The 60,948-nt window shown below is 42.1% G+C and overlaps 2 protein-coding genes and 1 pseudogene across 2 annotated transcripts; 2 read left to right on the top strand and 1 right to left on the bottom strand.

Annotated features, from left to right (window-relative positions):
- The first annotated feature begins 246 nt into the window (after nt 1-246).
- cog3 (component of oligomeric golgi complex 3) lies at nt 247-11,840 on the top strand. Its single transcript, XM_086124481.1, has 23 exons — nt 247-432; nt 615-755; nt 840-901; nt 1,228-1,393; nt 1,539-1,613; nt 1,722-1,814; nt 1,956-2,081; nt 2,167-2,247; nt 2,334-2,377; nt 2,466-2,592; nt 2,809-2,900; nt 3,842-3,981; nt 4,857-5,017; nt 5,127-5,235; nt 5,316-5,443; nt 7,411-7,500; nt 8,145-8,265; nt 8,540-8,628; nt 8,733-8,867; nt 9,269-9,344; nt 9,471-9,598; nt 10,862-10,960; nt 11,105-11,840. Exons 1-23 carry the CDS (start codon nt 256-258, stop codon nt 11,132-11,134), a joined length of 2,490 nt encoding a protein of 829 aa, XP_085980607.1. The 5' UTR covers nt 247-255; the 3' UTR covers nt 11,135-11,840.
- Nucleotides 11,841-26,175: 14,335 nt separating this feature from the next.
- Nucleotides 26,176-30,039, top strand: LOC147198113 (endothelin receptor type B-like; annotated as a pseudogene).
- Nucleotides 30,040-51,895: 21,856 nt separating this feature from the next.
- cnmd (chondromodulin) lies at nt 51,896-59,099 on the bottom strand. Its single transcript, XM_086123915.1, has 7 exons — nt 59,049-59,099; nt 58,837-58,962; nt 55,707-55,847; nt 55,487-55,600; nt 55,227-55,380; nt 53,438-53,613; nt 51,896-52,141 (listed from the first exon to the last, which is right to left on the bottom strand). The coding sequence occupies exons 1-7, from the start codon at nt 59,097-59,099 to the stop codon at nt 51,896-51,898; spliced, it is 1,008 nt and encodes a 335-aa protein (XP_085980041.1).
- Between the last annotated feature and the right edge of the window lie 1,849 nt (nt 59,100-60,948).

Here is a 60,948-nt window from a genome sequence, read left to right as displayed (position 1 = left end):
CAGTCTGTTTTTGGGATGTAGGAGGAAGTTGAAGTATTCAGAGAAAACCCCCACAGGTATACTTTCAGAAATCACCTTTTTTTTCACTTTGCATTATAAATGAATACAAAGAAATCATTTATGAGCCACAACCGATGAAGAAACGTCAGCTGTAATGTGATTGGCGCACCCGCCATTCCTTCGCTGAGCCTTGCCTACCAGCATCCCGGAACAGGAAGTAGCGTCCGTGTACGTTGCTGACGTTTACCCTGCCGAATGACGATGGCGTCTACAGAGCAGCAGTCCCTGCTCGACTTGACAGATAAGGAGACCCGAGAGAAGCTGTCACTGTGGGACCGCCGCCCGGACGCCATGGCTCCCCTCACGGACAAGCAGACGGACTCCGTGCTGGAGATCCGAGCAGCTGCAGAAATGCCAGCTATCCCCTCTGAGGTGAGCTCCGAAGCTAGCTCGCTAGCATTGATGCTAACCGACTTTGTCATGACTTTTAGGTTCACTAAACTACCTCTTAAAGTAATATATTAACGTTACTAAATTACAAAGATATTGGTTTTTTTCTCTTCAACCTTTTATGCCGTTTCAAAGAAATTTATTGAGAGTATGATGCTGTGTAGTTACCCATTGAGGATCTGGGCAGCCTTTCATCTCGCTGCCTTCCTTTCACTGCCACCGTGCCCCAATCAACAGAGGACGTCCTCCTCAAAGGCTTCCAGATGCTCCAAATGGATAATGACCGGATAGAAACTGCACAACAGGTGACTTGATATCTATTTTAAATGTACTGCACGCCACGACTTACGTGTTGCGCAAGCATCACTAAACGCTGATGTTTGTTGCAGTTTTTCACCTGGTTTGCCAAGTTACAAGCCAACATGGATCAGGACGAGAGTGCAAAGTACAGGTGTGTCAATATTTAGTGCTGTATTGCCATACACAATGCTCGTCACATGCTATCATGTTTTAGTCATCAAGTCAGGAGTAGTATTTATCAATAGTGCATGCATGTTTATTGTTATGGTTGGAGACCTCAATTCCGCAAGAATGAAGGGCTTCATTCTAGTTTGATGTTTGTCTTAGACATGTAGAAGTTTTTTTTTAATATGCATCACTCATTCCAAAATAATGCAAACAAGGGTTGACTATACAGATAGAGGGGGTAACTGAATAAAAGGTACTCCAGTTTCCTCCCACATTCCATTTCGATTCACGTTTCTCTCTGAATTGCAGGCGGACGCGAGATGATCTGAGCTGCTACCAGAACCAATGTGATGCCATCCTGAAAGATGTCAGTGCTGCTCTGGAGCAGCTGGATTCCTTGCAGAAACAGTACCTGTTCGTGTCCAACAAGACCGGCACGTTACACGAGGCTTGTGAACAACTTTTAAAAGAACAAGTAAGTCGATTAACCAACAATTAGTTACTGAATATAAAGTTACTATATGGGGAAATAGGACCAAAGTTTCCCTCTTTTTCTGTAATGTTTGCCTAGTCTGGCGACTTGAGATTCAACTGTTTAGTTTTGTATTTCTTCCTTGCAGGCAGAGCTTGTTGACCTTGCGGAGAACATACAGCAGAAACTCTCATATTTTAATGAGCTGGAGCACATAAACACGGTTAGCTTTTGTTTCTTCTTCTTGAAATATGATTTTATTCGCCGTATTTCAGTGTACTTTGTATCCGTAAATGGACATGCTCATATTTCTTTGTGTATGTGTTTCCAGAAACTGAACTCATCCTCCTTATCTGTAAATAATGAAGGCTTTATACCAATGCTCTCCAAACTCGACGACTGTATTGATTACGTTTCTTCACATGTAAGTACTTTGACTCTTGTCTCATCATTTAAAAAAAAAAATGGATGAGATCATAATTTAGGTTAAAAACATGGATTCCCTCTTGTTGTGTTTGAAATGAAGACTCCTGCTGACTTCTGTGTTTTTATTTTTTTTTTTAAGCCTAATTTCAAAGACTACCCCGTTTACCTGGCCAAGTTTAAGCAGTGTCTCTCCAAAGCCATGCACTTCATGAAGGTCCACATTGTAAACACAATGCAGAACCTCTCAAGCGCTTTAACAAAAAGGGTATGACACAGCCGTAGTTGTATATTGTTGATCTAATTAATCGTGTTTCATTATATAATGGAACAATTTTGTGCTTATATTCCAGGATCCAATGAGTATGGCAAACGCCGACAATGCCTTTACACTCTACTATGTTCGATTTAGAGCAGCTGCACCCAAAGTTCGTGTAAGTTTGACCATTATTATTATTGTTATTTTTTTATATAATTGCATACTAGCACTTTGCAGAAGTGTCCTTTATTTTTCTTCCAGTCGCTAATAGAACAGATAGAACAGCGGGCGGCCAAGATTCCAGAGTGAGTGCTCTCCATATTTAAATGTACATTTCCCCACACAGTGCTGTCAGTCCCATACTCTGAATGGACTCTTTGCTTCTCCCTGCAGATACCATCACCTTTTGGATGAAATCCACCAGTGTTACCTGGACCAGAGAGAGCAGCTCCTCACTCCCAGCATTACTTCCACCATCACAGATCTGACCCAGCAAAACGGCAAAGACCACTGCGCCCTGGTGAGGCTCGACCGAGCTCAAAGCACAACTGCCCTTCTTAATAGCAGCCGCGTGACATTTCACATCAGACGAGAAAGCGCCGAGGCTTAGACCTGAGCATATTTTTTTCCCAGGGTCTCGATGAATCGGCTCACATGATAAATGGTTTTAACCTGCCGACATTTATGTCAGCATAAATGTTGTGTGGTTGAAAAAGGCCTTTTCCGTTTTGTGCAGGTCCGCAGTGGCTGTGCCTTCATGGTTCATGTATGCCAGGATGAAAATCAGCTTTACAATGAGTTCTTCTCCATGCCCACACCTAAATTAGAGTGAGTAGTGCCACCCCTCTATCCAGATTTCTTCTCACAAACTTTGTTGTGCTTTCAAATACCGTGGAATTAGAGATGAACAGATCTGATCTCAGGATCGGCAATCAGTATTAATCATGTCATTTTGCGCTGATCCTTATCATGCTACAAGATGACATTTTCTTTTGTTTTTTTATGATTATATTTTTTTCAGGATTATTCTGTCATGAAATGTCAAAATAATCCTGAGGTACAACGATATTGCCAAATGTGACAGCAATAGCTTATTTTTTTATACGACACAATTTAACGTTTGGAGTTTGTGTGGTGGAGTGAAAAACGGTCACCACATAATTGATGGGATCCCACAAAAATGCTCATCATCTCTTCAGGTGGCAACTTTTTAAGTCTTGTTTTACAGCACCTAATTGTTTATATATGACCCCCCCCCCCCCAAAAAAAGAGACCACAGTCACCACACATTCCTTGAAGTTAGAGCATATTATCATTTTGTCATTTCAAGGTGACACACAGTTAAGAGAGTGACATATCCCAAAAGGATAACAATTTAGCCTACTGTGACTAATAGACAGCGTAAATGCAAAACTGGGATCTAGGAGCAGTTTTAATTTTTATTTTTTAACCGAAATTTGAAAAGTGAAAACAGTGCAATAACCGATCTTTGTGTAGAGCTGTAGTGCCCAAGTCCTCAAGAGCCCCCATCAAGCCTGTTTTAGTTGTCTCATTCCTCCAACACGGCCTACCAAGCTTTATTCATGAAGTCAACTCTTTTTAGTGGTGCCGTCAGAAGGAAAAAAATACATGAAATACCGTGACCACCGTAGAACCGGCAAGTTAAAAAAAAGTGCCATGAGTCAAATGTATTTTGGGTGAATAAGTCTTATTTTAATAGTTCAGGGTGTAATTTCAGACTCGGTCTTAGATGTTTCAATGTTACGCAGAGAGCTGCTGGAGAGGCTGTGTTTATCTTTGTACGACGTCCTGCGCCCTCTGATCATCCACGTCATCCACCTGGAAACTCTGTCGGAGCTCTGTGGCATCCTCAAGACCGAGATGCTGGAAGACCACGTTCACCACAATGGTGAGTGGAAGCTTCTGTCCTCCCCAGAGCACCGCGAATGCCGCTCACTTGTGCTCATGAACACATAAGCCCCAAGAACATTAGGAACAGCTTCACAGTGGCGCAAATATTGTCTTTACTGAGGTAATAATGGAAGTGTTTAGACAAATTTTGTTATCTGCGTCAAAGACAACAAATGACACTGGTCAACACATTTTGTATTCATTTTTTCAAATCAGAGATGCAAGTAAACTTTTTTTTAGATGAATATATTTAGTAATATTTATGAATGAAGGGTTAGGTTCAGCAACAGGTGATTTTTTTAAAAATTGAATTTTTTCCTCTGAAACGTCCGCGATAAATTACAATGCATCCGTCTTGTGCAAGCCTTTATATGTCCACCCTAAAAACAAAAATGAAAATATCTTAAAAACCCGATGTGGTAGAAAAAATGAAGATATTTTTTTCAGTCAGCGTCAAAAATACATTTAGGGACACATTTAACCCAAGCCATATCTGATTCTAGTTTGCTGTTACCAGTGTTATCAATGATTTTTTTAAATAAATATTTAAATTTCTCAAATAGAATTTGGGGTATTTGTTAGTGTCCACTGTAACGATAAAAATTATTAAAAAAAATACAATCAGAAAATGTGTCTCCATTGTGAGACAAATAAACATTTTCTTATCTTTAAAAAACATTTCACTTTGTCTGCAGTGAACCCATATACGGTAATGTGCGAGTTTCACTTCTTGACTTCAACCACTGGGGGGAGGGGAATATATATATATATATATATATATATATATAATATATACACACACACACACATCATTTTTTAAAAAAAATACAATATTCTAATTTTCGAAGCACTTGCATATGTGTTGTGAAACAGCCGGCCAGCTGGGAGCTTTTGATGCCGTGGTCAAGCAGATGCTGGAGGATGTGCAGGAGAGACTCGTCTACAGGACACACATTTACATCCAGACGGACATCACGGGCTACAAGCCTGCCCCAGGGGATCTGGCCTATCCTGAAAAACTGCAGATGATGGAGGTGAGGCCAGACAGGAAGCTATCACTCTGTGGTTGTAAATTGTGCTTGTAACACCCCACACTTCTAAAGTATTTAGCAGCTCATCACTCCAGTGTGTCCTTCTCACCAGAGAATCGCTCAGAGTTTGAAGGAAGAGCAGTTGAAGCAAATGTCCCAAGAGGCCGTGTTTTCCGACATTCAGCTGGAGGATTCGGATGGGAGAAAAAACAGTAACGCTGGTGTGTGTGTGTTGACGCACTAATTCAACACTTTTTGACGTTGCAGTCGCGTGTATGACCTGTTTCCACGTTTACATAAGGACTTGCAGGGAAACCGGAGCCGTCCCGTCTGCAGGCTTCTGTTTCTCCCGCTGATTTGCACGGCATGTGGTATCCGACGGTCAGACGGACGCTGGTGTGCCTGTCCAAGTTGTACAGATGTATAGATGTGAGTACACGATAATACTGATGATTTCGATTTCCTAGAAGGTCTGGCGACTAGAATAGCAATGCTGCAATGTTATCATATGTATCCTTGTGTTCCTGATTTACAAAGAACGCAAATGGTGGGCGCTAAATTGCTTGTTCACTCTAGAAGATTGCACAGTCATTTGACGGGCCTGTCAGCGCTTGATCCTCTAATATTGCGATCGAAAGATCCCAAACAGCAGGTGTGCATAGTTGGTAACAGATGTATAAGAAGTGGCAACTGAGGGGTTAATACTTTTGGTGGCACGGATTATTTTCACTCTGGGTTATTTGGAAATGCAAAATGAAGTTGGAAGTGATGGCTTTGTAAACGTTAGTGGGCACAACAAGCAAATATTGTAGAGTGACAGAATAGAACTCTGAACCACATGGGACGTTTTGTTTGACAATCGGACTATTTTCATCAACACCAAGTCCTATGGTACTGCTGTATTTTAACGTTGGTCATTTTAGTGGTACTGTACTTGGACCCCTCATTTTGAGATCATTCTTGAGATCAACAATGATATTGCTCAGTCCACAAAAATGTTGCAATAAATTTACGTTTACATGCGCATTTCAAACGTTTGTTTCTGGCATTTCAAGAATGTTTACACGAGCAAAGAGGTTCTCCTTGCCACTTTTCATTTTGCCTGTGCTGCACTGGTTTGCAGCTGTCTTTCGGATGCAGTTTTCAAAAGATGCATAGCAACGAGTGCTCAGTTAATCTATTTGCATGTCGTCTTCCCAGAAGGCTCAAATGAACTGAGCGACGATCTTTATTGCTGTTGGGCAGAGGCGATCCTGGGTGTGGCCTCCACATCTGTTTGTGTTAGCAATCACGTTTGTGCACGTGGAAGCCTTGAGTAAAGCACGCCCTTGGTGCACACACAGAAATTATTAACAGTAATTCCTACAAAAGAAATATTTGACCATGGATTCCGTGGATTCATTAAAAGTCTGCCATTAGATTTTTCCAATATTAGAGCCTTGAGCCAATTCATTGCAAAGAAAAAAAAAGTGTTTCATGCCAAGATGTCTTAAAATATTATGAAATAATGCTGAGTCCCATAAACTCTGGATCAGCAAATTGGGTCAGTCGTTAGCACATCTACCTCACAGTTGGTTTGGGGTTCATTTCTCGCTCCGGTTTGCTGTATAAAGTTTTATTGAAGACAACATTGACCGTAGGTGTGAATGTGAGTGTGAATGGTCCGTTATCTTCAGCCTGCCTCTAACCAAAACCGATTGGTCACATTAAGTGTTGGGAAATTGGTGGTCAGCCGATCCCTTCAAATACTCAACTGAACTGTATGTAAAGAGCACTTTCAAACAGCCATCGCTGCATACAAAGTGCTGTACGTGGAGCAACTATCATATATACAACAATAAAGCAATAAAACCGATCTTTCACCAATCTCATCCCCCTCCGCAGAGGATTGAAAAAGTCAGCCGCTGTTCTCTTCTGCTGTGTAATGACTGATAATCTTTCCTTTTTCATTGAGAGAACTGCTTCATGTGTGTTAAAACAACTCACTCGTATTGTTTCCCAAGTACTGCTCAATGTTTTACAATGAAACAAGATTGGAACAGTGAAGGTACATGATGTTGATTATGAAAAAAATCGGGATCGGTAAAAATCATTATTGGCCAGAAAATTAGGATCGGTGCACCCCTCGTTGCTTTGCAATTTATATTAGAATACATCCACAGTGGAGCGAGAAAACTAAATCACACAGATAAGGCCTTTTCTTGTTTTTGTTGGGTTATTTTTTGTTTTTAAATCTGAAGAATCTATTGGGCATTCATAATGTTGACAATTGTACTGCTTCCCGCCTCCAGTGTCTCTCTGGGAAAACGTGAGAGTTAGGAATCTGTGGATAGGAAATCCCCTCATCTTTTGTTTTTTCTTCCTAATTCCCATCTCCATTATATTGCCTTTTCCAGAGAGCCGTCTTCCAGGGTTTATCGCAAGAAGCCTTATCTGCCTGCATCCAGTCCCTGCTGAGTGCCTCTGATAGCATCCTCAAGAACAAGGTTTGGCACACTCACTCGCTCAAGCGAAGTTTTGTACCCCCCCCCCCCCCCCATTTTTGTATTATTATAAAAACAGCTGCAAATAGCGCCTGTCTTTTGGATGCCGTCCCCCTCCCTAATTCTATTTCGTTGGAACTTCCTGCGGCAATGGGGTACTTAACTAAAGCAGCTGGGATGTCATTTAAAGTTTATTGTAATGGTGGCGTTATTATGCTCCGCAGACTGTTCAGCGAAGCGTCCTTTTATTTATGGGCCGCTCTCACCTTCAAATTTGCTGTTAATATCTACGCTGACTGGCCCGTTTCAACCTAGCATTTAGAATTAATGCGGCAACATCAATTTCGGATGACGAGTGTCCTCCCCGTGCCTCTTTTTTTCATCCCCCCAATCTTTAATAACGAGCTGAGCAATAAATGGCTTCAGATGTCTCCCCCCGCCGCCCCACCTCCACTGAATCGTATCGCTTTCCAGCTCTGGTTATGCAGAAGTTATTAATTAGCCAAATGTCCTTATCATATCCGAGACTGCTTGCGCTCTCCTTGTTCTCGACCGCCTGGAAAGTCAGACGACGCTTTTTTTTTTGTGTGTTTGGCAGCGTGGATTTTTAGCGGCGGTGCTCTCTTTCTGTCGCCCATCTTCCGCAGACACAAATAGACGGGCAGCTTTTCCTGATCAAGCACCTGCTGATCATGCGTGAACAGATTGCTCCATTTCACACCGATTTTGCCATCAAGGAAATCTCGCTGGACCTGAAGAAAACGCGAGGTAAGATAATTAAACGTTGGTCTTCAGCTCCATAAAGCCCGTCATTACATTCCTATGCTCATTAAGCAACTCGTGCCTATCACATGCACCGGTGGCAACAATTAATTCAAAAATTACAGTGTCATCTAACACCTTAATGTACGCTAACTGCTGCCTCCCAGGGGCACGTTTGCCCCTCCCACCACCTTCATCCAAGGTCATATTTGATTGGCGCCACTAGAGGGCACTCCAATGCTGCAGCCTGATTTTTCTGGTTTCTCTGCTCTTTGTCAAGACGCTGCCTTCAAAATCCTGAACCCGAAGGCTGTTCCCAAATTCTTCCGGCTGAACAGTCACAACGCCATTCTCGAATTCCTGTTGGAGGTTTTTATTTATTCTCCCCTTTTGTCCTTTCTTTAATTCAACATGCCATTCACTGTCTGCCAAGGGAGCCCACTCTTAAAAGCATCATTTTCTCTGCTCCGCAGGGAACCCCCGAGATAAAGGAGCACTACATCGACTCCAAGAAGGATGTGGACCGACACCTGAAGTTCAGCTGTGAGCAGTTCATTCAGCAGCAGACTCAGATCTTCACGGGGAACCTTGAGGAGTTTCTCACCAAGGTAACCGCCAGACGTGGCCTCAGGCGCAGACGGCACGTCCTGACCTTCAGCTCTCAGCTTTTAACTTTATTGCAATCCATTTGGACTGACACCTTTTCTCTCTCGACTGCAGACAAATTTCTTCCCTTCAGCTGTGATGTGTACTTGTGATGTTGCCCTATTTTCTTTCAACACAATTCTCTTCAAGTCATTTGCGGCCCACCTTTTTTTTCTCCTCCTTTTCCACCCACTCAACTCATTTCCATTGTCCTCTATTTTGTGCAAACACCACCAATTGTTCATTTGTCAAGCCAACAAAATCGTTTCTGTTTTGGAGTTAATCCATTTGACTCGGTGAAGACGATTGTGTTCTTTTGATTCTCTCCAAGGCTGTCACTAACTATTATTTACTATGAACACAGGTCGCAGAGCTGAAAAACATGGCCATCCAGGGTGGCCCCGCATACACACTGTCGAAGCAGCCGTGGGCTCAGCCCGGTAGGTTCGGGGGCTTGGGGAAAAAGGCCACTGTCATCTCGCTGCGGATCGTCTCAACTTGTACCGAGCACCCTCTAGGCTATGTCTGTATTCTCTTCCTTATTTTATTTTCCCTTCTCCTTTCAGCAAAGATCAACGATCTAGTGAGTGCAACCTACCGGGTGATGAAGAACAAGCTGCCGAGCACGCTGCAGAGCATGTCCTTGTACTTGGCCAACAGAGACACGGAGTTCATCCTTTTCAAGCCTGTGCGGGTGTGTGCCTCAAAACAGCAGGAGCTGCTTCTTCTTCTTTTTTTTTTTTTAAACTTTGATCATCAGCCATTTAAAAGAATGTTATATTCAGAGATATAGAGTCAGCTCGAACTCATCCGTGCTGGAGCATTAGCATATTTCACTTAATCACATTAGTCGCACTGCTGTAAATACTGTCGTGAAAGGAGCCGCTAATGAGTTTGGCAAAGATGGAGGGAGCATTGCTCTTCAGGTGTGTAGTTAACTGGCGGAATCATAATATGATTAATGAGACGATATTCTTATGAAATTATACATGGCCCAATGTAGCTTAGGTAACTGCGTTTAAAGGTCAGCGTGGTTGGTACACATTTCTAGTCCATTTAGAACCAGCATTTTTCACACTGTCAAAGCAACTTTTTTTCTATTTTTTTTTTTTGAGGTCCGATCCAAAAAAGTGACAGCCATCTGTCCCATTCATAAAATATCAATGTAACTTACTGGGTACAAGGTAGCCAAAGTGGTTGAAGTTAAATCGGGACATGGGCATTGTCATCTCTCATTCATGTTTACGCAGTCTTGTTATTATTAGAAAGTAGCTCTCAAACAGTCTTCAAACACACACTGACCAACCCCTTGCATGATTTAATAACACCCAACTCTTGTGTTGGATATGATTTTATGATACAAGTGTTTTAAATGTTGAGGCTGGTTAGTGTAGATTGTGTAATTGTTCTACGGCCAAGCAAGAACTCCTTCATTTTTTTTTTTTTTTTTTTTTTAATAAACAATGTACCTCATGGGACCCAAATAGACTGCATAGATCCGTCAGGTTCTTCCGCCGGGCGTCGTTTGCATGTCATCTTCCTCCCACAATCCTAAAACATGCATGTTAGCGTGATTGACTCCCAAAGACGTTTTTAAACGTCTTTTCAGACTTGGTCCAGAATTGGCTGGTATTGAATGAGTTAACTGTCCAAAGTCGAGAATATGAACGTGAATGGGTTTTTTTTCTTTATGTGCCCTGTGATTGGTTGATAACCAGTCCAGGGTGCGCCATGCCTCTGGCCCAAAAGTTTGCCAGGATAGGCCTCAGCACACCCAAAACCCTAATAAAAATAAGCAGTCTGCAAAATGGAGGGGTTGCTCATTTGTGTTCAAATCAGGAGTCTTATCCCTATGCTATGCTGTAGATGCACTTCTTCTAGGTTTGGTACCCGGGCGTCTTAATAGGTTTGTCTGTATGACTCTTCCAGCCCTTGTGATGAGTTTTTCTCTTTACAGAATAATATCCAGCAGGTATTCCAACGGCTCCACACTTTGCTGCAGGAGGAATACAGCGGGGAGGACCTCCAAATCATCGCATGTCCGTCAATGGAGCAGGTACACATCACTGTGAACCAAAGAGAAGCCACACCAGACATGTTTTTAATAATGCAGCTGCAACTCTCATTTGTGCTGAGAGCAGGTTGACTCGCACCCGCCTTAAATAAGCTCCACAAACAAGTCTTTCTTTCTTTTCCCCAGATTAACCTGCTGCTGTCTGTGAATAAGTAATGATCAGAAGGCTTCTGCTTGTGATGTCGCAAGAATGAGCCGCGGGACTGTGAGGGGGCGACAGGAGCCGCACTCTGAGCTGATACCGCTCTATAGAGCCAAAGATCTAGTCGGCAGTGCGCTGAGCCATGCGGCTCGAGTCAAGATCCCTCTTTTTTCCCCTGTTTAAAACACGGAGGTGTAAAAGAACCGAGCCGCATGTCACTTAACAGCAAATGGGAAAGGATAAAGCGTACTTTGCATACGACGATGGTGTGGGGCCAGCGGGCTGAATATATTGGAGTGTTCAGACGAGGACTCTTGTGTCTGTGAATAGGGGAGCTGGAGGGCTGTTGATCAGTCATTTAGCTGACAGCCAGTAAGGCAGCTCGCCTTCCGATTCCCTCGATGGCCATTGGTAGTATAACAAGAAAAACGCTGCAAAACCTTTGATTTGCATATTTTAGCACAGTGCTTCCAATGTATAATAAAACTGTTTTGCCTGTGCAACCAAATGCTCAGGTTTGTGATAATAGCTATCCACACATCTTTTGTTGCAACAATGTAAAAAGGTCAAATACAATGTTTTATACTTGATTTTCTTTTATACCTAGCTCCAAACTAATACTAGCTGATGGGGGAAATAATGTATGAAGTTACAATGATGTGTACAGTTGGACTATTTATGAACCTTCTGATTAAAACTTTCTTGATCTGGTTTGACCAACGTGCTGCGAATGTGATTCTGTCGAACGTCATTTCGCTAATGAGACTCTGCCCTTTAGGGAGTCTGCTTGTCAAACAGGCTGATACATCTTTGCACCTGTGCCGTGACCTTCTGTGGACTGACTGTCTGGAATCCGTGCAAAGGGATTGGATGCTCCGGAGCGGGACGATGATCTCTGCACGCGGCTGCGCTCCAACCCCCCCAACTGAAACCTGTCAGGTCTTTGCAGTGTGACACATTTGATTTTGCTGACATAACATGCAATAACAGGTCACTGGTTTATCCGGCCTTTTGCATCCACAAAAATACTTTAGCGCAGCATGGCGTGTTAGCAGTTAGCACCTCTGCCTTACAGTAAGGTTCAGGTTTCGAATCTCTGCATGTCCTCCTCATATTTGTGTGGGTTTTCACACACATTCCCCTTAAAAAAAAACAACGAGGCATGTTTTTAGGGTTGCTGAAGACTCTCACTTGGCCACTTGGTGTGATTGTGAGTCTGTCATTCAGCTGGGCTAGAATCCAGATGCTCCTTTGATCAGATAATGCTAAGTATTATTGACAGATTTAGACTTGCTTTGAAAACCATTTGGATTGAACTGATGTCGTCTCATGCATTGAAGCCTTGCATAAGGGAGCATATTTGCCTCCTTTCTTGCTTCGATTTATTCAAGGAATGGGGACAATACTCATTTTATCGATGTTAAACACTCGGCGATATTAATGAACAGCGTTGGCATGAAAGCAAGAATTGTCAGGCCGACGGGTTAACCACAATTTCGCAATGCCGCAGATGTTTCCCATCCAATTAACATCATTTTGAAGAGAATCAGTGAATTTTCCACGTAGTCGGTCCGATCAAGGCAGTATCTGCAATTGATAATGATTGGAAGCTTGAGGTTGATCTCAAGCTTCCAATCACATTGCTCCGATGTCATCCCCTATACTGCATAACGCCACCTCTGTGCCATATTTACATCAGATCGAGGTATTGCTTTGATGCATTCAAATTTTTTGGGGTTCTTTTCTTGGCATTTTCTGTGGGAATTGCAATCACTATTAGAGCGCCACTTGTGTGTTCTGTCAATCACGCTCATATGAGAAGATGTTGGCCATGAATTTATATAACGTTTCCAATTTTTGAACACTGCTGCGACAATTGTTGCCTGAGAGCTTTTCTTCCAAATTCTGGAACTAATTTGGTAGCACAAAGCCTCCCGGCTCCGTCACAATTACACTGTTGCAAGATGGCCAAAAGAAATGCAGCCTATGTCAGAAAACGATTTCTCCTGTCAGGTGGCAATTGTCAATTTGCTCTCTTCGCAAAATGTCTTCAAAGCTGCCAAGCCTTCAATTAATCCTGCTGTTTAAAATTATGATGAATTACTCAGTAAAACTGAATAGTGATGTAGGGAAGGGAAAGCGCTCTAATCATTTTCTTTCTCAGGCAAAGAATCGCTTTGGGAATACTAATAAAAGAGGACAATGTCACACCAATTAGCAAGCATGCAGTAACCAAACGGCGGTCATTAATTTATTTCAAGATAGAAGTTAAAGACATGATGTTACCACCAGATAATCATCTTTCAAAACGAAGCCTTTAAACACCGGAAAAAGGAAAACTATTTGTTTGGTTGCAGCATCCTCACTGACCAGGATGGATGGTAAAGTACACGGAACACAAGATATTGTGCCTGCTACTGGACTATTTTGGTTGAATTAACAAAAGACCGCTACTTGTCTCCGTAACCCTTTTATGCCTGCTTAATTGCGGATCTAAAAATAAGCAGCACAGTGTTAGTCATAAGAGTAAAATCATCCATAAAGCAGCTAATCCATGCTGACAAGCCTGTGGTTAAAATGTAAACAATCATCGAGTGACAGTTGTCTCATTAACACAATTATTTTAGAAGCACAACTCCAGCCGTTAGTAGCCAATTTTTTTTGCAGATTACAATCTGCACAAATTTTCTTTTACAATGAGGATTTATTATTAGATGACCTACTATTAAGTTTTCCATCATGCTTTTTTTTAATTTTTTTTTATATAAAGCTTTAGCCCTCATACTCTAGTCACCCCATCACATTAAAAAAGAAGTCATTCATTTGTGGCTTCCAAGATACGCATCTTTCCCACGCTTGATTAGGTCCTTATCATAGCTAATTAATGAGATAAGAATGTCGAAAGAAAGACGCACGCGCGCACACAATAGTCGACTTCGTGACTCCCAGCGCCAGTTGGAGGTAGCTTCTAAAGGATGTGCCTTTGACTAGATGTCCTTGTACGACGGTGGGGAAATAAATGGCCAATTCATTTTGAATGAATGAGGGAAAGCTTTCAGAATGTTCTGATCTCCTGTTTCATTGCCAGTGTCCTAATGAGCAGACTTATGTAGGCGATTATGGAGGACTGGATAAATGCGCTCAGACTGTAGTTGTGGTTGGTGTATTTCCCTTTCCCGCCATTGCTTTATACGCGATTCATCAGCTGTCAATTCTTAACGATCCATTTATCAAACGTTGCATCCATTCCTGGTTGCTAAATCCTTTATGAAAAGTATTTGAACTATGAGAAAAAACTTTTTTTTACCCTTTGGAAAAGTGATAGTATTAGAAAGTAATCCACTTTTTTAAATTTAATTTTAAAAAAAATGTGCGAGTTCATTTTTCACAAGATTCCATTCCTTTTATTCTTGTAAGGTTATGTAATCCCAAAAAATCGAATTTAATTCTTAGAGGATTCTTGGAAGATTGCATACCTTGTAATATATATATATATATATATATATATATATATATATAATTGCTGAAAAGAAATAAACATAATTCTTGTAATGTTCCAATTTTTGTCTTGGAAAAATGCAACTTGAAGACATTTAATGCCAGTGGTTTTTCTCAAACGGCCATTTGTGACCATTTGACTACATTTTGAAGGCGAACAGAAAATCGATTTCTGTAGCTATATCAGCATGGAACATACCAAAAGAAAGCTTTACGCACACTATATGTGATGATATTTTTCTCCTTGAGAGACCGATAATCCAGTATCGCATTATAGGAGGTTATACTGTGCTTAGTGTACTACACTACAAAATATCCTACTCGCCTACTGTACGTCTGTGAAGGCTCTGAGAAGAAGCTCAACAACCTGGCTTTTTATTCCATACTTTTCCCACGATGAATGTTGAGATTGCCATTAATTTGTCATTGTGACCACATCGACTGTAATTCAAGTCATTTTCTTGTTGGAGCTTTCATTTCTGAGCCTCGATGTTGTTCTCCCGTTCTGTGAAAGTACCGTTGTCAATAGAGCATCACCTTGATGAGACATGACAGATCCGACTGGCCTTTTCCAAATGATCCGACCACTCGAAGCACATCGCACGTAAAATCCCATTCACGCGCGTCAGAAGAATTTAATTGGCTTACTTCTGAACCGATCGAACCCGGTAGCTTCTAGGCTTTCCTTAATTCTTTATAAATACTCACATGACCCAAATGCCCAAAGCGCAGATACAGTATATTTCGTAATCTCCCCTCATATTATGCTTGTGGTTGGATGTTGTCAAGCTAAATATGTCCACTCTATCATCGCGAAAAATCAATTGAGAAAAACCTTTCAGAAATTTGAAATAGATTTGTTAAACGGAGCAGTCAGGTGGCTAACTGAATCATGTTACGAAATTTAAGGTCCACCGTGTGCTCATTAAATACTAACGTGAGGCAAAAATGTCCACCCTGTCCGCAAGTGCTCATATTTTGCTGTTTGCAATGTCCGCTTTTACCTTGTTTCCTTGCAGTTACTCTACGAAAAAGTGTGCAAGGCTGCCCCATACGCATTTTTGTACAATGACTATGAAGATTACCCGAAAATCTCTTGGGAGAAACCTTTAGGGGGTGAAATGCAAGTCTCAAAGGCACCTTATGGTGATATTAACTCCTAAATCACATCCTTTTTTGCACCAGGACTTAACGTTGCTATCGCCCGCCTTGTGTTTGCCAAACCAAACGCAGCTGATTACGCTGCTCAAAAGCAAATTTTAATCAAAGGGATTTGTATGTGTCCCGAAATGTATATTTGATGCTGATTAAAAAACAAATGTCATTGTTCTAGCACATAAGCTTTTTGAGGTACCGTATATTCATTTTTGTATTTAAGTTTAACCGACAAAAGTTAAAATTTTAGCATGTGTTGTAATTTATAGCTATGAAAATCCAAACCCCTTAATTTATAAATATTACTTTATTATTTTTGATTAAAACCTGATATGCTAGAGCAATACTGAGAGAGGACTTAGAATCGGCGCCAACAAAAATAAATAAATACATTCAAAGTTTACTTTGTGTCACTTTCTAAAAATTCAGTGAGCAGTGTGCTGGATTGTGATTGGACTAGCAACCGGATTGCACTTTTTTTTTTTTAAATATATACATTTGAAGTCAAATCTTGGCGAACTGTACTGAATGCTTTTCCCATTAACTTGTAAAGTCATCGTTTTTATTACCCCTCATGTATCGGAACCTATTAGCTAGTGCTGGCGGTGCGTGTGTGTGTGTGTGTGTCACATTTGTACATGTGTGTATATGTCACATTTGTACACACATGACTTCCCTTTATCCACGTGCACATCTCCCGACCCTGAAGCACTCATATCACACATGACCTCTCGCGTGTAAACATGCCTCAAAGGTAAAAAGGTCTCTTGACCCGCAGTCACATGTAGCGATGTCGTACGAAAGCTGCAAAAGTCATTCAGGAAATATTTGTTTCCCCGTTTAAAGCCATGAAATGTCCAGTGAATTAACGAACAAGCTGGTTTGATGTGCGGCCACTTATCAGTGAGCACATCATGGTGTGTCACATGTGAAGTGGCGGTGATTTGTGGTAACGCCTTTGGTGCTAAGCACTCCGTCCTTGTCCTGTAAGACGCCTTTGCCGGGGATAATATGATGGCCACTTTCCCGCAGGGATAACATCATCTATTAAGATCATTAACATTGTACAAACCTTTGAAAGGGGAACAAACGTTTACCCCCATTAAACAGCCTGCCCTTGTACTTGATTGCGGGCTTTAAAAAAAAAAAACTCCGTGCACGCAATTTGGGAGGGGAAAAACATGGCCGCCCTTCATGTCGAACTTTTTAACTCAGAGGGGTGGGGGGGGAGGGTGATGTTTTCATCAAATGTCTGGTAAATACAACGATAAATCACTGGTCTGGAGTCGAAATGAAAGCATGAGCGCTCCTCGGCTTTTCCCAGTCTGACTCTTCATGAAACATTCCAGTCATACTTTTGATATTGATCTGAGACAAGTGAGCCTTGTCACCGTAGCCTTGGGGGTGGGGATTTTCATTTTGATCACAAGTTGACCTGCGCAGACCGATGAAAATGTCGTCCTATTGATGTTTTGTCTGGAAGAGGCTGCGCGCCTTCAAGAAACAAACAACATGGGGTAAATGTTTGTTTGTTAGTTTTTCCCTCCTGCCCTCCTCTTCCAGTGGTGACATTTACATTACCTTTAAGCTTCATATGGTGGATGCATATCTTGGTAACTATGCATTTGTTGCAGATGGTTTGAGACCAATTTGGCCTAGTGTAGTTTCCCCGTGTAAAGATTCGCCAACAGAAGGTGCAGCTGGTTTTCTTGCACATTAGTGTCGCATTTATTAATAATTCACGACACTAATGGCTATTATCTGTCACGTATTTGCTAAGTTGAAGCTGAATGAAATGGAGGCAACCAAGACATGGTCAGAAGTGAAACTTGTTAAAAAAAACGTACGTCCCAGCATGTGAGAGTTTAATTAAGAGTAACTGAATTATGGTTTTTTAAACAACCACAGAATTTAAACCTTGACTCTGCTAGCTTAAGGCTAATACTAGCAAATTATAAGATGAGCGAACACAAGCACAAAACATGCAGAATACAATCCGTCGCTCTGTTTTAAACTGCCTGTTTTGAGCGTGCTCACGAAAAGAATGAAATTTAGTTTCGAGCACTACTGTAAGTGGAACATTTTAAAGTAGGCAGTTTGTGTACACTGCGATCCAGATTTGAATGGAACGTATTCATAATGAAGTGCTCCTGGAAAATTTCAGAACGACATGTTCACAGACCTGTTTTCAGAGATGCAACAAAAGATTTACTTGCTTGTTTATTTTCAAACTTGATCAATATTCGAGCTTGACAGACATCAACTATTTATACACAAGCAATTAAAAAGCCACTTTTTATAATCCAAATGCAACACCTTGAAGGTGTGCGCATAGGCTCGAAGAGCTTTGCCAAGTGTTTGTTGCACTACGTGCAGGTTCCAAGAAAGATAACGCAAGCAGGTGAATGTGTGGATAGTCAACTGCGAAAGGGGACGGCGATTATGGTACGGTTGTTCCATGTATGCCACAGTCTGCGTACAGTAGACGAGCGTAAACTCCTCTGCGAGATAGCTCAATTAATGTGAGCTGCTTTCTTTCCTCCCTGTAAATGGAATATACCTTCCTCTCATCTCAAGTGCAGCCGGCACGCTTGTGTCTCCGGTGCGTGTTTTAGATCCACAAGCCTTCACATCAGCTTTTCGATCAAGCTCGCTGTTCTCCTGCCAGAATAAGCCCTATCATTTGTCTGGCTCACTCACCGCCCGAGCGGCAGAATGCAAGGAAACATGATCACGCGTGCCCATGAACTTTCCCTCAACCACAGGTCTCCTTATTTTCTCATGAATTGATTTTTACATTTGAGTTGGCTGTTATTTCCTGATAGATTGCTGTCTTTGAGGCGGCTGACAGAGAGCTGCGGGCGAGATTCTTATTTGGGTTGCAACTCGGAGAAATGAGAGTCCCTATCACCGCTGCAGCCCACACACAAACACACACACACACACACACATGTGCACGCACACTCGGGCTTTTACAGTGAGGGAGATGAGAAAGGCTTTTGCTGCCATTTCCAGACTTCACAGGCACTTTGAGCTGTATAAATGAGACGTGACACAGAAGACGCAATCGGAATGGTGGCCGTGTGCGTCGTTTCCCTTTTGATCTTCTGTGTCTTTTTTTGGGCCACGGAGAGAAATAATTAAGCAGGTGGCAGATGTGTTCATCCTGAGAGGCAAAAGAGGGGCAGGCGAGAGTGGCCCCTGCACACTGAAAAGTGATGACACGGCAAAGTGCGACAGCTGAGATAGGGGGGTCTGCTCCACCCATTCCCAATCTGTCTGGGTGGGAGCAATCAGAGAGGTAATAAATCTCTCATCCAGCATGCCCGTTAAATCGGCCGAGACGACAATCAAACATGAGCAGGGCTATCTCCGCCTTGCAAGCTCCAGGTCTACGTATCGGTGGCTCGTGGAGAAGAGGGGCGTAATGTAGCAATGAGATTTTATTGGGAGGGCTCACAAATTTAAAGAGTCGATATATGAATTTCAACTCAGGAGCCTTGTGTCAAAATAGCCGCGGGTCTTTAATTGACAGGAGCAAAACCACAGAGTGGACTTCCTCTGCTCTGCTCTGACCTCTCAAAGCATTGCGGCCACTTTCTGCAGCTAAATAAATAGACTACAGGTCAACATTTGGATTCGTAGGCTGGATTTACACTGCAGGAAAAAGTTACCAAATGCTGTCTATCTTTTTTTTTTTTTTGGGTAACGTGAGTAATTGAGAAGTTCCAATAATGACAATTGTCCGAGTTATAGTTAAAGGAACCCAAAACAACATTGCTCTGACATTTAAAACAACTTATAATTATCAAGACTGCCCCTTTTTCATTCCCTGCATTCAGGGTAATTATCTGGAATACATTTTCCATCTGCAGTCTTATAAACACTGCCCTCGTTCTTTTTGTCAGGAAAAGATATTGCCATATTGCCGGAGTCTTTTCTCTCATGTTGACTGAAACATTTGGATTTGATTATGTGGCACAAGATTCATACAACTTTTTCTTTAAATGCACCCATTGAGAGTATTGTAGCATGTGGCTGGCATTTTTTTTTTTCTTGTGTCGTCGACATTGATTATTCAAACGCCAAATAGCATTGAATGTCAACACTAAGTCTCTAATTTGGATTTTGTCTGTGAAAACTGTATTCACATTCGTGAGCGGTGCAACCAGCATGAAAACCAGCAAGCTGTTTCCAGGTGAAAAGCAAGCAATTGTATCAACGAGAGAACATTTGTCAACCAGTTGAAAAATAACGCACAAGAAAGTTTCAGACACGGACCAAGCATAACAACAGCCGTTTACAACGTAACTTTTTGAGAGGTGTAAAGAAAGACCCTCAAAGAAATTGTTCATGAAATCAGCAACAACCTCCAGATGGCAGGAGTGAAAGTCATGAACAAAAGCACAAATGCAAATCACTTATTTATGAGACGAATAGGAAGGTTAGACTCGAGTTTGCCCAAAAGTGCAGAGACGAGCCTAAAACAATTCTTTCCAAATGTTTTAGGGACTTTTGAGTCCAAACTTTACATAAGAGTTGGAAAGGCTAAAATCTGGTGGCATCAATCCAAATTTAGAAGCTCATCTGTGAACCTTAGTAGGGATATTGTGGGCTTGGACAGCTCCGACTCAGACTGGCTCACTAATCTTCATTGATGTAACACATGACAGAAGCAGCAAAATGTAGTCTCAAAGTTTTCTGAAACCTCGTCTGCAAAGTGATAGAAAGATGCAACCAAATTGATCTGCAAATCCTTCAGGATACAGCAAGAAAATGACCCTCAACACAAATGAAGGTTTTGGACTGCCCAAGTCGATCCCCAGATTTCAACTAATGCTGCCATCTGGTGGCCATACTTATTTTTTTTTTTTACTTTCACAACTTGATCAAATGAGAGTTGGCCAAGAGTTTTCGCCGGCCATTCCCATTAAAAAAAATAATCAATCGTAGTTGACGGCAATTGACTTTGGCAGCGCTCCTCGTTAGGATTCCCCTTGATGGCATTTCATGTCAGTGGTACTCAGAGTTAATCTCCAGAATTAAACCCTATAGAGCATGCATTTTAATGACTGAAGAGTGGCTTGAATGGAATCACAAAATAATGACAAAAGGCTATCGTTAAAAGTCCGTCAAGACATGCATGACAAAATAAAAATGCAAAAGTTGACCGATTCACACAGCCTTGGTGCAGTTATTGCAACCGAGGGATTTGCACCAAAATAAGAAATCTCATTCACTTTCACCTATTTTAAGTCTGCATCGAAGATTAAAAACAATACATCTGTTTCATTGCTTTTGCTGACATCAAAATGTCTCATTACAAATTGTTCTTTCTTGTTTGTTGAGCATGTAGTCCAGGTGTAAATAGCTGCAAATAAAGCAGGCTGGATGATTTCATATTCATCTTTTGATGTCTTTGACATCAATTCAGTTCACAGGTATAAAGGGAATTGACCTCACCGTTCCAATAATTTTGAAGGAGAGCATATTTTCTTCAGGTCGTTCTTGTACGTTCTGTACTTTGTATTTGTTTGAATGCTATAGTGGCGCAGGTGCGTGTCCAATCACTTTCCAGACATCCCTTCTGCTATTGACACTCTCCTCCCGAGTTATTTTGGTTTATGTCACTGAACAAACAGGGCATAAGTTGTAGGGATCAGGGAGAAGGCGAGGAGCGCCGTGATCGCGTTCCCTTGCACTGTCAACACGGAAAGCAACACTGTTGTGTACACGCAAGATCTCTTCCCGCATCTTCTGCTGTGGCTGCCGCGGGACGCTTGCCGCGGCTTTCATTGAAAATGAATGACTGCCAGCTGCTTCTGTCGCTTGTCAGTGTTTGCATGTGCAGTAAACATTGTGGGGGTGAGGGGGGGGGGGGGACATTAATTTATGCGGCTGCATGTGATATTCTGCAGGGGGTGTTGTGGTATTTAAACATGTATTAGGGCTGTGGAACTGGAACTGACAGAAGGGTTGAGAGTTCCAAAAGTTACCCCGTTTGGATTTAGATATCACAAAACCCCTCTGCGGACCTCATTTCAGCCAGCAGCAAATTATTAACTGCGTGGGTTTTACCTCTTCCTTTGGCTTCGTGCAACAGTTACAAGTCAACTATCCACTGGACGTTAACATGAAGTAAAGGACTCATATTTTATGTAGCGTCCAAGTACTTCTGTCCAGCATTAACCAGTGTTTCAGTGTCATGAATCTGAGATGATTATGAATAACCAAGTATTGCCTCTGATACACCCGCTGCTTATAATTTAATTTAACTTTAAAATTGATATTTGCCTTAATAGGACTCGCAGTTGGATCCAGCCACATGAGCGCGATTCTTAATGCCATGCGATTTGTGAAAGTGCACAGTCAGGATAAAAAGTCCCAAAGAATGCATATCCAGCTTCAACAAAAAAAGCAACGCGAGCACAACTACGCAAGCTAGCTTTAATACTGTAAACAAGCCAACGTTAGTTATGGCTGCTACGTTCGTAGCGCGACTGTGATGGAATGTCTCTATGACACAAATTTTATTGGTTTGGGGGTTTCTTGTTTTTTTTTGGGGGGGGGGGTTGTACAGTCCTTTTAAATTTTTATTTATTTATTTTTTGCAGCCATCTTAGTTTCATTCTTTTGGACGTAAATGCTTTTGTCATAGTTTTAGGCATGTTTTGGTAATTTCTACAACTGATAGATTTCGTTTTTACAAAATTATAATGTAGATCTACTGTGTGGTTTTCCTTTCCCCCTTTGCCCCAACTTTATAGTAAGTCCTCTTCCCACATTAAATGTGCTGGGCAAAAAAAATGTTTTGCTATTTCGCATCATGCGTCTGTCTAGGATAGATGCTTAATAGGACACATTTGGGCCGAAAGGTTTTTTCAAAGTCCATCTTTCAACCTGTTCAATTTCTAGGCATCGGTCCTTGAGACTTTTTCATGCATCCTGTTTTGATAGACACGTGCGCCCGATTTTGCGTAGTTCAAATGAAACTGGTATAATTTTCGAACGCAATCAGTCATGCTTAATGCCTCTCATAAATTCCTTCCTTTATGCTGTCATGTATGGACGGAGAAAGACAGCGTGTTGGTGCCTCATTAGAACATGTTGAACAGCGCAAACAAATCATGTCGAACTGTTGACCCAGAAAACAGCGGCCGTTTTGGCAGTCGGTTGAGCGTGATGGTTTGAACCGGCGACAGAATGAGAGTCAAAGACAAGCGCATGCACACGGATGGGGGTCCGTTCCACTCGTTTAAAATGGTGAACAAGCTATTGGTGAGAGATAGAGAGAGAGAGGCCGGAGGATGCCTCTTTAGGGCCATCGTGCAGCCGACATCATAAATGTACTTAAAACACAAACAAGAGAGATTTAAGCGGAACGATTCAGGTCAATGATAAAAACACTTTAAAGGCTTAATGTGGAATCACAGGGGATTGCTTTATTCTTCTTTATTACTCTTATAGGCCGGAAAATGTTCCTTGCAGCTTTGTTTCTTTTCGCTTTTTTTTTTTTTAATAGGCCGTGAAGTGTCTTGGCGCTCTCCGGTGACCTATATAGAAAAACACTCGCAATAACATTGTATGTCAGCCGCCCAACTGAGAACACTCTTCATACTCTTGTGCAGTCAACTCAAGCAATTCCTCTGCCGTAATCGCTTGTTTTCATGGAAGCGCGCCAATACATTCCTTGCCAAGGTCATTCCTCGCCGGCCGAGTACAAGTTGGAGTTTTCAAAAGGGAGACGGGATGCAATTAACAATGGAATGTTTCTGTTCACTGCGCATCTATTGTACCTCCGGGGCGCTGTAGCTTGTCTGCCGTGGTACAGCCAGCAACCTTCTGTGCACTTGCCCACCGCAACATTAAGAACGCATGCACAATCCAATGACATCCAATATAAGGGCTCAGTTTAAAAGGTAATGATACAAAATAAACTAAACGACAACTAAAAACATGCAGGTCTGGAGGGGCTGACGAACATTTACCGCCCAGTTGCATGCAGACATTTTTGGAAATCAACAATTGGACCGCCAAACACTTGACGAGGGTTGTGTTTGTGTGTGTGTTGATAAAATACATTTTGGTTTGTATCCGTAGACCGATGATTGAGGACCAATGGTATCGAGTTACTGTATAAGAAACGGCCAAAACGTTAACAATACCCGCGTAATCCAATGAATGAATGAAATGACTGAAAATGAAATGAATGAGTGAAAAAAAAAAGTCACTTAAGAATGCAAGCTGTCCAAGAGACATAAATAATAATAATAATAAATAGACAATGACCCACTGAGGGAGCCGTAACGGAAAGGCGTGACGAGTTGCAGTTTACGGTGGCCCATGCTTTTCTTAGGTGAAAAAGACATAAGGGAGATTGAGGGGGAAGCAATTGCAAGCTTTGATCCTATAGAGAGGAGCACAAATACGTTTAAGGTTTCTTTCTTTCGGACAGTGGTCTTTTTTTTCCCCCCACAAAAACAACCAAAAACTGCCCATTGTGTGGAAAAAAGAAACCTTCAACCTAGCGTTGTATGGGTTTGGTATTTGTGTGTGTGGAGGGGGGGGGGGGGGGAGTGGCTCTTGTGACAGCCACAAGAATCGGAGACATAAACAGCACGACTCAATACTTGCAATGTGGTAGGGGAGGTGGGCCTCCGATGGGGTATAACAGCCCAGACACAATTGATTACATGATGACATTAAATGATACATCGTTTGAAATGAATGTACACAATGCAGTAAAGTGGAGTGGATTATTGATCCTCAAAATTCCAGCGAGCTTCAGTTAGCGACTTGAAATATTAAAATACAAGGAGAAACATTTTAAATCTGGCAAACCCCGCAGTCCTAAGCCTCGTGTGTCGGATTGTTGCTTTACAAGAAGGCTTTCCGCCATGGAAACGGGGCCGAAGAATCACGTGTGACTAATTTCTTGTTGATTACCTGACGTTGACAAAAGAAGCAGTAAACGAAGCCCATTTAAGAGCGAAACACATTGATTTTGGCATGGTGTCTTCCATGGATCTTTGTGTCCACCTTTAAACAGACGTAATTGACTTTTGAATTATCGCCCCCAAAAGAAGAAGTGAGAGTCGATCTTGCACAGCCTGCTTTTTTTTAATTTTGCGTCGGAGCTGTAGCCTGCGCGGTGCTTCTGTACAAAGGCAAGCATTTTAAAACATACCTGTCAACCTCGGCTAATAGCTGCCCTTATAAATGATTACGATTCCCCTTACAAAGCAACGAAAACCCGTACAACGGCTTACCGCGCATGCGCACATCATGCTTTATCAATCCGACCGTACGCAGCGATGAAAAAAAATATACGATTGAGGATTACTTTTGCTGGTTTGCCGTGACAATAGTAGCGATCGACGACGGCATTGTCGTTGGCTACCAGCAGGGGAGACGATCTGGATTTGAGCCAATATGGTCTTTGTGAGATCGGTTCACAATTTATTTTTCTGTATAAAAGTTGTAATACGCTGTACGTGATTTGAAATGATAAAAAAAAAACGTATAAAATACGGGGAAAACATACAAGTTGACAGGTATGTTAAAAGCTTTTCATGACATCTCAGCTGGTCAAAAACTATGATGTAAAATGATTGAATCATGCCATACAGTGGTGCCTGTGAGGCAAAGTATTTAATTTTTTTTTTTTTTAGGTTTTGACTTGACTTGTGAGCAAATATTTGCGGTACAAGCAATATATGGTGGCAGTGAAAACTACTCTGTTCACATCACAACTAGCAGCGGTTTGGCAGATTGTGAACAATTCTACAAAAAAAGAAAAAAAGAGGCTGTTAACACTTGGAACAAAACAAAGGAAATGAGCCTGTCAAGTGTGAACACACCCTACGCTCGCTCATTTTGTGTTTCCAGATGTCTGCATCAGATGTGATGGAAGGTATCCACTCTTACCAGATGACTGTGTTTCCGTAAGATGCCATGATGTTGTTGCCCCAAGAGACGATGTTTACTTTTTTGTTTTAAGTCATTTTACCAGTCTAGCACAGCACACCTGCAAAAAAGCCGTAACAACAGGACACTTCAACGCTGTCCTTTTTATTGAAGGTGATGCATCATAGGCGGTAATTACAGTCACCGCTGACAGACCGATGAATAATGACGACAACGGCATCATCGTCTATAAAACCTTCCGACGGCCCGAGCTGCAGTATTTACACGCACAAGGCAACATTGCGAGCGGCCGAACCGTGCGGCATTTCCGATCAAAAGGTAAACTGGGACAATTCATAATTATAATTGCCTTTTGATCACTGTATCAAGTTACTTTGCTGCCAAACTCCCAGCAGCTCTGATGCTAATTACTCTCGTTTCTAACCCAGCGCTGGCAAGCACATCCGAGGGCCCTTTTTTGAAGAAGCCACAGTCAATGTGGGCTGTCGCTCTGCTTCTTTGTCTGGGAAATGTTCTCATTAGCGGCGAGGCCGGCAATCAGCATTCCCAGCCAGCCGCCGGTGCACACCTCTCAGAGATGGACAACTACAGATCCAATATCTCTGCGAGACTCCTTCCTATGTGCCACTACTCGGGGATACATTCTAGTATCTCTCTCCAGCCGTCTTCGTGTTTGTTTGGGGTTTTTTTTTTTGGGGTGCTGGGAATTGTGGTAAATTTAGTACTGCTGAGGATCATTCACAGGAGCGGTGCTGACGTCCTGATTGCAAGTCTGGCTCTGGGAGACCTGGTCCACATTGTGGTGGACATCCCAGTCAACACCTACAGGCTGAGTTATTTGCCCCGCGACATGTAATTACAAGGCCGAGGTAATGCGACGCCTTATCGGCCGTCTTCACACATGTTCTATTCATTTCAGGCTTATCTTAAATTGATTGTTATTACAGCGAACACATTTTGTGTGTGTGTGTGTGTGTGTGTGTGTGTGTGTGTGTGTGTTTCTCTCCTATGTAGCTCATGCCGAAAGATTGGCCCTTTTGGCTCAATGCTGTGCAAGCCGGTGCCCTTCATCCCGAAAAGTTGGAGTTATCGTGCTGAGCCTGTGTGCTCCGAGTGTTGACAGGTAAGGGGATGGGATTTTGCTGCAGTCAGGGTGGGTAAAAATCCGATTTTAGAAACCAATACAGTACTTTAAAATGGATCCATTTCCTTGTCATTCAAATGTCTTTTAACATGGACTTCTTATCAAGTTGTTCCACTTCATATACGATACATGATATCCAAATGTGGGTTGGGCATATACAATCAGGGAAGAAAATAAAGTCCTGATTTCCAAATTCCAGCGTACATGATCAAATTGAATCTGGAAGCTCACCATACAACAGAGGCAGTGGTTAGCCCATTGCGTCCAGAGAAAATGGTGCCCCTCTGGGCCCCCGCTGCCCATGCGCACGTCATATGTGAACAGTCACAGTCCATCGCGTCAGCTTGATGCATCAATCATTTAAGAACAAGAAGCAGATGTCGCATAACTTATCTTTTCTTCAATGTTTTGTGCATGTACTGTAAGTTAATTCTCTTACTTCATGAGTGATGTCAGTGAATAACTTTCCAACGGGTGAAACTATTGCGCAGGTGGTCGAACCCGATTTTGGTCTGTTTAATCGAGGCGCGGGCAGATCGATTCGGCGCTCCGCGGACGTGCATGGTGGACTTTCTGGTATTTTCTTCAGAAGCACGACACCAGCACGGGGCAATCCCTCTCAATCATTTTGGGAATTGATTCATTGAGCCATTTGCAATCATTATCAAAAATATTTTTAAAAGCACTCCTGTCAGGATGGAATACAAGTGTTTCGTATTGATATTTAGCTGTTTCTTCATTATTGTGAGAAATCACAATAATTATCATTAACTATTAATAGTAATAGATAATAACATTATTCATGGTAAGTTGATAATATTGCTTATGTCAGAAGTGTGTATCAAACTGGTAGCCCACCGCATGAATCAGTCCCCGAGAAGGAGCTGGAGACCCCTGCGCTACGGTATGCCCCAAATCCATGATAAAGACTAAAATATTAGATTAAAAAAAAAATATATATATATATACATATATATATATATGGCGCCGCGAGAGTGGCTGCCTTTGCAGCAGCTATATTTTGTTGTTCTACTTCTTCCTTTCATAACTTTGCTGCTGTGAATTGGGAATTTCTCCATTGCGAGACTAATAAAGGTTTTCTTATCTTATATATATATATATATATATATATATATATATATATATATTCCACACAACCCAAATCAGTGCACTGGATGTACTTTAAACCTCATCATAGTGGCTCATATATGATATTAAAGCTCATGTCATCGGTAGGATGTAAGCCCTGTTGCAGATGGATAAAACACTTTTTTTTTTTTTAAGTTGTGAAAGGTCATTTTCAACACTGAAACTAATAAAACATATCTCAGTTCTTCAATGTTACCGGGCTGACTCACCAATCTGGCTTTAATAAGCACTGAAAAAGAATTTCTTGTGGCTGAGGTAAAAGTTGAAAAACATTTTTTTTTAAAAATTGGTAGGAGTGTTTTTTTTTTTTTTTGGCAAGAAGTATGATTTTGTGGAATAACCTTATATGTTTGGCAGATTTGATATTTCAATCAATTTGTTCGGTTATGTTCACAGTTTAAGATTTTTTTTTCCATAATAAATCTCAATACAGTGAGCACCAGCTTCTTATTAATGAGAATTTGCGAATGAGCCCTGCTGCAAATAGCAAAAATCTGTGAATAATTGATGCCCACTTATAAAGGTTTCTTAATTGCCTAAACTGTAGATGCCACAACATAGCAGCAAAGCACTTTTTTTTCTTCGAAACAAGGCTATGGCCTTAATAAATTAAACTTCTCCCCTCGGTTGAAGGTCTCTTCTTGGTATCAAGACCCCACCCCGTTGCGCCAAAGCAATAATCACATAGTTCCTTCTCAGTTGTTATTTCACCTAGATCTCAAAAAATCGGCAGGCCGTTGTAATAGCCCAAGACCAACAAAAATATATGCTATATGATCAACGTAACCCGAAGTCCGCCATTTTGACTTTACTTGTGAACTATGCCCCATTTTGCGTCTTTTATAAAGGTCATGTTTTTACGAACTCCTGCTAGAGAAGTTCTTGAAAGCTTTTTATTTCACCGGGTGCTGTTATTGCGCTGTTTGCATAGAAAAAGGATGCAGTTTTTGTAGAATCTAAACTTGGGCGGAACACTCATGCAATGTTGCACACACATCGGGCCTGGAAAAATCTATATTTTCAGGGTGTTATCGTGCAATTTCTTTTAAATGCTTCAGTAGTGCCCTCTATACATTTTCAACAATGCACCCCAGGTTATATGAAAATTGGGAGTTATCTGTAACCTTCAAATAATCTTTTAGAGCCTCGTGCTACACCTAAGTGGAAGTCCGCCATTTTGATTATACGTAATCTGGCACAATTTTGGGGCATTTATAGAGTTAAAAAAACTCCTCCTGGACAATTTATCCGTTTGTGTTTAAAGTGAGGATGTTTCATCTAAACATGTTAAGATGAAAAGTTATTGAAAGTTGTTTGCAAAGAAAAATGAAGGCGTTTTTGAGCATCTCAACCTGGGCAAAAACTTACATTTTACACAAGCATCCAGCCTGGCAAAAACATTTTACCGGGTTATTGTCATATGTGTGAATTCCCCAACGTGGCCTAGTAGTGGTTAGCATGGCTTTCTCACACAGGTTTTGAGTTTGAATTTTGGGTCAGCCCTTCTTCTGTGGCTCTTGCGTGTTCTTCTCATCCTCATATTACACTGAAGACACCAAATGTGCCCTATGAATGGATGGCAACAAGTCCAAGGTGTACTCCACCTCCCACCCAAAATCACCTAGGATAGGCTCCAATTCACCTGCAACCATAATGAGGGCCAGCAACAGTGTAACCCCGTCTACTAAAGTCCATATTCTTCATGAAAATGTTGGTCGAACTCACAATTGTGCAATTTTGGGGCTGTTCGAACAAGATTTGAGGTGTCACTGAACGTGTTATGATATTTTGCATTGCATTACCCTTTGACGGCTTAAAAAAAACAAATAAAAAAACTCTTGTAGGTACCTCGCTATCATATCTCGGCAACACCTCAAAGGAACCCGAATCTGTGTGTGGATGTCTGTCATGTGGCTCATCTCCATTACGCTGGCCATACCTGAACTTGTTGGCTTCAGCGTGATAAATGTGGACTAAAAAGAGCGACATCTGAGGATTTGTCTGCTCCATCCGGTGCAGACCACACCGTTTATGCAGGTGACCTGATGCAACCCGTCAGTAACAACCTGCCTTTGATGTTACTTCCTAATCCATTGATGTAATACAGTACTGTGCAAAAACCACTGGCTTTGTTGTTTTAATGACAGCTTTCAGAGCAGGTATTTTGAAAATAGTGACACAGTAAACTGCAGAGCAAAAATTAGATACTATATACAAGTGCATATTTTTTACCGTTCAAGTCACACTCGAAGGAAGCATCCATTTCGCTTTTTGGATGCATTTACTTCACTCAGCCAGTGCGGACAACTCTAAGCAGTAGCGTTAGCACAATTGCACGAACATGAGCTGTCCTAACTGATTCGGTTATAATATTACCAATCTTTTAATCACGTGTTTGGTGGTCACGATCACAATTACACAGCTGTTCTTTTCCTTGTTGAAAGTATTTACTTATTGGCTTTGGTCAAGCAATAGACACATCTCTCCAGTAGCATTAGTACAAATGCTAGTGCTAACCAAAAACATAGTTTGGGATTTTTTTCATTCTAGTTAGGTTTTAATAAAATACTACTTGTTTTCATTAGCGTTGTTTTGTCAGTTTTTGATCAGGTTCCTTTTTTTTTTTTTTTAACTGAAATGTTGAGTTTATCCTTCCTTCTGCCTGAAGACTGCTGGGATAGACTCGACCAAGAAAACATTAGCAGTGTGGACGCTAGTTGCTAGCCGGCAGTCACCAGATGAAAGCAGCAATCAATCGTGTTATCTTTTAATCAGCCACATTTGCAAGTAGCAATGAGGCTAACACCGTATGATCGTGACTTCAATATTAACATGTTCACATGAAGAGGAGCAATTATTATTCCTGATTGGTAAATTTCCTTGTAGTTCGATGAATCATTTTATTTGATTGTACACGGTTTGAAATGAATGGGGAAAAAAATCGATGTTAATTAATTGTTTAATTACTCTATCGTTATATTTGTTGTCAGAAGCAGTGCTTTAAAACTGGCCATTTAAAAGCAATGAAAAAAATGTTTGCCGGTTTGCGAGCAGCATGTACTTGTCTCAACTGGTCCGTGACATAAAAAAGGTTGGGGACCGCTGTTGTCGGTCTCCAAACAAAAAGATCATCCTTATATGTTGCATCTTCATCTTTCTATGATATGTTCACGAAAATAATATGTTTATAAAGTGACTTCATTGTTACTTTATCATGTTAAAACTTGCTCTTACAATTAAAACTTTTTTTCGATAACAAGTTCTTCTCTTCATCCAAGTATGATTTCTCACAATGGTCTTTATTTTAGAAAACAGGACCTTAATCATGTAACAATTTTATTTCTAATATACTGACAGCTTTTCCTATTAAAATTCTCACTTTAGTTTCATAATTTTACAAACAGTTTTTTTTCCTTGTAATATAACATTCTTTTTTAGACTTTATTATGAAAAAAATACTTTTGGGGGCTGAACACAACCTCCTTTGCACTAGATAAAGGGTTCTAATAGAACCAAGACATATTCGAACATTTTTAAGGAACAGCATCATGTGTTTTACAGCTTCATGAAAGAAAAACATTTGTTGCTAGGGAACATAAATTCTCAGTTTTTTTGTGCGCCGTCATTCAGCGTTAGCCGTGCTTCTGTGTGCTTTATTGTTTGGATCTTTGGTCAGGTCGGATTTACAAGGTCTTTTATATGCTGTATGTCGCTGTGATATAATGCAGCTTGGGATTTACGCTGCTTTTTTTTATTTTTTTTTCACAAAGAAGTCCGACTAGCATTAACTGCGCATTGAAAATGTGAAATGCAACACTTTGGATCGTAAATCCAATGTGAGCTGTCGCCACCTTTTGCCTTTATTTGATATTTGATTTATGGATGTTTACTATTACACTTGTGCAGTGGCGTTGGACTGCACTGTATCACATTGAGAGCCATATCTAAAATGTTGCCCTAAATAAGGTCAGAAAAATGACACAAACGCATCTGTAATGCAACCCATACATGACCTTCATACTTCTTGTACTGACATGTTGTACTGACTCTCATTAGATAGCCGCGACGTGCCTCAACAAGTGGCCGGTGAGTATGCATTCCTCCTCCCAGCCCGCACACATTGAGTCATGTCCATAAAATGGACTGCAGACTGCAGTAAGCAAGCACCCAGGGGTGCAATAAGTGAAAATGGTTTGGAAAACCATTGTGAGAGGGAAGATGGAAAGAAGAAGAAGAAAAAAAAAACACATCAGCAGATAGCCTCACAGCAATTTTCAAGGGACATATTTTAAAAGCTTGTATTTTATATAGCTAAAAAAAAAGAAAGAAAAGAAAACAGAATTCACGTGTTATGATACACTTTACTGTGGAAGATGGTCTCTTCTTGTTTGTGACCAGCTGCACTCTACAATGTCTGTTCAGTGCCTTTTGAAGTCTGATAAACACTCGACATTCGGTCGACATTATAAATACCTCTCAGTAGGAAGTAGTACAAATTACAAACTATAAAATGGATTCGCACTGCAAGTCCTGGTCCCCACTCCTGATTTAATTCCTACATCCAGTATATAGAGAATTTTAAGTACTGTATCTTCCACACTATAAGGTGCACCTAAAACATTCCATTTTCTCAAAAGCCAACATCGCACAGTATAATCCGATGTGCCTTATATATGGATCAATATTTTGATTACTTGGATGTAGTATTTAAAATGTTCTGTAAAGTGCTTTGTTACAGCTGCAGCAGTTGTGAAAGCTCAATATGAATTAAGCTGTATTGTATTCCCTTAGTGTAGCTCCATCTAGTGGATGCATAACATAACTACAGACACTGTAGCTTCTATTCATTCATTCATTCATTCATCTTCCGAACCGCTTTATCCTCACTAGGGTTGCGGGGGGCGCTGGAGCCCATCCCAGCTGTCTTCGGGCAGTAGGCGGGGGACACCCTGAATTGGTTGCCAGCCAATCGCAGGGCACACAGAGACAAACAACTATGCACGCCCACACTCACACCTAGGGACAATGTAGAGTGTTCAATCCGCCTGCCAATGCGCCTTATAATGCGATGCACTCTATATATCCATCCATCCATTTTCCGAACCGCTTGATCCTCACTAGGGTCGCGGGGGATGCTGGAGCCTATCCCAGCCGTCTCCGGGCAGTAGGCGGGGGACACCCTGAATCAGTTGCCAGCCAATCGCAGGGCACACAGAGACGAACAGCCATCCACGCCCACACTCACACCTAGGGACAATTTAGAGCATCCGATCAGTCTGCCATGCATGTTTTTGGAATGTGGGAGGAAACCGGAGCACCCGGAGAAAACCCACGCAGGCCCGGGGAGAACATGCAAACTCCACACAGGGAGGCCGGAGCTGGAATCGAACCCGGTACTTCTGCACTGTGAAGCCGACGTGCTAACCACTGGACTACCGGGCCGCCCACTCTATATATGATTTTGTAAATATTTATTTATTTATTTATTTAATAGACCATTCATTGAAGGTCTGCCTTATACTCCGAAGCGCCTTATGGTGCAGAAAATACGGTAATTGCATATAGTCTACGATTCAGGCGACACATATCCAGTATCACTGTTTTTAAATGAAACACATGTAACAGAGGGGCCAAACTCTGCCTCATTTGATTCTGCAGTCATGGAAAAGAGACAATTTTTGAGCGGAAGAGTACTGAGAATGCGCTGTGGAACAAAAGGCACCCCAGACTACAGATTTCTGATGAAATTTGCACCCATATTGCTGGCAATGTAATCAACCATATGCTGACAACGGAGGAGGCTGCCAATATCAGCATGTGTGCTGCCGTCTCCAACAATGAGCTCCTCTGCTACATCCATACCATTGGTCCATTCAACACGGAACACCTTGCTCAATTCACAGCTGCACAGGCTGATTCCACCTGGAAAGAGGGGCTCGTCTGAGGCCTGGCATGGCATCTTATGTCATCATTTAGGACAATTTTGCCTTCCACCACCTCGTGAATGATCCAGTGCAGACCCGTTACGACAGTGCATTTCCCGCCAACATTCCCCTCTTTCCTCAATCCCATTGAGGAGTTCCCGGCGTGGTGATGGAAGGTGTTTGATCACCAGCCTTACAGGGAGATGTCCCTTCTGGATGCAATGAATGCAGGTTGTGTGGCAATAGATGCGGGGGCCTGTCAGGGAAGGATAAGACAGACAAGAAGATTCTTTCCAAGGTGCATCAAAAGAGAGGACATTTAATGTGACTTGGATGAAAACCTGTGGAGTTCAGCTCTGGAGCTGGTGCACTGGCTTTTGTGTTGGATATTTCCAGGCATAGCTTTGTTTTATCCATCCATCCATCCATCCATTTTCCGAACCGCTTGATCCTCACTAGGGTCGCGGGGGGTGCTGGAGCCTATCCCAGCCGTCTTCGGGCAGTAGGCGGGGGACACCCTGAATCAGTCGCCAGCCAATCGCAGAGCTTTGTTTTATTTTAGATTATTATTTACAATAGTCTGACGCCCCTGCCCTAAACTCAGAAATACAAACTAGTTTTTGTCACGGGCCACATTGTAGTTACGGTTTCCCTTGGAGGGCCGTGATGAATTTTGGGAAATCATATAAATGTTTCGTCACCTCCACATGTTACATACACAGGGCACAACAAATCAATAACTAGTTTTACAATCAGAAGTCAAGAATATTGACTGTTATTGTGAATTACATATGGCAATTTGAAATTTTGTTCAGACTTTAGCAAGCATCATGGAACTTGACATGTTTGATTTGCTTTCGCTGGCCACATAAAATGGTGTGGCGGGCCAGATCTGGCCCCCGGGCCTTGACTTTGACACGTGTGGTTTAGGGGGTGGGGAGGTTGCTAATCAAAACGTGAGTGTGGAGGTCATTTTTTTATAGGACTTGTTTGTTTTTGTGCAGATTATGTTATATTTCAACAGGGCATTAACATGGGACATGTTTATTAGCTGTTGCAAAATAAAGTTTTTGTGTGCCCACTTCAGGGAGGTTTCAAGGGGATTCAAACAGTTTTTGAGAGTAGTCTTTAATTTTTTTTTTTCAGACCATTGTGTAATGATTGACTGAATTATCTTTATTTCAGCACAAGTCATGTTGTTTGAGGGCATCACTTCCACTTGGTGTACGTGTTCACCAAAAAAATAAAAAAATAAAAAAACTGCTTCCAGATGTTATATTTCGTACCATTAAAATTGAGTCAATTCACCAAAATTTTTTTACCAGCGTAGGATCCAACCAAATCCTTTCATCTTATATCAATCTCACTACTTACCACTTTATGGTAACCACATCACGTAGGTGCTCCAAAAAACAGAAAAACCTGGTACATAACAGCAACAATATTAATGCAATGAAAATATTGAATCACAATTTATTACGTCTGTGTTGAAATTACAATTACTGAACAGCAGTTCAAATGCACATCATGACTGCTAACGGGAAAAAAAAGGTAATACTTAAGTGTTGTGTCCCCCGATACAATTTAAAAAGCCAACTTGGCATTCTTGTGTCACTGTCCTCCAAGTGGCACTCAGAGAATTTTCTCTGGTGGTTTGTCGTAATACAAGCAAGAAGTTCAATGAGCGTCTTGCAACGTGGGCTTACAATTTCTGTCCACAAATTGAAAGGAACACACGTACAAAATTCAGAAAACCATTGTCTCCTCATCCGGGGGGGATATGTTCAAAACATAGGTCTGGAAGACACAGACTCAACTTCTTCTGGCAACCACCAACAAGTTCCCAAGCTGTGCCAGGCAATTTGAAATGCTATGGGGGCTTGTGATCATTTAGAAGAGAAAATAGAAAAATGTTCAAACCGCTTCGGGAAACAAAAGCCGTTGTAACAAATGGGTCACTGCTCCATCCGGTGTTTTACAGGAAGTCGCTCCCACAATCTTAGCCCATGAGAGGCCTCGGGACAAATGTGAATTACATCTCTTGTTTTTGCAGATGAGCAGCTTGCGACTGAGTGTGAAGCAGTTGGGATGAGAATCGGGACCATTCGATCTCAGGCTGCAGTGATGCGAACGCTTCGTCCACCTGCCGTGGTGAAGGAGCTGAGCCAAAAGGCAAAAGTCTTGATTTTAACTCCCTTGGTGAGAGGGTGAGAAGCTTGGTCAACGAGAAGAGCCGAATGAAGTGGCTCAGGCATCTGGTTAGGATGCCTCCTGGAGACCTCCCTGGTGAACTGTTTAAGAGCATGCCCCCCCGGAGCAGGCCCTGGTGACAACCAAGGACACACAAGGGAGATTATGCGTCTGGATCGAAGTTTCACTGCACAGTGTCATTTGTGCAGATGGAAGTGTTAAAAACATTCGTTGTTGGTGTGTGTGTGTGTGTGTGGTTCTCCAGGCATGTCTTTGCAGTAGGCGTCCGCTTCTCGACAAAGTTCCTCGTGATGACCTGCGGAACAGGCTGTCAGATCAAACCTGTAAGCAGAGAGACAAGAGGACGCCTAGCTGTGCCAACAACTCCCAGTAAGATTTTCACAAAGAAAAAGCATGATTGTTTGTCTTTCTTTCTAGAATAAATAGGTAACGCTGTGTGAAAAATGTCTTACATTTAGAAAAAAAAAGTAAAAATTCCCCATGAGAATGGTTGTAACAATGGTAATTAATGATAATAATGAAAGAAAAATAAAGTGTGATCTTTTTAGGATAACGCTTTGATAATATAAAACAGTATTATGTTGGGAAAAAAAAGTCATGGGTTCAAGGAAAAATAATAGAATAGTTAGTATAACTAGTTAAAAGGGATGTAAATAGTCTACACACCCTTCTTCAATCCCGGATTATTGTGATTCAAAACCTCGTTTTGGTAGGCTTTTCCTGACATTTTTTGAAGCCACATTTATAGCCCAGACTATGACGCACTGAGTGCTTCCCAAAGTTATTAGTCAGGAGAAAGGCTCCAAAAGAGTTACCAAGGCATTAAGTGTGTGTGCGTGTGGGAAAAACAAAATGGCATATTAGGACAGGATAATATTTTTTTTTTGCAGAAAAAAACCCCATCATGAGAATTAAACATTTGATATCAATTTCCTGGGTTTCATTGTTTCAGACACCATCCAAAGTAAATCGTTTACTTGCTCTCCTGCATGAGAGTTTGCCAATGTCGCTCTGAATGCAAAAACCGAGCATCCAGGAAACGTGTCAGCTGTGCCAGGGAGGATAAATGAGAGCATTTTGCTGCGTTGATACAATAAAGGGCAAAAACAAAACAAAACCCAAAAACAACAGAAAACATGACACGATTAGAATCAGCAATTTAATTCTCCTTCCCTTTTGTCGACGCCTGGCGAGCACGCTGGCAGAATGCGAGAATCTTTTCAACTGGCTCAACTTTTAATTGGTGTGGCGACTGACTGACACAGCATTAACGCTCTTATTTGCGCTCGCCTCGTCCTGTGACAGCGAGACCTATCAGGTACTGGCGTCTAGCCCCCCTACAGCACCCCCTACCCTCCATCGCCCCGTCCTCAAACCCCCCTCCGCATACATCCATCTCTGCTCCTGACCTCATTCTGTCATCTGCGCTCTTCCTTCCCCCTTTCCACTCACAGGTCTTTCATAAAGTGTCTCCCAGCATTACACATTTAACAATGCATTAAAAATAGGACGCGATCAATCAGTCATTGCGCGACGGGCGGAGACGCCGTCAACTTGTGTCGCACAACATATAAGGGGCCGTCCGGGACATAATTCAGGATTACCTTTCCTCAAACACTCCTGAAATGCTCACATACACACACTGCTGTCACGCAGTCACACTACCATTTCATTTTTCTTTCACATATACAACTAAAATGTTCTCATTCACCACGGAAATGTATATTTCAAAATATTATAGGGGTGCATTTCAATATATTTTATGAGTGTATTTCGGTGTGATGTGTGAAAGGATTTTTGTAATATGTTTGAAAGAGTTTCAGTTGTGTTTGTGGGTATTTCAGTGGTGTGTTCCTGTGAGTCTGTGTGTGTGAGAGAGTGTTATCGTAAGGAGCTTGAGTATTTTACCAGTGAGAGTGAAAGTGTTTCGGTAGTGAGTGTAAGTCTGTTTCTATTGTCTGTGAGTGGTTTAGTCGTGTGTGTGAGAGCGTTTTAGTTGCGACCGAGAGGTTTAGTAATAGTACCATGAGAGCGTTCCATTTGTGTCTGTGAGACCGAGAAAACATATTCAATATTGTATCTGAGCGTTTTAAGTGTGTGTGTGTGTGTGTGTGCGTGTGTGTGTGTGCGTGTGTGTGTGATCGCGCATTTCAGTCTGTCGTCCCTGTGAGCATATCAGCCATGTGTGTTGGAATATTTCTGCTCCATATGTGTGAGCAAAAAATCATTCGATTTGAGAGAGTTTCAGTGGTATGCATGAGAGCATTTCAGTAGTATGCGTGAAAGTCCTTCCTGAGTATGTATGACAGTGTTTCAGGAGCGAGTGTGAGATTTTCAATGGTGTGTATATTTCAGTATTTCAGTAGTCCCTGTGAAAGCATTTCGGTAGTGTCTATGATAGATTCAGTCGGGGGGTGAGAATGTTTCAGTGGTCTGCATGAGATTATTTTAGTAATGCGTGTGAGAGTGTCTTCCTGTCAAGCATGTGTACGTGTAAGCATTCTACTGTGGAATTGTGGCTGGGGGGAGGATCTCAGGAGCGTGTGCACAAGTATTTATATATAGTGTGTATAGTGTGCGTGAGAGAGCATTTCAGTAGTACATATGAGTGAAAAAATTCAGCAGTGCATGCGAAAGCGCTTCAGCCATGTGTACAGGAGTGTTTTAGCTCTCTATGGGTGAGCATAGGGTGGCCAAGTGGTCCAGTGGCTAGGGCGTCGACCTCTCAGTACAGAGGTACCGGGTTCAGTTCCAGCTCCGGCCTCCCTGTGCGGAGTTTGCATGTTCTCCCCGGGCCTGCGTGAGTTTTCTCCAATTTCCCTCTCACATTCCAAAAACATGCATGGCAGGCTGATTGAACACTCTCAATTGTCCCTAGGTGTGAGTGTGAGCCTGGATGGTTGTTCGTCTGTGTGTGCCCTGCGATTGGCTGGCAACCCACCTACAGCTCGAAGACGGCTGGGATAGGCTCCAGAACCCCCCGCGACCCTGGTGAGGATAAGCAGATCGGAAAATGGATGGATGGATCGATGGATGGGTGAGCGTAAAAAAATTCTGCATTGTGTGAGTGTATTTTAGTAGTGTGGGTGTAGGTGTGTGAGGTGCTCCCAAATTAAGTCCCCGACGAGCATCTCCATAACACAGAGACAACATTCACACAGGTGGTGGAAGGTGTGCCGAGATCAACGGTGATGGGTGCAATGTTAACGTCGTGATTAGAGAGCGGCGGCACATGACATGAGATTGTCATGGCTGCGAGTGAGTCAAAGCCCTCGCCCAAAGCGAGCGGTGTCCACACCGACTTCAGGTTGCTCACGCCAAAGCACACGTTGCCTTGCAATAAAGACAGCCTGTTTGACATTATTGTGCACGGGGGCTGAGAGTGTTTCAAGGTTGCCTCGCTGCTGTGCCTAATACATAATAGCTCATAGCTACAGGGATACAAGAGGCAGTTGAAGGAGTGACTGCTTTTACCATTTCACAGGCATCAATCCAATATGCAGAGGAATGATGACTTACAATATGAATTAGTCTCCTACTCTGATTTGTGTGCTTCAATCAGGTCAGAAAATATGAGTTTTGTTTGAATGTCGCGCTGCTAACTTAATAGCAAATAGACTTCCCCGTTTGCCTCAGACAATAAATGTCTATATCTGACTGATGCCGTCGTTTCACCAGGGATAATTCCTCTGCGGGTCTTTGGCACAAGGTACATATGAGATGTTAAAGTTACAAACGGTGCACAACGAACTAGTTTGCGTAGTGGCATAATAATGCATTGACAAGTGGCATAAGAAGGCGGGCATAGTTATGTAGATTCATACTTGCCGTGGTTTTCTATTGAATGGCCTTCTAATGTTTCTTCATACAAATATGGACTGTGATTCTGACTTCACGTCTGCATTAGTGACCATTAGTGACACACATTGTGTCACTACAGTAGTAACGGAACACATTTTGGGAAGAAAAAAATGTTTTTTACATGAATAGGCAGATTATGGGAACAAAAAGTCAAAATATCACCAGAAGATGGTAATACTATCAGGAAAAAAAAAAGACTTTGATGACTTTTATCAAATTAATTAATTTTATGAGGATGTTAAAAGGATGGATCACTGAATCAGCTTGATTCTCATTAACCCACTGAATTTAGGAATGAGAATGAATAAGCAAGCATATAAATTTGAAATTGAATGTTCCAAACCTTCCCCGTGGGTGCCAAATGAAAGCATCGACTGTTGTTGTTTGTGATTAAAGATCCAAAAATATGTTCCAAAAATATTTTTCAAGAGAACAGAGCAAGTGTGTCGCACATTGGGGCCCGCACACGCGGATTTCCCGCTGCGCCACAAAAAGGCACAAATCTTGTTGCTTGACGTGCGACATCAGTGTGACTTTGAGCCTTTGACTCAACGGCAATGGTGGGCACAATAGCAACTTCTATTGTCTCGTTCACCCTGATGTCAGTCTGTTCCACTGAACAATAATGGATTGTTTTACAAGCTTACCTGTCAATCATGGATTTAGAAATAGACAGCGCGGCCAAACGGCAGTTGAAAGATAGTTTTTTTTCCTGGGGTTAAATATCAGCTAATCCATCCATTTTCCGAACCGCTTGATCCTCACTAGGGTCGCGGGGGGTGCTGGAGCCTATCCCAGCCGTCTTCGGGCAGTAGGCGGGGGACACCCTAAATCGGTTGCCAGCCAATCGCAGGGCACACAGAGACAAACAACCATCCACGCTCACAATCACACCTAGGGACAATTTAGAGCGTTCAATCAGCCTGCCACGCATGTTTTTGGAATGTGGGAGGAAACCGGAGTACCCGGAGAAAACCCACGCAGGCCCGGGGAGAACATGCAAACTCCACACAGTGAGGCCGGAGCTGGAATTGAACCCGGTACCCCTGCACTGTGAAGTCGACGTGCTAACCACTGGACTACCGGGCCGCCAGATATCAGCTAATGCTAGGCAAAATACTCACGACACTTTAGCTAATAAATTTGAAGCTAGCGCTGGAGGCTAATACTAGCAGTGGCACTTACCGTATTGGCCCGAATATAAGATGGTGTTTTTTGCATTGAAATAAGACTGAAAAAGTGTGGGTCGTCTTATATTCGGGGTCTAGACATTATACCCATTCACGACGCTAGATGGCACCAGATATCATTGAAGCGAATGCTGAACTTGACTCCCCAGGCCAAAGTGAACCCCTGTCACGAAGAACAAAAATAAAAATAGCGGTAAGATAGAAAAGAGAAGAAAATAATAGAAGAGATAGCAGAAAATGGAGAAACGTAGCGACAATCTGGAGAAAAGTGGGTCGAAGATCGGCCAGGTTAACCGGCAGCTGAGGAGAAGTTATGATGTTATTTACATTTCAAAAACCAGAAGCCATTCATTTATGAATGTGATTGCACTTTAGTTTACATATTTAAATGTTCAGATATTAAAATTTGAATGAGGCAAAATAACATGCTTTTTCTCTCAAATATATTGTTATATATTCAGATGTACTGTAATTATTTTGTGTATAAAAAATAATTTGGTGTTCAAAAAGTCTTTTTTCAAACTTGAGTCTTGAAAAAGAGGGGGTCGTCTTATAATCAGGGCCGTCTTATATTCGGGCCAATACTGTAGTTGCAGTAATTCACATCTCACCACATGTCAGCCAGTCAACCTAAAGTTGGCATTAAACATCGACAGTGCAGCCAGCCTATTATAATGATACATTGGTGGTACATCACGTACCACCATGTACCCATACGTGGTGATAGGAGACATTGCTAATTATAAAATGCCATGGATAACTACATATTGGTAGTTAAATATGTTATTGTGACACAAAGGTATGTTGTTGTCTTGTCCCCCCCCCCTGGCACTGAGAGATCTAGCAGCACACTAGAAAGGCAAAACTATGGCCAGCATTTATAGCTAACATGAACATTATTGACACAGCATAGCAGCAGCCCTTCTTTCATATGCTAAACGGTGTCAAGTGATGTCAAACATTGCATCCACTAATGTAAATGCAGGCAGATAAGCTCCAAATAACAGTGACACTGTGATGCCGCAGTGACGTCAGCACACCACGGCTGGGAGGGCGCAGCCGCCTCAGACCCCCTTTGGTAATCTGGAGGCTCCCCCACGGTGCTGCCCAGACTGTGGATTTAATTAAACAGTGTGAAATTAATTAATCAGCGGGGTGTCAGGTAAAAGAACTTATCACTGAAAAGGCTCATGCAAAAGCGCGACAAGCATTTCAAGTGTGCTGACAGTTATTAATTTACAGCACGTGTCGTATGATAGGTTTCCTATAGTGAGATTAAAATGGTTGGTGGTGGTGGTGGTGGTGGGAGGGACGGGAGGGAATGGTCCTCCATAAAAATCAAAGTGTAAACCTGTGTTTGATCTGTTCTATCAATTAATTAAAAAACAGGGAGCTGTATATAATAATGTGGTGCAAATCAGATGGAGATGAGATAAAATATTCATTTTGTTATCAGGGGAATCAGCCTGCAGGGCTTTTTTTTTTTTTTGTCTCTACTCCGTCTCAAAATGGTGGCCATATGGCAATGGTGTACAGTATAGTTTTTGCAGGGAGATTGTTGCCATGCCTTGTGGCGTTCGAGGAGGCCGCCTGGCTGTGACAAACTGTTGCAGGGATGTGACGTGAGATAATGAGGCTGTTGTAAGCCTTAAGTATGGAGCCATGCCCCCGGGGCGACCCATCTTAAGCATCCAAGATTGCAAAAAAATGCATTGCCTCCACAAACTTTATGACAACTTTTGCTTTCATGCAACAAAACCACTTGACATTGCCTCCCTCACGCCCCCCCCCCCCAACTTTTGTAATTGTGTCGTCTCAAGGCGGCTCGCCTTTGAGCTATTTATAGCCTCTTACTAGCACCCCACTGGAGGATCATGTGATCTTGGGTTCTGACGACGTGTTTGATGGCAAACCTTCCTCGCACTTCCTGTTGCGACGCCAAGGTCTTTGGAGAAGAAATTAATGGGAATGCACAGAGGGAGGTTTGTCACTCTTTTATCATTTCATGCCAATGATCCTTTGGTGCTTAATATTATAAAAAATATATAGTGGTTTTCATAGTTACACGAAATCCCTAAATGATCATACCCTGGATGCATATTTTGAGTTAATTACAAAACGCTCAAATAAGAAAACTAAATAGTACTGCAAGAATTAACTCATGATTCCATATTTATGCTTCCATGTTTGAAACTAAGACACACCGTCAGCGAAAGTAGCGATCAATTTTTGCCAACAACCTCTCAAAAGATCCAAGCTGTCATCTTTATTACTGATCATCTCCTGTCTTTGTAGCAATATGCTTCTTTGAAAATGATGTCATGTCTTTGTGGTTCAATAAAAACAAAACAAAGTTCAGCATTTTTTTATGTGGAGCCTCAAAACACGATACAGGTTGTGTGGGATTCAGTTTGCTTGGTGTCCGGTGAAGAGTTGTGTTATCCTTTCGCGATGGTCCATTTCAGTCGAGTTGGGCCGCATTGCTCAGTGTGACTCTAAATTGTCCGTAGGTGTGAATGTGAGTGTGAATGATTGCTTTCTTTCATGTGTGCACTGCAATTGGCTGACATCCAGTGGCTATAGCTTGCTCAAGACATATATATTAGATATTTGTAGACACATGCTCACTTGCTCTACCCTAATGAAGACAAGTGCTTTTGAAAATGGATTGAAGGCTCGTACATTGAAATCTGCCACTGCTTGGCCGAAGCATCCGCCACTTTGTTCAATGAACGGCACGTTAGAACAACAACAACCAAAAAAAAAGAAGAAAAAAAACAATCCCTTTGTGTGTTCAATTTAGAGCAACAGCACTCTACGTATTTTCTATTTGTGTGGTGTTGATTGCGGCACATGGAGCAAAACAATCCTGCTGTGGCTGCCACACACAAGAGAATTGCTGTAATGTTTCATTACACAGGGAGTGTAATCCGACTACTGCTACTCCCGACTACTGCTAATGCCACAGTATAATTGGAGAGTGCTTTGTGATTGTTTGCATGCTGCCAACGTGCTTGATGATTGTTGGCAAGGATACTCCTATTGCGACCTCTCAGGCGGTTATTTTTGGACGGCAAACCTTTCTTTCTCTCTGTCTTTGCCCTCAAACAAATATGCCAAATGAGGAGTTTAGCTGACATTTATATGGCTATAAAATACACGATTAAATGTAATACATGCAAATAAGTAGCAATCCAAATTTGCATATTCAATTGCTATTTGATTTCACTCGTGCTGAGTGAAGTCATCGTATTCTTTTGGGAGCAAAAATACCATCAGGACTGGTTTGAAAAATACACCACCAAACAAAAATGTCACAAAAGTGTGAATGCTAAAATAATGATGATTTCATCTCGCACAAATGTACTTAACCCGTATGACTGTTGCCAGGTGAATACACAGATTTATTGTACAATTTGCTATCTATTGGAAGGGCATTTAACTCATTCAGTACCAGCCAATTCTAGACCAAGTCTGAAAAGACGTTTAAAAACGTCTTTGGGAGTGAATGAGTTAATGGTTCGGCCTGTCACTACATGTTGCTGGTATAGATAGGTAGATCGTTGAAGTGGTCGAATCAATGAAGTGCTCCCTCACTCACTGCCTAGCCCCATTGGTTGGACAGGCCCCACCCCCTCACTTTTTCACCCAATGACATCCTGATACTCAGTCATCCAATCTCATACAGATACCGTCACGGCTTCGCAGACTAGAACTACTCAAACACCAATTCCTGCAACACAACTGCAGGGTTGCTACTCATTGATGTGTATATATAATGATATGTAATTTTCACAAACAATTAGAGGAGGAGGAAATACTGCAAGGCTAAAATGAATAAGCTGTTTCGCATCTCAGCTTGTGAGGCAAAATTGCTTGCGGTTACTGGGATTAACCTGCAAAAAAAAAAATTGCTCCTCAAACTTAGCAAATTGCTTCTCAAATGAAGTCATTGATGAGCAAAACTGCTCTGCAAAGAAAACAAACAAACAAAAAACTATTTTGAGCTTTGTAAGATAGCAAATCTACAATTGTGTTCCATGAATGATTGCATGAGTTTTATCAGAACTGACTGTCTGTGAGACCCTGAAGGTGCCTGTGATTTGTGATTGGATGACTGAGTCGGAGGTTGGGGCAAGAGGAAGAAGGAAGAGAGGATTGTGAGGATTTGTCTGCAGGTAAAAGACTGACTGATGAGAGAAACGCCGGTTGGATGTTTTCCTTATCGGCCTTAACCGTTCATTTTTACAATAAAGTGCTTATTGATCGACCGCTGCAGTTTATTGCCTGTCTTTTCACTGTCGTGGGAGGGTGTTTGGTCAACTTGATCACGGGTGACATCAGGATTTAAAGTTGCTCGTCAGCTATAGCGTTAGCTGGTACCTATTCATAGCATGGCATTGCACTATTGTTGTAATAGAGGATAGATATGCCTATTTTGCAAGCGACTGTGCTACTGGTTTGGTTTTTAGTCAAATCTTTCCACACGCTTGAGGCACTGCTGCTAGTTTTCTGTACGAAGGCACAACCTGTTGATTTCAGTGAGGCGTCGTTGTTGCCGAAACAGTTGACTGGCGATTAATCGACCTCAAGCTATAACCCGTCATTGCGTAGCGGTGAAGTTGAAGCGTCGACTCGTCGGTTCAACACCTAGTGTACCCTCTATGAATGCGTATGCTGTTTACAAGGTGCATATGTATACCGCACACATCAAGGCACCAATTGTGTTACGTGGCTGAGTCGCAATATTGCCTTCGCTGCGTGAAGATGAGGTTATTGACACTTGGCTCCAGCATGCCAAAAAGCTTGCATACTAAGTGTCGGGTATGAGAGAAAACTGCAGGGAGGGAGGGGGAGAAGGGGGAGTCTCGAGTGGGCTCTCCTGCAGATGCTCAAGAAATACAAAGAGCTGCAAATGTCAGACTCATTGGCCGGGGCTGCAAATGGTCACTCAACCATGGGATTAAAAGCATTTAAGCCTTGTATCACCCCCATCTCCTTTTTTTTTTTCCCTTCCCGGACCATTCATGGGAGAAGGAAATGGAACAACCCTTGGTGTTTGTGTGTTTATTGCTGGTGCAAAAAAGTGAGTCCTTGTATGTGTGTGTTGCCGGCATCTCAAATTGCACCACAGTGCCTTCTTGCAGAAAAAGAAATCATAATGAGCAAAGCTTAAAAGGGTTTCTGTGTTGTGGTTAAGGTGCAAAATGGACTGTCACTACTGTTTATTTCATTCATGTCTGGATGTAATGGAAAAACATGCAATGAAATGTAGGCCGCCGTGACTAGCAGAGTGCTTCACTTCACACTTCCAATGCCTCCTGGTCAACAGCCGGCATATTTATGGGCAACTATTGACATTTTTATAGGGACCTCGAAGGAGCATGGGGGTGGGGGGAGGCTTGATTGGAGCGTGCCACAATATAAATCCCGGACAAGAGGCATTCAGAGTGGCTTTTTTAATTCAGTTGTCAGCGGCAGCGGTCCCCCGCCTGCGTTTTCTTGTTTCACAGTGATGAAAACGCAGGTGGAGAGTTGAGCGAATTCCGCCCCACTGCCGCCGCAGGTTTTTTTTTTTTTTTTGCTGCTCTCTTCGCACACAAGTGGAGGTTTGCAGTGTGGCCGCTGGGCACAGTGGGTCAGTGCTCACAAAGCTCTGTTTGTTCCGTGGGCCTGCAGGGCTGCCTGGGTAAGCGTGGCTCCAGAGGGATGCGCCGTCTCACACGCTGAGCACGCTCTCTAACGCATTCATCTCCTCTCCTCAATAGGGTTTTATGTCTCCTCTTATGAGTCGAAGAAGGGAAAACAAGACTTTCTGCAAACAGGGCCTCGGGATAACAGATTCCAATGATGTTGCTCCCTCTTTTGTTTGAATGCCACTTTTCAGTCGTTGCTTGTGGTGAAATGGTGGGCTTTTTGGTGTGTTGTTGTTGGTTTTGTTCTGTCTTTCTTTGTGCTTTTCATCTTCTTTTGTCTTGTGCAGACACACGGCTTTGTCTCGTGCCGCTGTATCAACATTTTCAGAGAAGGCGGGAGATGGTGCTGAGATGAGGAAATCGCTGACAGTAAAAGGCACCAATGCTCAGTGAAGCCGCGACAAAACATGCCACTGCATTGTTCATTTCGCGCGTGGGCATTTTTCAGTGAAAGTGACCAAACTTCTTCTTTTTCCTGAGCAAATCTACCTTTTGATATTTTCAAATTCTTTTTCAGTCATGGCGTACTCCACTCGACTGCATTGCAGTCAAAGGGTTTCGAGTTTGAATCCCATCTCACGCCTTTATTTCTGTTCTTTCTGACTCATCGCGCGGGTACTCTTCCGTCGAACTATGACTTGCGTTTCTGCAGATTTCAAAACATTGGATCTTTTGGTTTCTACTTCGTAGGTCACTCAGATCGATCTGAATGTGATTGCTTGTTTTTCCTTCATGTATCCTGCAATTTTTTTGGCAACCATTCCTGAGTGTACCAAGGCGAGACGGCAGAGGCTCCAGCTCAATCACGACCAGAATAACAGGAAAAAAAGATTTAAAAAATGGATTTCATTGGTTGTGCTGTTTGAGAAGAAGAATCACTGAGTAAAAAAGAGGATTGCTAGGTTAGCTTCTAGTGCTAATTGCTAGGTAGCCACCACCTGCCTTCTCAACTTATTATCGAACTGTAGTGTGATTTTAGTTTATTTTTTTGATTGTCTGACTGTCAGAATTCACCCACAGTCACAGTCAAAAACATGAATTGTAGTATCGTTGAATATTCTACGCTGTCCATAGTTTTTTGAATGTGGGCATTAATGTGTCCCGGGTGTTAAATGCCTCAAGTCTGCTGGGATAGCAACCCTAATGAGGACAACGGTATCGAAAATATATGACTGGGTACCTCAGTCAGCATGAATTATTTCATCTGTTTGTGCTGTTTGACAGGAACGAACCGTGAATAATGATATCTCTGTGCACAAACTGCTAGCTGTCCATCTGTGGTCAAAATATTGAAATATTTGTATCAGTCGGATTGTGGTACCACCGTGTTATTGGGGCACTACCAAAGCGTGGCCCTAAAATTCCGATTGCCCTCGTTTGGGCACGGCATGTTTTCAGCTTCTTGAACACCTTTAGAGTGATCCCCTCACACCGCTCAAGTCCGAACGGCACTGTTGTTGTGGGCGACTTCAATCTGCAGTCCACATATAAGTCGATGATTGAAGCGAGCGGTGTGACACGCAGCGGGATGATTTAGTTTAATGACCATGGCAGTGACAGTGCTGTGATGGAAATTGGACTCCCCCTGCAAACTTACATCACTGGAGGCTACTTCGGGGGGGCTCTTTTGGCGGATGCCATGCAGAGCACGAGCCGTCAGGAGGTCCTGGATATGTCACACTTGTCACCTTCCTTTAAGTGCATGTGCAGACGTGGGAGCGGGATTAATATTATATAGCCTACGGAAGCACAGAGGACGTCTTATCGGCAGCGCAGATGTGATAAGCACCTCTACCCCCATGAAAACCCGCACAAATCTCCCGCAGAAGAGACAAGCATCTCTTTGTGTCGTTTCCTCACACTGCTGAGTTTCAATGTCCCTCTACGTGTTGGCAGATATGATGCAATTTCACATCTGTTGTAGTTTGATGTGCCTGGATCACACTGTGTGAAATCATCCTGATCGCAACACGGCTCCTCTCAATTATTTAGAGAGGTGGCATATGGCTTTGGAGATAGTAATCAGATTTCTTTTGATTTTTTTTTTTTGGGGTGTCACACCTATTCAGAATAGCCTAAAAGCTCAAACAACAGCGGTGATATAAAAGCCTGTGATCACATTATTGGGCCGCTCAGCATCCTCACCCCTCTTCTCCTTTCACCGGGTGAAGAAAAGAAAAAGGTTTAATCAAAATGTCACTTTTACAGAAATATTTTCCATCATCGCCACGACACTCAACTCACATTAGTTCACATCAATACAGATGTCAGCATGCACAAATTGCATTGCCTTCAAACACATTGGAAGCTGTGAATGGAAGCTGCGGCAGACCTCGCTGTCACTTCAATTTTATCGGAAAAGTACAGAGTGGAGCCATGGAAACAACATGCGACACACAAAAACACATCAAGGCCAGCCGATACTTTCATGACAATCTGTTGGAAATGCTCCACTCACAAAAGTGACACGATGTCACGCACATACCTACCAGTGCGCCCTTTGTACGTTAAGGCTCAATAACAATACATTCATTTGCTAATTCTGGACGCTGTTCACTATGTTAGCTTAGCGCATGCAAAAAAAAAAAAGAAAAAAAACCAAATACTGCTTTTACAATAGATACAGCATTACGAATGCTGGGGATATCGTTTCTCTCCAAAGCTACTCGTGAATGCCCAGAGACGATACCGCAAAGCTAAAATGTCAAGAAGTAAAAAGAAAGAGATCACAGCCATGCAAATGTAATTGTTCATCCATCCCTGCAACCTGTTCTTGTGTCCAGCTGTCTGCCCGTTTGCTTTACCCTTCAAAATTCCTCAACGATTCATTCTGATCACAGCCATGCAATTGGAATCGAGCGTACGAAAATAACCCCAGGCGATGAAACACCTGTATCAGAATGCTAATTACAAGTATAGATATAGTTTCATTTTACATCGTCGGCATGAATAAAAGCTGCTCCCCGCGAGCTGCAATTACTTTTTGAATGTTTCATACAAAATCTTCAATGATGACTCCTTTCGCCAGCAGATGACATCAATGGAATGTGATTGGACACTTTTGAAGTGAAAAATTGTTTTCTGGAGAGGCTTTGAATTCTGTGCAGAATACTTGCTGAAAATGTTTTGCCCCAAATACCGAGAGAACGACCGTGCTAAGGTATGCAATGGTTGCTAACGTTTGATGTTGAAATTAACAAACAAAAAATGATCCAATTTTTTTTTTAAATTGCCAACATTACATTTAACACAATACAATAACATTTAACAATTTTATTATTGCAAGATGTGAGATGTTTCTCTCTGTCTGATATTACATCATGAAAGCATTCATTATTGATTACTTGTGCACAGGCTTGCTTTTCTAATCAGTCTATTATCATCATTTGTTATATATATCCAATTGCTTTCGGCTCACTGGGGCCATATTCTCCCATGCACCGATATGAGAAAAGATGTGCACACAGGTCTGCGCTTTTCTGACTACTCAAATTCCCCCATCCTCTCAAGTCTGTCATTTATCCACCTTCTTGCCGGATCCACGCTGTGGGTGGCGCAATCCTAAAATTAGGGTGTTCCCTTCCTCATATTCTCCTATTGACTTAAGCACTTTTCCTCCTACACGCTCCACAGGCTGGAATAAGTCGAGTACACGAAAGGTGAAACATCAAATTGCACTTTTTGGATTCACCTGTGAAAAGCTATCAAATGTATCAAGAGAGATTGAACCAAAATATTTTACTGAGCTGAACAAAGAGGCTTCTGCGAGTCGGCTAATTCACCGTTTTAGTTGTGATATGTATTATTGCCCGGTTAGTGAAGAAGATCAGCGAGAGTGGACTTATTTTCACCTACAGCTGTGAGGCAACATTGAGCTTCAAACGTGGTGCCGGCAGCTGGCATTACAAGACAAGCCTTGGGAGTATTTTTTATTTTTTTTGTGAGCGCAGAGTTCCCACTATTACAAAAACTACTGCACATTTGTCGTAATGGCAGAGTGGTGAGCTGTGTTTACAACCCATTTTTTCCAAGACTAGTCCATCAAAACGGGTCTGTCTGGGTACTCCGTGGCGCAAGAAAGTTGACGGCCACTGATCTCGTGAAGGCACACTCCGTTTTTTATTGATGGACTGCGGTTCATTCTGGCTAGTTGGAGTCCATTAGTACGAGCCCTGGAATCCACCCAAAATGGCTGTTTCCAAGCAAAATGGACGACTCGCTGTTGAATCATGGGCATACGTCCTGTTACATTAGAACACCCAATTTCGTACGAAGGTGGCATGCTAGGAATTGAGTTTTGGCGGGTTCATATAAGGCAGGGGTGTCAAACTAATTTTTGTCTCGAGCCACTTCGGAGCTACGTCTTCCCTCGGTTTCAACTCGTTCTATGACAGTTGAAACCACAAACATGTTTAATCGTCTCATTGCATTATTATTTGTACACAACCAAACTGTTAGATTACTAGCTTTGAACTCAGTCAACTATAATAGTTTGTTCAATTATTATTCACATAAGGATAACAAAATTATTGCAAAATCTCATTTCTTATTGATAACACAACAATTTGCACGTTTTAGCAAGGATCATGCGAGCTGACACACGTAATTTGCTTTCATGGGCCACATAAGATAACACGGCGGGCCGGATCTGGCCCCTGGGCCTTGAGTTTGACACCGGTGATGTAAGGGAGCCCTAAAATACCAAACAGTGATGCATGCTAAAATTGGAGACTTTTTTTTTTTTTTTTAGGCGTGGTGTCACCAACATGAAAACCAGGAAGCTGTTTGTGTGAATCAAAAAATGCACCTCAACTTTTTAGGGGGCGCTACTGAGTGATCACGCTTGTGAAAATGTTTATTCTTTATTCACTAATATACAAGATTGTTTCTCAGCATTCACGTTGTTTGCATGTCCCGCTTGCAAGAAGTTCTCTGCTAGTCTAACTGAAAAAGAAAGTGTAGCTGCACACATGCACAAAGTTTAGAGACCTTTAGGGTCTTGGGTGCGTTGCGTGCGTGCCTACACGATGCCTAAGATGCGTGCCATCCACCAGCGACAGGGCATAATGACTCTGCAAGCTACCCGGCATCCTCGGTAGTTGTATGGCCAGGGCCAGTGGCCGCGTAGAGGCTCGCATATTCTCTGACAGTGTGTGTAGCCGCGTTGGCATTCGGCGCAGCAGATGCCCTGGTGGTCCAGCATGGAGTCAAAGGTCATGGCGCCTCCCTCGCCGGCACCAGCCACCGTCCCGGTGTCTTCGCCGCGCTGCAAGTTTTTCAAGCGATGTTAATTTTGATGAGCGATCTTTTTTAAAATTCATGCTCATTTGCAATTTAGATCGTCTGAAAAAGGAAAAAAAAAAGTCCAAAGCTCTCATCTGGCCAAACATGTGACTGGGGTTCTCTTAGGCAATATGAATTTTTATAAGCAATGGGAGTTTTTGCATCACTTTTATAAGTTCAACAACTTTAGGTGGCAGCGGTTGCTCGAGTGACCCGGAGTTTGGGTTGCTCACGCCTCACCATCACCCACTCAATGCTAAGTGACATACTAAACACCACACTTCGATGTATTACCACTCTAGGAAACTTTGTCCTTTGCTTTTTTTCCTGGTCTGTGCCACATTCTGTTGTTAACGGGTGTCTTCTCTCTGTTTGTGCCTCGCTCCTGACTCACTTGTCTTTTTCCGACTGGCTTATGGTCTGTCCACCTACCCGCCTACCCAATCTATCTACAGTGTCTGTAGTCTCACCATTATGTCCTGCTCACCTATCATCATCCATCCATCCGTCTGTCCATCCTACCAACCATCCTCCATCTCAATGTACGACCAAACTTTTGCCCATCTACCGATCCAAGAATCAAGCTAGTGATCTGTTTATCTGCCTACCACCCTAATCAGCTACCATCGTGTCCTTCCATCACACCATCCATCCAACCCTTCCTTCCATCAATTTATCTTTATGCCTGTGTATTTATTATCCATCATCACTCCGTCCGTCCATCCATCCAGCTCTCTGTGATTCTGTCCATCCAGCCGTCTGTCTGCCCTGCAGGCTTATCATCCAGGTGTCTATCCACACATGTTCCGTCTGTCCTGCTAATCTTTGTCTGTTTGTCTGTCCTACCAATCTGTTATCATCCATCCATGTCTCCTGTATGTTCTTCCATCTCTCATTCATCCATATAGGTTGCACCTGACTGCCCTTCCATCCTACCAGCCATCGCACGCTGCCCATTGTATCAAGGTCATCGCTCCATTCAGCCATCATTATATCCTTGTCTGTCTTGTCTTTCCACCATCCATCCATCCAGCCATCCACCCATCCATCCCGTCTCCCAAGTGTTTTGGTATCTAGGCTATTTCTTTGACAACATCCTTTGTAACGAGGCAAGACACATGCAGAGCAGTCATGTGCAAAAGTGTTGACAAAACAGCAAAGTTTCAATGGTGATGTTGCTTTCAAGGGTTGCTGCAGGGCTCCGTAAAGGCCTCTTGATGGTTCATGTAAAATTCAGCAGCTTTGAAGCCTTGCTTCGAGTACGACGTGCTCGACTCACATGATACGGATTCTCAGGGTTGAATCCCGATCCCACATCCGACTGAAGCCCCTCCTCTCCTCCATGTTCCCCCATTCTGGAGGAGTCCTCCTTTCCCGTCACCTCCACCAACTCCTCACGGGACTGCCGCTTGGCCCGCTGTGAGTCCCTCCTCCTCCTCTTCCTCCTCACCCCATCTGTCAGGGCGGCCACAAGAGGCGAGAGTATTGGGTCAGTGTTCACAAGACGCCCACCGTGTCCTCCCAAGTGCAATCCTACGTGGGCCCGAACTTCCTCAGACGTGGTGAATTATTCAATTAGCAGCGGTGATATGAAGTGGCCTTGCATATTTTATAAGTATTCTTTTTTCTATTCATGCATCAGCCTTTGTCGTTGTGTGTTCACAAGTGTTTCACCCACTTCTGTTACTGGCACATGTGTGTCGACATATAGCATAAGGCAATTGAGACCTGAGTCAACCATAGGCAGTTTTCAATGGCGAGTCATCAACCACTCAGGTAGAGCTTCATCCCCACAAAACTACAGTTCAAACGACATCAATCACGTGTGATTTTTTTTTTTTCAGCAGACAAAGGAGTAAAGATCAGCAGTACTGTGCGGATTACTATTCCTGGCTGACATTAGCTGAGGGTGAGTCAATTAGTGAGATTCACATCATATTAAAAAGTCACGTCAGTCATTGTGTACATGAATGCATAATTTATTCCACTTTGGTTCGTGTCGGTGTGTCGCTCTTGCACGGTGAGAGATACAACACTGCGATATGTTCTATTATATTGTGTTCATAGGACCCATCGCAACAGTCAGTAAAAGATTGGTCATGCCTTCGAAATTTGGGGCTGTCACTGATTGGAGAGGAGAAGCAGGGATAGTAAGTGCAAATATTTGGAGTTTGACCAAAGTTTTGCTGAAAAATATTATTATTATATATTTTTTTCTAGATCAAAGCCAGATTTAAAGATGATCGATCTTGTCATGTCGCTTATAATTCACATTGATTGTGTACAGACTATTATTGTAACATTTTCTGACTGAGACAGTTAATTGTTTTCATGGGATAGAATTTATGCTTGTAGAATTTTTAGATTTGGGTTGATGGACAATATGAAGAATGCCAATCATCAAATCAATTCATAGTGGTTGGCAAAATAACTTTTCATACGCTCCAGAGTTGAAACGCGCACAATGCGTGAGGTCAGCGTGTCACTCGAGCCATTACTGCACCTCAGCCAATCTCTTTTCAGACAGGATTAATGCGTCGCGTTTGACTGTTTCCTTTGACTTATGACATTTATGTATTCTGAAGAGAAGAGAAGGATTTGGACAAACAGCAGAAACCTATCCACAAGGTTACCCTGAAATTCGTAGACTTCTTTCCTCCATTCTTGATTTTATTTGGTAGGTTATTACTTCCCATTTTTGTTCCATTGTCAAAGAGTCTAGACTCAGTGGGTACTAACCAATGTGAAACAAGAAATTGAATTTGGATCTTCTGTCATTGCTATGCTGCACTTGAGACGGTCTGTTATTGTTTGAGCAGTCTTGAGTGGGGATACAGACCTCTGTGTGAGCTTCATGCACTACCCACCAACAAACATTCCAGATTGGAGTGTAGTCCAACCTATTAAATGCCAAAAAAACCAAAAACGATCTAATGAGGAATTTCCCCATGCAGAGTTCCGCTGGGATAAACTATGAAAGACTTTTGAAATAGACCAAAGTCAGCCAATATCAGGTCAGTTTTTCCCTCGACTGTGGAATGCTGTGAGTCATTTTTATGAAAGCAAACCTTTGGGACTAAGTGGTTGGAGCCAGTAAATAGGTAGCTCTCCGCACAGAGCCAGAATCTTGGTGCTCAAGAAAGCGATGTCCTTCAGCGGCTGCTCTGAAGAAACCCAGATGAGCAACTCTTCATCAAACCTCACTGGCATTTCTTCATCAGTCTGCCAGGACAAGCAGAAGAACTCTCTGGGAAAAGGCGGCAGGACTGAAAAGTGACTGATAAAAAGTGGGAATTGTGACATTCAAGAGAAAGCAGTCGGTATATACCGGGTCAGACATCAGTGAGTCTTTGTTGTGAGCTCCCAGGCGAGGAAGGTTGCCTTTGATTTGGGATTTTATGTAACATTTGTCTCCCCCGAAGAATCGGATTGCAGTTATTCCCTGCGCCAAATCACACAGATGCCATGTTTACACTCACGGCTCCGCGAAAGCACACAGACTGAACGTCGGCTCATCCTTTTCCCCCCGACGGCACAAAGTCACTCACACTTTGAAAGTCCCGGAACTCCACGACCTCCTCGTCTCCACTGCCCGTTTTGAACCTCTCCACGTTGTCGGCAGAATCGATTTCCACGGAGCCCTCCCTCACCTCACCGTTAATGTTCATGCTGTAATGAGCGCTGTACACCTGCGTGGATTCAAAACAGGACGTTAAACGACTCATTAGTCGAGTGGGAAGCGGTTGGAAGTGCAACGGGGTAGGGAAACAAGCACGGTGCCGCTTTTACTTTCATCGCGTTGGCTTGCATTCAAGAAGTCCTGTGTGCTTTGTGCTCAGAAGGAACCGAGCGAGGGGGCGCAGTAAGGGGTGAAACCTGCCGCTGATCTTTGCCTTACAGGTAAGCTCATTAAGATGTGAGTCAATATGGAAATATGTGGTGGGCTCACAAGCATTTGATGTGCTTTGACAAACATTTTAAAAAGCACATTTCGCATTTGCATGAAGGTGATTGACAGGCAGGCCTCATTATCTTTTTCTTCAAGAAATAACATTGCAATGAGCAAAATTCTGCTGTGTTTTACATGGTTGGACTGGTACGCGCATTACACAACGAAAACAACTACCGAGGCCGAGCTTGCGCCTTTCCAGCAGCAGCTACTGTACATTTTTACTACACTACTTATCGCCAAGGAATCCCATGTTTATGAACAAATGAAATTTGTGATTTAGCGGCACCCATCTTTCTCGGATACATTCTCAGGATTGGAGCTCTCAAAGAACGATTTTCACTGTTTGCATCGACTATGCCAAGTATTTTATCTCAGTTTCGTGAATTGTGACTGACAGAGGTTAGCTTTACATTTCGCACAGAATTTTTTTGGCTAATGGGGCTTTGCTTTCATTTATTGATGTTTCTGACATCAGGATGCGCTTCACATCATGTAGCGCTTCTCCCAGACTTATTGGTGCAACCACATGCCATATGCGGTGTCATTTTTGCAGTAGAAACAGAAAATAACGTGAAAATGCGACAGAGAAATCAATGTCTTCAAGTTCGGCAGGCTTAGCGAGTGCCAAGCTAAGATGGCCGGCGGTGTCATAACTTCTCCCGACAGCGACTAAGTGGCATTGTTAGTCCATCCATATATTTATTCATCTGTGGTCTTGTTTTGATTCAGTGAAATTGGTGTCGGTTCTTAATTTTGATTCAATCTTTCCAAAGAGTGCAACCCATAAAAAATATACGTTTTCACCACTTTTGGGCATTTTTGGCCAGATTTGGTCATCGGAAAAAAAATCATAAAAGGACCTGCACACTTCCTGGTGACCTAAGAAGCCTTTTTCTATCTCCTAATGTAATCTTACCTTAAGACTTGAGTCAATGTAGTGGTAAAGAGTGGGTTGGCAGCACTTGAAGCAAGTCAAGGATTTGGCCCCGCTAACAAAAGGACCCGCATCATGGGTCTCATCTATCTTATTCAGTGCCGAGTTTTTTTGTGGCACTGCACTTGATCGTATTTTTAGCAGAGTTGAAATGAGTCAAAACAATTCTGAGTTTGGCTTGAACATCACTCTGTCCATTCATATACATGATATATACACACACACACACACACACACACATAACGCCAGTGTCATCTCAGGTGTAAAAACGTGCAGAGCTGGTAATGCCATGACTTTTAAAATGTCCAACTACCGGTACTGTGAAGTGAGGGCAACTGTAAAACTATCAGCTCGCTGGAGTCCATCCCAGCTGATTTGAAGTGAGCGTTTATTTGATGAAGAAATCGTCCTTTTCCTGCGTTATATGGAGCTACATTCCGCTTGTTACTTCTATTTTTATGAATCGATTAATGCTCGTGCGATACGGAGGTTTCGGATTGTCAAAGATGTTCAACTTGGGTGCTGTCATCCGACGGCTTCACCAAGCTAACTGAACTATTAGTGACACATGACTCCATGTGACCAATTAAACGGAGCCAAGCAATCACATGACTGCCCACAAGGTCTCCTCATCCAAAAGTTTTTAAAATGACTAATTTTCATGAAATTTGGTCAAAACGACTGAGAAAAACGAGGCCATATAATATATGGCCCTTGAGCCTTTTATGTTGTTTTACGATTGCAAATAAAGAACATTACATCGACAATTTCTTTTGTGTGTGTGTTTGGCAGAATTTGCTTTTAATTTATGTTGTTATTGCCAATTTTCATATCACTATTTAATTCATTATATTGTCAGTTCAAGAGACACTGTTGGCTTATCTGAATTTGCATATTCCCATTTTATATTTTTGCCTAGTTCACTTTCATACTTTGATTTGCGTTAAAAAAACCCCATCAGCGGTTACTCAACACAGATTCAATATTTGATTTTATTTATTTATTTATTAATTTATGTTTTATCACTGAACGCTTACTCTAACTCTTCTTCTTACTCAAGCCATTACTTACTACTTGAGCACAAAGGATGAGCGGGTACCGCTACAAGGTATTATCGGGCCGATAAAGCCCTATATTAAGGTATCGGGTACTCAAGGAATCTGCCAATACCAGTCAATACCAAAGGCAAAAACCCCCCAAAAACCATCAGATATCAAGTCCTTCTCACCAACTCTTGCTGCTATACTGCAGCGGTTAGACACTCGAGGTATCAGTACTCTTTATTGGTGAGTACTCAAGAGTCAATACTTGTACAAGTATCAGTCTGAAAAAGTGGTATCAAACGTCTCTCTTGAGTACAATTTGACACAACGCTACTCTTGTCTGACTATTATTTGTAGTACAATAACCACCGCTACATGATGCCTTTGAGTTAATGCCAACAGTGTTTTATGTACATTAAACTCAGTATGTTTGGATATTTTCTACTGCAAGCATACTTTAAACCAGTGTTTCCCAACCTTTATTGAGCCAAGGCACATATTTTACATAAGAAAAATCTCACTGTCCAGCAAAATTCTCAAAAATGTCGATACGGGTACACAGATAACTCATGTACTGTAGCTATAATCTATTTAATCGTTTTGCCTGTCACTATACATAAATGGCAATGATAGATGTAGAAATAAATATATGGAGTCAGTAAATATATAAAGCAAGCTTTCCCTGAGGACTTCAGTTTCGGATCTTCACTTAGCTTTATCATTATTGAAGTGACATAGTGGACACTTACATTCCTCTCGTTATCCTTCCTCAGAAGGAGGGCGGTCATGGAGGCGCAGAGCATCAACACGGCACAGACGGAAAGAGCTACAGCTCCATATCTCAGCAGCCGACCGGTCCCTGAGGGAGTTTTGACCTTTGTGGGTTTCAAAAGAACCAAGTGAGACACATCAGTCAGAACCTTCCATTTGTAATACTCATGAAGGCTACAGTGCGTCTTACCCGATGTGCGAAAGGCCCAAAACTTTGTTGAGTTTTTTGGTGTCCTTCCATTGTCACCCTGCTACTCGTCCGCCCTGAAAACTCTGCTGCTTCTCTTTGGAGACTCGCGCTGTGCTCCACAGTTCTTTTTGACACGTCAGTGTGAATGACGTGCAGAGGAATTCTTAACTTCTTGATGTTACCGGTGGGTTTGTCGTGTAGTAGTGTCAAACTAAAACCACTTTTTTTGGTGGGGGGAGAAAAAAAGAAAAAGAGGTCTGAACTGAGTGATAAGTGTCATCACTGTGGAGGTGGGAAGCTTGTTTCAGTTTGTGTGCTCCAGTGTGATTAATGCTGCCTTTATCCTCTTAATAGTTTAATGAGCTCTGTGATCCGCAGCACTGCGTCGTAGACTCACCACGCACAATCAAACACAAGCACAGGGCTTAATTCATTAAGGTGGCACTTCGAAAGCCAGCTCGGCGGTCGGGGCCAGTCACATGATCTCACCCATGCTTCAAATGGAAAAAAAAATAACAGGGAAAAAAACCAAACAGGGTAAGGGAGTCAAATATGCAGTGCTGTTGTTGCTTGGAAACAGATTGAACCTCATTTTCTGGATAATTGTTATGCTGGAAGGCAATCAGAAAGGTGATGGAGTTATTTGACCTTTGCAAAAAAAAAATCTGCAATTGTGATGCGCATTTGATCAACAAGGCAGTATTTGCATGCAAATTGAAGGCGGCACACAGAATGACTATGACACTGTCTTATGCATGTTATCAGTTTTGCACAAGACACATTTATGAGGTTATTTAGCTTATTTTCACAATCATTTTATGGGATTTCCAGTGCAAAAAGTAATGAACTGTAATAGTCGGGAAATGGGCATTTTGAAAATGAATAATTACAGCAATAACACATTATGGCATTTGTCATTATTCATCAGATGGGAATTAAGCCGAATATAAACCAAAAATGTGTTCATTACAACAATTTAATTTCATTCAAGTTTTGTCTTTTTAAAACATTTTTTTATATGCATTAAGATTTGGCAAAGAGCATTGCAGTCAATTATATTTTTGGGTGTAATTTTCATTTGATGGTAAGTAAATTAGATGGACCATCTTCTTTCTAAAATTTCTGTGAATTGATCACCGTTTTTGCCAATTCATACATCCAGAAACAGCTTTTCTTGTCATATGTTTCAGAGTTTGCCCATGAAGCATGAATCTCATAGATATGTTTTATGTGTTTGAAGTAAGAAGTGGTTAACCCTGTCAATACATGTGAGAGAGAAATCCATTTTTTTTTTTTTGCTTTAACACTGACACACCCATACACGATCATCTTGGCTAAGTATAATCATGATTATGTGTTTTTATTCCGTCATCAGCTCTCTTCTGTGTGTTCTGCATCCAGCCCTGCTCTCTGTAGCTACTTTGTATTTTCATAGATAGACTTTTATTTTTCAACTTCAGTGTCACGTCATTTTCTGAGTCCTAATTCTGCTCTTCATGTGACAGGCAAAAATATGAGACGCATAATGCGTGGGTCCTTTTGTTCGAGGGGCCACATCCTTGACTTGCTTCAAGTGCTGCCAACCCACTCTTTACCACAACACTCACTCAAGTCTTAAGGTAAGATTACTAAAATGGTTCAATGATTTGTTGTTTACGATGATACTAATGCAGCGTGTTATACCGGAGACAAATTCCTTGTGTGTTCTACATACTTGGCCAATAAAGATGATTCTGATTCTGTACATAGTTATTTACACACTTCTCATGATTATTTGGTAGTATACAGAAAGTCAACAGTGACTTCATTGGTGGGTTTGGCACTTTGTTTTGTCAATTCCATCGACGTTTTGGCACAGGATGTCAGCCATGTTTGAGGAATTTTAATGAGATTTCGATGA

This window comes from Hippocampus guttulatus, chromosome 11 (assembly GCF_054856545.1).
Source record: "Hippocampus guttulatus isolate MCC_2025c chromosome 11, RoL_Hgut_1.0, whole genome shotgun sequence".
Classification (NCBI taxonomy): Eukaryota; Metazoa; Chordata; class Actinopteri; order Syngnathiformes; family Syngnathidae; genus Hippocampus; species Hippocampus guttulatus.
The sequence above is the reverse complement of the archived record's forward strand: the minus strand, read 5'-3'. Positions and strand labels throughout refer to the sequence as shown.

Bases quoted from the DNA above. Each gene is read 5' to 3' on its own strand.
- cog3 (XM_086124481.1), top strand. From the start codon at position 256: ATGACGATGGCGTCTACAGAGCAGCAGTCCCTGCTCGACTTGACAGAT. The intron at 2,248-2,333 runs GTAAGTTTGACC...TTTTTCTTCCAG, and splicing joins CAGCTGCACCCAAAGTTCGT to TCGCTAATAGAACAGATAGA. The intron at 3,982-4,856 runs GTGAGTGGAAGC...GTTGTGAAACAG, and splicing joins AGACCACGTTCACCACAATG to CCGGCCAGCTGGGAGCTTTT.
- cnmd (XM_086123915.1), bottom strand. From the start codon at position 59,099: ATGGAAGGACACCAAAAAACTCAACAAAGTTTTGGGCCTTTCGCACAT. The intron at 55,848-58,836 runs GTAAGTGTCCAC...GAATCCACGCAG, and splicing joins GGAAGGATAACGAGAGGAAT to GTGTACAGCGCTCATTACAG. The intron at 52,142-53,437 runs GTGAGTCGAGCA...AAAAACTTGCAG, and splicing joins ACCCTGAGAATCCGTATCAT to CGCGGCGAAGACACCGGGAC.